General features: G+C 37.3%; 3 long non-coding RNA genes and 2 pseudogenes across 4 annotated transcripts; 3 read left to right on the forward strand and 2 right to left on the reverse strand.

Annotated features, from left to right (window-relative positions):
• Positions 1-33,567: 33,567 nt before the first annotated feature.
• LOC145969707 (uncharacterized) lies at positions 33,568-35,003 on the reverse strand (annotated as a pseudogene). The gene is made up of 5 exons (XR_014438226.1): positions 34,838-35,003; positions 34,561-34,762; positions 34,294-34,505; positions 34,022-34,186; positions 33,568-33,938 (listed from the first exon to the last, which is right to left on the reverse strand). The product of XR_014438226.1 is annotated as an uncharacterized LOC145969707 (transcript).
• A 1,793-nt stretch (positions 35,004-36,796) lies between these two features.
• On the reverse strand, positions 36,797-38,239 carry LOC145969706 (uncharacterized; annotated as a pseudogene).
• Positions 38,240-44,876: 6,637 nt separating this feature from the next.
• On the forward strand, positions 44,877-45,410 carry LOC145970194 (uncharacterized). The gene is made up of 3 exons (XR_014438353.1): positions 44,877-45,058; positions 45,155-45,217; positions 45,321-45,410. It is a non-coding gene; the product is annotated as an uncharacterized LOC145970194 (long non-coding RNA).
• A 924-nt stretch (positions 45,411-46,334) lies between these two features.
• Positions 46,335-46,922, forward strand: LOC145970193 (uncharacterized). Its single transcript, XR_014438352.1, has 3 exons — positions 46,335-46,389; positions 46,557-46,692; positions 46,874-46,922. It is a non-coding gene; the product is annotated as an uncharacterized LOC145970193 (long non-coding RNA).
• A 1,126-nt stretch (positions 46,923-48,048) lies between these two features.
• Positions 48,049-48,850, forward strand: LOC145971222 (uncharacterized). The gene is made up of 3 exons (XR_014438808.1): positions 48,049-48,075; positions 48,193-48,407; positions 48,613-48,850. It is a non-coding gene; the product is annotated as an uncharacterized LOC145971222 (long non-coding RNA).
• Positions 48,851-72,089: the final 23,239 nt, after the last annotated feature.

Below are 72,089 nucleotides of genomic sequence, written 5' to 3' on the forward strand. Positions count from 1 at the left end.
TTTACTGGAAATTGTCTTCTTCTAAATGTAAATGGACATATATTTTCGCAATACAAAGTGATACGATTAAGAAAAACAATTTCTCCAATTTTATTACCTATTAAAATTTCACAACGCAGTAAATTATTATCTAAATCTAAAATTAATAATCTTGTACCATTACATAAACCTTTATTGATATTAAGATTTCTAATAAGCATGATAATAGTGTATTTTCTTAAACGTAATTTATATGGTGGAAGACATATTGGATTTAAAGAGTTGAGATATTCTATCGGAATTGCTTCATATATATCTTGATTATCTCCAGTTGTTTCAAGAGTATCTATACTTGTATAAACTCTTTCTGTCGTTTCATCCAACAAATTTACTACTTTTTTGTTTATTTCTTCAACATCGACATTTCTTGCAGATAATATAACGTAATTAGCCATAATTTGATATTGTTTACGTTTTATAATATCTTCATACATGTCTTTAACCATGTTCGAATTTGCACTTGCTATACATTTTTCTGGAATATAAATATTTTCTGACTGATCATTTAAAGAACCATTACCTAAATTTAGGAAAAACTGTGCAAATTCTTTTTCCTGTGGTAAAGTTCTCATATTTTGTGTCAATGAAAATATTTTAAATTGCTTCCAAAGAATACTAAATTTTATCGATAAATTTATAATTTCAAAACGCGTAGCTTTTTCTTTTACAGGTAATAATTGTCTAAAATCTCCACCAAGAAGAACGATTTTACCACCAAAATATAAATCATTTTGCATTATATCATGTAATGTTCGATCCATTATTTCTAATACATAGCGTGGTGCCATAGAGGCTTCATCTATAATGAAAACATCTACAAGTTTTAAATTTTTAGCTTCTTTAGATTGAACTTTAATATTCGATGTAGAATCGGCGAAAAGAGGTACAGGTAACCCAAAAACTTTGTGTATCGTATTCTCCCATTTGGAAGTAATGTTGCAGCAATACCGGTAAATGCCATCGTATTAACTATTTTTCCTCTACTTTTAAGTAGATAATACAAGGTTGTATAAATGAAAGTTTTACCAGATCCACCTGGACCATCAATATAAAAACAATTATCACTATTATTATTTGTTGTTGCTATTAAAATAGTATCAACAATTTCTTTTTGTTCTGTATTTAATTGTTCATATTGTCACATAACTATCGATGTATCTTCTTCAATCTGTTCTTCATTATTTATTTCTTGTTCTTCTATTTCTTGTTCCATTTCAGGAAAATTAGCAATATTTGATCCTTCTTTTTGAAGTAAATTAATAATATGATTATAAACTTTTTTTATTCCTATTATAGATCCAAATCGTCTTATATGTATAATCTTCCGACATATCTTTTTTAAACTCTTCCCATAACTTTTTCGGATGAACTGGTTGACAATGAATTAAAATTCGTACGAATAAATTACGAAGTCGTCTTGGCATCATCCAAACTTTTGCTTCATTCATTGCACGATACCATTCATCATCATCTTCTAAAGTCAATTTTAGTTCAAATTAAAGTCAACTTTAATTTAAGAAAAAACCAATTTCAATTTTATAATTAAAATCAATTTTAATTTATGTATCAATAAATAATAATTAAATAATAATTATTATTATAATAATACTTTATCAATTTTTATTTATTTCAGTTTAAAATTAATTAAATTAGTTTAATTAATTTAATTTAATATTAATTTGAAAATGAAAAAGAATTTCAATTTAATAATTTTAATAAAAATTATTTTTTTAATTCAACAATTTAAAGTAAAATTATTTTAATTCAACATTTAATTCAAATCAAGTAATTTCAAATATAATTTCAATCAAATTTAAATTAATTTACAATTAAAATTAAAACTTATTTCTTAATCAAATTAATTCAAATTATAAAATTCAAAATTAATTTGAGTCGAAATTAACTTCAAACTAATAATTTAATTAAAATTAATTTTAATTTAATAATAAGTTAAAATTAATCTTAATCGAAGTAAAAGTTACTTTTAATATTCATATAAGCAAAATCGCGCACGCGCGGCGATTTAAATAAAAGCTAATTTTAATTTAATAATTTAAATCACAATTAATTTGAATCAAGTAAAAATTAATATCAACTTAAGTCGAATTTTAATCTAACAAAAAATCCATATTACAATCAATTTCAATTTAACAATTCAAATTATAATCAATTTAAGTCAAACTTCAATCCAACAATCCAAACCTCACAATCAATTTTAATACAAATCACTAATCCAAATCACAATTAATTTTAATTCAATCAAATTTCAATCAAATAATTCAAATCATCAATTTTAGTTCAACAATCCAAGTAATAACCAATTTCAATTCACAAATCAAATTTCAAGTCAATAATAATTTCAAATCCATAACAACCAATTTCAATTCATTTCAGTCCAACAATCCAAGTAATAATCAATTTCCATTCACAAGTCAAATTTCAATTCAATAATAATTTCAAATCCATAACAACCAATTTCAATTCAAGTTTATTTTCAATCTAATAATCCAAATCACAATTAATTTCAATCAAACAATCCAAGTCACAATTAATTTCAGTCAAACAATCCAACTCACAACCAATTTCAATTCAAGTAATGTCAAATTCATTCAATTTTATATCAAATAAAATTCAATTTTGGTAAAAATAAAAATTAGTTCAATCCTAACCAATTTTAATTAAATCTAGTTTTATAATTTTTTAAAATTTTAATATTAATATTTTTATTTTACTTACTTTTAATATTTTTTAATTTATTTTTTACTTTTATATTTTTTAATTTTTAATTTAACTTAATTTTTTTATTTTTAAATCTAAATTTTATAATTAATTTATTTTAATTAAATAATTATAATCAAAATTAATCAATTTAACAATAAGTTCAATCGCAACTAATTTCAATATAATTTAAAATTAAACTATTTTTAATATATTAATTTATAATAAAATAAATTTTAATCCGTAAGTTTAATTAAAATCAATTGTAATTAATCCAACAATTAAATTATTAAGTTAATTTTAATTTAATAATCATTAAATCGATTTTAGTATAATATTAAAATCGATTTTAGTATAATAACAAAAAATTAAAAAAACCTATTTTTAACTGAATCTAACTCAACTTAAATTTGATAATATATATATTAATAAACATAATAAATATAAAAGCAGAATAATACATTTCTATACATAATAAAATTTAAATAATTATTTGGAATAAACTGTATGGCATAATTTTGCTATAAAGAAAGATATAATAAAAGGGATATTTATTTTTTTTATATATTCTCTCTCTTTCTCTCTCTCTCTCTCTTCTCACTCACTCTCCCACTCTCTATCTTCTTCTCTTGATGAAAATCTTCTTTTCTTTGTTTTCTTTTCTCTTTATCTTTTTTAATTTTTCTTTTTTCTTTTTCTCTTTTAATAGTTCTCAAACCCTTTTCTTTATGCTTTTTTACTTATAACTTTTAATAACTGTAATAAATTATTTATTTGTTAGATTTTGTATAATAGAATAAAGTGATATTTATAGGTACAATGCGTAAATGATTAATTATTTATAATATATATATGTAATAAATATAAAAAACGTAACAAATAAATATAATTTTAATGTAATTATAATAGTACTTTAAAAATAAGAGAAAAAAATTAAATTAAATGTGTACCTGAGAGCGCGAAATCTCAGCCCTATCATTCGTGAAATATAATTGCTTCTAGTTTGAAAACTATTGTAGCCTCGACATTTTTGTATTAAACTTTTCGTCCAGAAAAAGATAGGGATGTATGTGGGAGGAGGTCGGTGTCTTTACGCCCATTTGATCAACGAGCGACAGAATCCATCCATGGCAACGGCATTCTGTGAAGAGAGTATTTACACATTTTTCAGCCTAACGAATAATTGCTAGAAAACAATATTCGCAGACTAGAAAAATATGTGAGGCGCAAGTGGCTGGATCGGGAATCGAACCCGAGTCTTTCGCTTTCCGGGCAACTGCTCTAGACCACTGAGCTATCCAGACCTCACACCTAATGCTGCTTTTTAACACAGTGATATGCGACTCCAGAGCGATGTTGGTATCTCACTCGATGGATGCAATGCCGATTGCCACGGAGAATCCCTGAAAGGTCGCTCGCTGACCAAATAAGTGCCGGTGGAGGTATTCGCGTGCATGCTGGCTTCCGACTGGCCTTCCGTATGAAACGGCACCGACGAGCACAACGCCGTAGAGTGACCACATCCCCCAAGATCCCTCTAGTAAGTCTAGTATATACTAAAATCCCCACTGTACCAAATAGCAGTGGCGGATGGACCCAAGATAGGGCCGGGGCAGGCCTCCAGCATTAAAATGTTCTAAAGAACCTGCCATTAAAATATTTACCAGCATTTTCGGGACACCCTATATATCATATATGAAAGGATAATAATCATTACCTGCATTTACTAAAATGAGTATTTAAGTAAATCTTCAATTTTACAAAGATTAACGATTTTTTAAATTAATATTAATATTAATATTAAACAATATTATTACCCCTAATATTATGTAAATTTATTTCTTTTTCTTCTTCTCTTCTCACCTCTCTCTCTCTCTCTCTCTCTCTCTCTCTCTCTCTCTCTCTCTCTCTCTCTTTCTCTCTCCCTCTTTTTCTCTTTCTTAAACTTATTTTTTTCTTCGTTGTCTAATTTTAGTTTCCTTTCTTTTCCTTCTTTTTCTCCTTCTCCCTATTTATATATTATTAACTTTAATAAAATTTAAACATTTCGTACTATATACAGGGTGTCCTAGACCACCCGTACACCCCTTTTCTTTCAAAAACTGAGCATTTTAGAGAAAAACGTTTTCAACAAAAGTTGTATGATTTCGAGTGGGCCATAAGATTGTACCATTGGTTTGACCTTAAAGAGTCATTTGAAGGTCACGTGAAGGTCACTTCAATTTTTTTAAATGGAAAACCCTATATATTTTTGCACAGTCTTGTAGCTTATCTCGATAGCTTTCCAAAACACTATAATTAAGTACCTTTTCGTTAAGTACTTTTTGAGTTATGAGGCTTGAAATAATTTCTTAATTTTACATAAACCGTAAAATATCTTGTAAAATATTCATTTTTCGATTATCTTACCTTAATACTTTTACGTACAAAATAATGAGAGGAATCAATTGGTGTAAAGAAAACACATAGTTGTTTTGAAGAAAAAATATGTAATTTGCAATTAACAATTCCATATTTTTTCTTAAAAACAACTATGCGTTTTCTTTACACCAATTGATTCCTGTCATTATTTTGTGCATAAAAGTATTAAGGTAAGATAATCGAAAAATGAATATTTTACAAGATATTTTACGGTTTATGTAAAATTAAGAAATTATTGTGCAGAATGTGCAAAAATATATAGGGTGTTCCATTTAAAAAAATTGAAGTGACCTTCACGTGACCTTCAAATGACTCTTCAAGGTCAAACCAATGGTACCATCTTATGGCCCCCTCGAAACCATAAAACTTTTGTCTGAAACATTTTTCTCTAAAATGCTTAGTTTTTGAAAGAAAAGGGGTGTACGGGTGGTCTAGGACACCCTGTATATATAAAAAAATGGATAATGAAAAAGAAAAAATGAAAGAAGCTTTGAATGATTTGTCATACAATAAGGTATAATGATGGATGTTATGGATGTAATAATAATGTTTAAAATTGGTTAAATATTTTTAAAGTTAAGAAGGAAAAAATAAATAATACATAATATGTGGTAATGATATATATATATATATATATATATATATATATATATGTATATATATAACAATATATTACCACACACATATTATGTATTATTTATTTTTTCTTACTTTAATAATATTTAACCATTTTTAACATTATCATTACATCCATAATATTCATCATTATACTTTATTATATGACAGATTATTCGAAGCTTCTTTCATTTTTCCTTTTATCTCCGATCTTCTCTGTATATCTCTTTCTATTGCCTATTCTTCATCTCTTAAAAAATCAAAATACAAAATACCTGCGCTATTCGCACGTCTGTACACGTTCACCACGCTGCACAATACTATACGTCGGGCGCAAGACTAATTCTTATTATCGCCGATCTTTATCGCCTTTTTCTTTCACCGACTGTTACGCAAGACTTTTTTTGACATCTGTCATCTATTAACCCTATTTAATTGTCACCGAACACGTTCACACCTCAATCTGCATCGTGGAAAAGAGGTTTCAACACATCGATATATTCGAGTTATATAGTTATAGATAGTTATAGAAAGATTATTATTATAGTTATTTAGTTACTTATTATATGACATATATGTATAAACTAATTTAAATATTTAATAATAAGAATGTAATAAATAATTATAAATATAAATAATTATTGAATAAATATTATTTTTTCAAATTATAATGTTCAAAAATTGTTCGCGAGCGGATCCGACAGTGCGATGATAGGAACGGAAGGTCTTTCAGAAAAAAAAGTGCGCCTCGTTCACACAAAAGACTGACGTTTATTGGAGTCAAAATTAAAAGACAAGTGTTTAGTGCAGTGATTTCGATTAGCGAAACAGCGGTGTAACAAAGTGAGCGCGGTTTTCGCGAGCGGTATCGCGAGCGGTGTAGCGAAACAAGAGCGAGATAAATGCGTTTTCCAAAGTCGTAAGCGGTCGTATAATGCGGTTAATCAGCGGTTTAATACAGAGATTGCGAAAGTCCAAGAGAATAAGCGGTCGTTATAAGCGGTTTTACTATGCGGAGCGGTTTTACTAAAGCGGTTTGACGAAAAGTGCGAGACTTCTTGCTCGCGTGCGGTGCCCGTTATAAGGCGAGCGGAATTTTGGGCCCGTTGCGACGTGGCCCAATAAATTTAATTGTTTAGCGGTGACCTCAGGGCGCCGCGCGTAATTGGCTGCCGATGAGGTCTGACGTCGGCTTTTTCGCGGTTGCCATGCGCGCAGTCTTTTTAGAACAGCTGATTGGCAATCAGCTGATCGTGACGTATGGGCGCGCATGCCCGTACGTTACGCTGATTTTGTCGACGGTTGATATTATTATTGTCAATGTTTATGACACGCGTTTCTTATGACCAAAAAAAGTTAGAGATAACTCGAACGATCGAGTTTTTCTGGTGAATAGAGATCTCAAGAAGTTTCTCGACGCCCGTTAATTTTGAATTCTCGAGTTATAGAACATTTTGAAATATTCTAAGAAATTTAATTCGGGATGAATTTTATGATTTTCGAACATCCCGCCCGCCTCGTCAGTACGTGACGAAATTTTCGAGTGTGTTCGGGCTCGGGCAGGTGTCGCGAACGGTCCGATTGATGGTTATTGATAACGATCATGAATGGAATGCGTGACGTAGTACAAAGACACGTGTTGCTCAGTTCATTCGAGACTTTCGCGAGAATAAGTAACGCGTGAATGTGATGAAATATATACAGTGGTGTAAATGTACCGAGAATGTGTGAATTTGTGAACGTCGAGAATCGCAACGTGAAGTGCTGTAACAAGTGATTCTAGAAATTAATCGCGTGCGGTGTATCGAGAATTCGACGATTAATTTTTGCATCACTTGAAGATGCGCGGTGAGTAGTGTTGCGGATAACGCGGCCACAGACACGATAAACGAAACGCGGAATGAATGTGACGGACAGATGCAATATATACAACATATACAATGTGTATGAATGAACAGTAACGCGAGACAAAGAACTTTAAAAGTTGCGGCGGTTTCGCGTGTCCGAAGGTGACGGCTGCGTCGTATTGTACGCCCCAGGAAGCTGACCAGTGGGACGTTGTGTCGCCATCGGTGACACCCGGCAGTGGCTCGCAGAAACCGATGCAGCGGAGAAGAGCGGAGGGTCATCTCGGGCTCGGTGAACGGTTGGCCGACGGCGTTGAGCGATCCGACGGCTCGATGCTCGGGAAGCTCTCCGTCGGGCACGTCGCGGCTGTTGCGTGGCCAGAAGGCTTCGTCCCGGAGGAGCCAGGCTGGGGTCATCCACCGCAGCGGATGGCTGACCCGGTCGCTGAATACTGCAGATGGACCTAGAAAAGTGCGGATGTGAGTTCACAGATTTGGTGTGAGGGTGGACGCGCACAGTTATAGTCGCGGCAACGATCTTGGCTTCGCCGGGGCGACCTTGCCCTTGGCAGCCAATTAGTGTGGTGCGGTTTGACCATTTTGTTGATCGCTTCTCCTGCGGGACTCCAGCCAGGATGCTGTCGTCGGTGGCGGCCCTCTTTTTGCAAGGGATCCCGCCCGCCGTGCACTGACTGCGAAGTGAGAGCGGTGTGAGAGCGTCAGGAGCGGACAGTTCCTTCCCCTGCTCTCGGGGTCGCTGAACTGGCTCGTTCAGCTCGAGGTTGGCGGAGCTGTTGCGGTAGCGGAGAGTGGTCCTGCTGCCTCCTGACAGGATCCAGCCCAGAGTCGTTTTCTGGGCGATTGGCTCGTCCGCACGGCCCTTGCGGAGTCCATCCCGAAGGATGGCTGAGTGTACGTCGGCGCCGAGCAAAAGATCGATCGGATCCTGGTCGAAAGGTCGTGGATCAGCCAGAGAGAGTCCGCGGATATGCGGCCAGGTGGACTTGTTTCGTACCGTCGGCCCGGAGTACGATGAGAGGCACGGCAGAATGTGCGCGACGACGGAGAGAGTAGCTCCGGTCGTCTCAGAAGAGAGGCTCAATGAGACTCTGCCGCGAGTGGCTCTGGATGGCGCTCCTCCGATCCCAGCGATCGCAATCGAGGAGCGGGCTCGCGGCAAGTGGAGGCGTTGTGCCAGGGCTTCCGAGACGAGAGAGACTTCGGATCCCTGGTCGACCAAGACGCGGACAGGTTGAGGCTTCCCCCTTTTTTTTTTTTTTTTTGACGCAGGGGAAATCTCCAAGGAGATACCCAATGCCCGCGGGGACGAAACATTGGGTTATGTGGGTTTTAGGGGCGCTTAAGACACGCCCCCGACCCACTAAAACCCCTGCGGTGACCTGGCCCGGGCCTGTCTGGGGCCCTCCGGGAACGAGCACCTGCAATACTTCCGGAGGGCCCCTGCCTAGCCTTGCCCGAGGGCCACCATCTTTTTATTGGACGGCGGCCCTTGTCCCTCTCCCTTGTATATTTGGGAGAGGGGGCCTTCCCTTTGTTGCGGCACACGAGGGTCACACTCCCATGCCGCTCCTCCGGGGGAGCAAATTTCTTCTCCCCGGGGAAGGACGAGGGCTTGGGTCTCCCGCTCAAGCCCCCGTCCTGTTTCGCCTTCCCCCCCTCTTTGTTGTAGGAGGGGAGGCGAGAACTACCTATATGTATAGGTGGGGTGATCTGTTTCAGTGATCACCCCACCCCCGTACCGGTGGTGTTATTAGGGGGGGGAAAGACTGTAGTGTTTTCCCCCCAGGTTTATCATCCCCCGTCCTGTCGGACAGCGGAGAGATTACTGCCTCCAATGAGGCGGCGACGGGGGGGGGGGTCTCCGGCGTGTTCGCCTTCTTCCTGTTCTTCTACCTCTTCCCCCGTCGCTTTCCGTATCCTCTTCTTCGCTGCTGATTGCGGCAGCAGCCCTTTCTCTCTCGCGCTCCGCGGCTTCCTTCTGTGTCATCGTTCTGACACAGAAGGTTGCCACAGCCCTCCATGCTTCTTCGCTCCCGACCATTTCTTTAACAACGGCCGGGAGCGATAAATCCTCCCCTATAATTTCGGAAAGGACACGGCGCTCCTCTACCCATGCTGGGCAAATCTCGAGTGTATGTTGCGCCATGTCCCTTTCCGCCTCACAGTGGTGGCATTGTGTCGTGCCTTCCTTCCCAATCTTATGCAGGTACTCGCCGAAACAGCCGTGTCCGGCGAGTACCTGCGTCAGGTGGTATGACATACTGCCGTGGGGCCTCTCTGTCCATTCGTCTAGGACAGGCCCCACGGCCCCGACGACTCTGCTCCCTGAATCTCTTGGGGGAATGGAGGTTAAGTACTCCCCCCACTCCTCCATCATCTGTTGTCGGGTTTGGAGTTTGACGACGTCCCGAATCCTAGCGGTGATCGGTACTTCCAACCCACGGAGCTCCTTCAACCTCTCGTAGGCGCGGGATTGTGCTCGCGCCACAAGCTTCATGGGCGGGAGACCCGCCAGGACCGAGGCCGCCGCGTGCGACACCGTCCGATATCCTCGAACGAGGCGGATGGCCACCCTGCGCTGTATCCTGCGCAGGGTGTCCCTTATATGTTTCCTGCCAACCGCCTCGTCCGCCCACGCTGGTGTCCCATATAGGGCCACCGAATTGACGGTGTGCGCATAAATGCGGCGCACCCGATCGTCTGGCCCCCCAAGGTTTGGTAGCAGCCTACTGAGTGCTGCTACCACCTTATTTACCTTCCCAGCCAGACGATCGAAGTGGTTGTCAAAGCTTCATCTTCCGTCCAGCTGTAGGCCTAAATATTTTAAGTTTTTCCCCAGCTGGACAGGGGTGTCATCCACCTGGATATGGGCCCCGGGCGGCCTCCCACGGAGACCATTGTGAAAAAAGATGGCCTCCGTTTTCTGGGGGGCCACCCTCAGACCCATATCTTTAATTGCACGCACGACACATGCCACCGCGAGGTTCGCCGTCCTAATCGCCTCCCCACAGTCTATACCCCCGGCCAGCAGCAGTGTGTCATCGGCATAACACCACTCTGCAGCCGGGGGGGAGGGTTGAGGCTTCCCCCTGGAGTCGGCGATGGTCACGCGTGCGGTGGCGAGGAGGGTCGCCTTGCGATCTGATTTTGGCAGCACAGCGGAGAGTGAACTGACCTCGGTGGACGTTGATGACTGGTACGCATCATGCAGCAGAGTGTGGTGTCGTGATTGCCACAAGACGCACGTCTTGACTGACTGGCATTGCGCCATGAAGTGGTTGCCGAGGCAGTTGTAGCACAATCTGTTGGCTTCCACGAAGGACTTCCTGTCGCTCGCGGACTTTGCCTTAAATTGTGAGCATTGCATGAGTGAGTGCTCTCCCTTGCACACGACGCACTTGGAGGCGTTGGAAGTGTGCTGTGTGAAGTGCGACTTCGCTGACCGTGCGGCGTCTTCGGACTTCGCGGCAGACCTTGGCTTGGCGGCATTCAAGGTGAGTATCCTTTTGGATATGAAGTCCATCAAGATGTCATGGCTCGGCGGATCGATGGAGTCACACGTTGAGGACTCTCACTCGAGCCGAGTTTGTGGATCGAAGAGCTCGACAATTAGATAGTTAAAGAGGTCCATCCCATGGGAGGCAATGGGCCTGTCGATGCTCTCCTGCGCGTTGACGGCGGTGGTGACTGCGTTGAAGATTCGGCTCAGCTCGTCGGCGGTCTCAGCCTTCATCCTCGGCACGGCGGTGAACGCGGCGAAGTTGGAGCGGATAAGTTCTCGCTTATTTTCGAAGTGTCGGCTTAAGATTGACCATGCTAGCTCATAGTTGCTCCCGGTAACAGGTAACGGACGAATTAAACTTTCCGCAGGTCCTTGGAGGCAGGAGCGGAGATAGTGGAGCTTTTCCACTGCGGATATGGACGAGTTGTCGCCGATTATTGACAGAAACAAGTCGCGGAACGCGGGCCACTCCTCGTACGCGCCCGAGAACGTCTGGAGTTTGATGCGCGGCAACGAGGTTCTTGGAGTTTGCTCTGGACCTGGCTCGCTTTTGGACGCGGTAGGCGCTTCGCCCTTGAGTTTTTCGGCATAACTGGCTAGCGTGCTGCGTTGCGTCACGTATGTATTCTCCGCGACATCAATAAAATCAGATTTGGCGTACTCACTCTCGAGATATTTGTCTTTCAGCGCCGCTCAAATGAGCTCGTGCTGAGCCTCGATTTTTCCTCACAGGTTATCGAGGATGGTGAGACGAACTTGGATGGCGCCGAGGGTGATATTGTTGACCCCCATTTTGCGGAGATTGTTCACGGAGCGAGACATTCGTCCGTGGATGTCGGTTTGAGCCTCCAACAAAGCCTTCAGATCGGCACTCATTGTAACTGATTTCTTGTCTTTACAGAAAACTCACTGCACAAAACTGATCGGCACTGTGGATGTCACCCACGAAACCGCGGATGAGGATGATAAATCCGGCTCGAAGGACCAAAAAAATGTTCGCGAGCGAATCCGACAGTGGACAGTAAGAGCGGAAGGTCTTTCAGAAAAAAAAGTGCGCCTCGTTCACACAAAAGACTGACGTTTATTGGAGTCAAAATTAAAAGACAAGTGTTTAGTGCAGTGATTTCGATTAGCGAAACAGCGGTGTAACAAAGTGAGCGCGGTTTTCGCGAGCGGTATCGCGAGCGGTGTAGCGAAACAAGAGCGAGATAAATGCGTTTTCCAAAGTCGTAAGCGGTCGTATAATGCGGTTAATCAGCGGTTTAATACAGAGATTGCGAAAGTCCAAGAGAATAAGCGGTCGTTATAAGCGGTTTTACTATGCGGAGCGGTTTTACGAAAAGTGCGAGACTTCTTCTTGCTCGCGTGCGGTGCCCGTTATAAGGCGAGCGGAATTTTGGGCCCGTTGCGACGTAGCCCAATAAATTTAATTGTTTAGCGGTGACCTCAGGGCGTCGCGCGTAATTGGCCGCCGATGAGGTCTGACGTCGGCTTTTTCGCGGTTGCCATGCGCGCAGTCTTTTTAGAACAGCTGATTGGCAATCAGCTGATCGTGACGTATGGGCGCGCATGACCGTACGTTACGCTGATTTTGTCGACGGTTGATATTATTATTGTCAATGTTTATGACACGCGTTTCTTATGACCCAAAAAAGTTAGAGATAACTCGAACGATCGAGTTTTTCTGGTGAATAGAGATCTCGAGAAGTTTCTCGACGCCCGTTAATTTTGAATTCTCGAGTTATAGAACATTTTGAAATATTCTAAGAAATTTAATTCGGGATGAATTTTATGATTTTCGAACAAAAATAAAAAACATCAAATAAAAACAAAGGTAAATATAAAATATCACTACACAATAATATATATTATAATACATTAGTAGTAAGACTAAGCCGGTTCTAACGCAGGGGCTCCGAGGGGGGGTGAGGGGCGATGGGGAACCGCGGGCGGGGGGGGGTGACGTCACGCGGGGGTGACGTCACGCGGGGGTGACGTCACGCGGGGGGGTGACGTCACGTGCGGGGGGTGCTGACGTCACGTGCGGGGGGTGATGACGTCACGTGCGGGGGATGATGACGTCACGTGCGGGGATGATGACGTCACGTGCGGGGATGATGACGTCACGCGGGGGTTGATGACGTCACGCGGGGGATGATGACGTCACGCGGGGGATGATGACGTCACGCGGGGGATGATGACGTCACATGCGGGGCAGGGGGGATCGCGGCGCGAGCGATGGACGAGGGGGTCCGCGCGGGTAGGGGGATCCGCGGCGCGAGCGATGGACGAGGGGGTCCGCGCGGGTAGGGGGGATCCGCGGCGCGAGCGATGGACGAGAGGGTCCGCGGGGGTAGGTGGATCCGCGGCGCGAGCGATGGACGGGGGGGTCCGCGTGGGTAGGGGGGATCCGCGGAAAGAAGACGGTGGTGTGAGAAGAATAGCGCTACGTGTGGGAAAAGGATAGCGTAAAGTGTTTGTGAAGAGGACAGTGCGACAAGGATGGCATCAACGTGCGACAAGGATGGCGTCAACGTGGGACAAGGATGATGCATTGTAAGATGCCACATAGGTGGGAGCAGGACGACGCAAAGGTAAGTGAGTGAGTGATAGCGGCAAGCTTGTGAATGAGAGAGAACGATAATAGCGCGAAGAGAACGCATACGAAAGAGAACTATAATATCGCGAGAACAACGTGTGCGAGAGAGAACGATAATAGCTAAGATAACGCGTGCGAGCGAGAACGAAGATATCGCGAGACTTACAACTAACGCGAGACTTATTGTTGGAACGATAGCGCGTACGAAAGAGAGAGAGAACGATATCGCTATACTTACAACTAGCGCAAGAGAGACGCAAGGGATGGGAACGCAAGGAGAGGCGCGTAAATAAATACATTTCTTTTCAATACTAAATATAACATTTATTGTGTGCGTGTATTATACAATTGTGTGTGTGTGTGTGTGTGTATGTGTGTGTCTAATAAAATAATAATATAATAATATAAAATTTAAAATTTTAAAAATATAATAATAATAAGAATAGTAATATAATAATAAAATAAAAATATAAAAATATAAAATATATATATATATATATATACATATATATATACAGGGTGAGCCATTTTAATTAACGCACGCAATTATTTCGGAAACAAAGCATTTTAGAGAAAAATGTTTCAGACAAAAGTTTTATGGTTTCGAGGGGGCCATAAGATGGTATCATTGGTTTGACATTGAAGAGTCATTTGAAGGTCACGTGAAGGTCACTTCAAATTTTTTTAATGGAACACCCTATATATTTTTGCACATTCTTGTAGCTTATCTCGAGAGCTTTCCAAAACACTATAATTAAGTATCTTTTCGTTAAGTACTTTTTGAGTTATGAGGCTTGAAATAATTTCTTAATTTTACATAAACCGTAAAATATCTTGTAAAATATTCATTTTTCGATTATCTTACCTTAATACTTTTACGTACAAAATAATGAGAGAAATCAATTGGTGTAAAGAAAACACATAGTTGTTTTGAAGAAAAAATATGTAATTTGCAATTAACAATTCCATATTTTTTCTTCAAAACAACTATGTGTTTTCTTTACACCAATTGATTCCTCTTATTATTTTGTACGTAAAAGTATTAAGGTAAGATAATCGAAAAATGAATATTTTACAAGATATTTTACGGTTTATGTAAAATTAAGAAATTATTTCAAGCCTCATAACTCAAAAAGTACTTAACGAAAAGGTACTTAATTATAGTGTTTTGTAAAGCTCTTGAGATAAGCTACAAGAATGTGCAAAAATATATAGGGTGTTCCATTTAAAAAAATTGAAGTGACCTTCACGTGACCTTCAAATGACTCTTCAGTGTCAAACCAATGATATCATCTTATGGCCCCCTCGAAACCATAAAACTTTTGTCTGAAACATTTTTCTCTAAAATGCTTTGTTTCCGAAATAATTGCGTGCGTTAATTAAAATGGCTCACCCTGTATATATATGGGGAGGGGGCGATGCACCGGACTAAAGGGAGGCCGCTTCTAGAAGGCTAAGGGGTCGATGTGCCGGGCTGAGTGGAGCCGCTCCTGGAACAGAAAAAGACATTTGAATAGTTTTTTAATAATTTATTTTAGAATTTTTGATGTATTATAAATTGAAAGTTACTTACAATACTTTCCATGGCATTTTCCATTCACCGTTATACAATACACACAATTTATATTTTGATGCAGGTTTGGATTCACATATCTGTTTATCCTCTCGTCGACCATTCATATCATCGCGTAAACTCTAAAATCAAACATATTAATTTTATGTTTTAAATTTATTACACATCGACAAAAATATTTTACCTTCAACGTTTCCAATTTCCGCCGTAGTATATTCTCATGATCATCTTCTTCCAATTTTTCAAAATCTTCTATTAATTCGAGATTTTCACGCAGTTTGTTTCCAATACAATTTACTTTAGAATGATTAGGTTCTATATTGAAACATTTACATCCATAATATTTTGCAAAATCTCGCGCACATATTTCTCGGGCTAGAAGAAATGTCCTCAACGAATTTGTGCGAGGTTTTTCCAAGCCGAGCTCTTGATGTCTTATAAACTGAACGATTGAAGTTTCTAGATTCTTCTTTGAAAGTTGTTCCCGCTCGTATTGAAGTAATTCTTCATCATCACTAGTCCGAAAACGAAAATCAGGTTTCCCATCGGATGATCCCTCCTCCATTTCTCTCTCCTCTCTCTCTCTCTCCATCTCATCCATTTCTCTCTCTCTTTCCATCCAATAATCATCATCATCCGTATCGTCATCGATGATAATAACATCGTCTTCAGTCATTGCACTAACATAACACAAGACTAACGAAACACAGAACAACGAAAGAAGTAATATTCTAATGTACCAGACTCCTCTTCATTATATATCTTTTAATATCTTTTGTCTCATTCCAACTAGAGCATCACGTCTCATCTACCTCAGCATTTCTCTACATCTTTAGCGGAGCGTGTTGAGAAAAATATAACTATTCTTATTCGTATGGAAGGAAAGAATTAAAATCATAGATGGAATAAAAATAATTATTTATTGCAAGCATCGTAAAGAATATCATTTACAGCGCATGTTAATAATTCGCAATCGATTAATGATTCACTGTTAAAGACATCACTATCGCGTATCGTTTTTACAGCATCGCATACAGTAGTAATATTGTTACGTCGTAAAACAGTTTCAAATTGTTTAAACTTTTCATTCACGAGATACGTATTCTCGCATAACCAATTATGCATATGATCGATACAATTTTCAAAATTAAATAAATGTAATAATGTCGGTGGTTTCATGTACAAAGAATTGTCACATAATGTGAGTTTTACAATTTTCGATTGATACATTTCGATCGATAAATCTCCAATCCTTAATGGGAGAGCAGTCGATTGTAGAAATTGTTCAATGTCTGCTTGCTTCTGCATCAACAAATTCCACGTTGAAAAAGGCAACACTATTTGATTGCCTCGATTATCACCGAGAATCAGTTCCACGTACGACACAGCTCCAACGCTTATTCCAATGTCCAAATACTTGTACGACGTTGGGGTTAGAGCGTATCTTCTTCCAAGTATGCGAGTCGCACGACGAGGCTGAATGCTATAAAAATATATAAATTAGATCAATATTTAAAAAAATTAATAAATAAAATATTTAAAGATCGAAACTTACGTGTCACATTTTTGCTTCTTACACGGTGGAGTTTCACCGTTTCGAATCGGAACGTAAAAATTCATGTTGATTTCTTCAGTGAACCTTTCACACGCGCGATTGATGCAATACTGATCGTATTAGAATTAATATCAATTCAAATAGTATCGCAAATTGCGATGTAGAGGGGATTATTGCTGACACGACATTTTAATTTCCTCTAAAATTTTGTCGCGCCGATGTACGGCTGCGATGACATCATCCCTAGAACAAAGATTTAGCTGAATTCGCTAAAATCAAGCGCCGATGTACGGCTGCTCCTGATGCAATCACGTCAGATTTTTCAAATGTACGTGACAAAACGCGAAATTTTCAAGGTTAAGATGTGCATCGGAACAAAGATTAACCGCCAAGGTTAAAACGCACATCACCCCTAGACAAAGATTTAGCTGAATGTGCTAAAATCAAGCGCCGTTTTACGGCTGCTCCCGATGCAACCACATCAGATTTTTCAAATGTACGTGACAAAACGCGAAATTATCAAGGTTAAATTGCAGACGCTACTCCGGGGAATTTTTTAAGATGAAATCATTCTAGAATGTTCGATGATATGCACGAGACAGAATATAAATCATGATCAAGAGGCACACCCCGCCAGTAATTTTGCTAAAGTACATCCGGAACTATCATTGGGAAGCGCATTTCGCAAGTGTGTTACAATATGGAGGAACAAAATTTGCGAGAGCAATCCACATTGATTGATTCGCTGGAAGATTACATTGTGTGGGAACAACGATGCGACCAATACATCGAGTCGTTGGAAGAGCAAAGTCGCATCAAGCGACCGCGATTATCGATCGGAAATCGACAATCGCTGATTGCTCGGATCGCGCGCCTCGAAGGGTTGAAAAATTCGGTACGTGGACGTTTCGTACACGCGGGTGCCGGATGTAGCGCGCGTCAAAATAGACTTGTGTGGCGCGAGATTGATACGGCGTTCGAGAGTCGCGTATCGACTGGTGCGGTGATAAACTATAATCACATTGAACCTCGTCAATTTCTCGATGACGCCAAAGACATAGTGATAGAACATGTGCAGGACGTTATGAAAAAACACTGTAATGTGAAAGTGAACACTATATATAACGGTGAATTCGTGGCTGGGGATAAACACGCCAACAAAAGTATCAATACGCGAAACTATGAACTCTTTCGCACATCCGATTTACGCGAGTGGTACGAACGGCGTGTTATCGAATCCACCCTAGCGTCTCTGGAAGAGTTTCAGGAACGCGATAGCGGGTGGGATTTGTCGCGAATACTAAATTTAACTGTAAATATAAATAAGTATAATCCTATGCGTGCGGGGTGTCACATCAAATTACCGCGGGAGATTATGTTGAAAAGAGCGGTGATTAATGTACAATCTAAAGACAATGCGTGTTTCGCGTGGGCAGTGGTCGCCACCCTATACCCCGCCGAAAGAGACACGAATCGGGAATCATCGTACCCGCATTACACGACAGTGCTGAATCTCCAGAACATTGAGTTTCCAGTGACTGTGAACCAAATAAAAAATTTTGAACTTGCCAATAACATTTCGATCAACGTCTACAACATCGAAGACAAGAACAGCATTGTCCCGATGCGTCTTTCGCAGCAGAAGCAGGACAAGCATATCAACTTGCTTTACATTGAAGACGACAACAGCGTCGGACATTTCGCTTGGATTAAGAATTTATCCCGGCTCGTGAGCTCACAACTGAGCAAACAGGATCACAAGAAATATATATGCGACCGGTAAGTTTAATTTATATTGAATAATTATAGGTTATATACACTTTGTTATATAAATCTTTAAAAAATTTTTCTTTTACAGATGCCTGCACTATTTTAATTCGGACGCCAAGTTGCAGTCGCATACGGTCGACTGCGGAAAGATGAACGATTGCGCTGTCCAATTGCCGAGCGATAAGGACAAGTGGTTATTGTTCAACAACTTTAATCGGAAGGAGCGGCTCCCATTCGTCGTGTACGCCGACCTGGAATGCGTTCTGGCCAAGATGGATGAAGAACAGCGAAATTTGCGTCAACATCACCAAGTATTTAGTATAGCTTATTATGTACATTGTTCATACGACGAATCTTTATCGGCGTACCATTCGCGTCGTAGCGCCGATTGTATAGCATGGTTCGCCGCAGACCTCAAAAATTTAGCGTTACGTGTAAAAAATATTTTAAAAACAAATGTCCCCATGGTAAATTTGACGTCCGAGGAGTGGGAGAAATTCCATAGCGCCACTCAATGTCATATATGCGAAAAACCGTTCGTGCAAGACGACACACGCGTTCGCGATCATTGCCATCTGACCGGGCGGTACAGAGGTCCAGCACACTCAAATTGCAATTTAAATTATAAAGAATCTTTTTGTATTCCCATAGTTTTTCACAATTTATCCGGTTATGATTCACATTTCATTATCGAGGAAATAGCCACATCGTTCGAAGGGAAAATCGAGTTACTTCCGATAACAAAAGAGAAATATATTTCGTTTACAAAAGATGTTTGTATGGATGAAGAATCAAAAAATCATGTAAAATTACGTTTCATCGATTCATTCAAATTTCTCGCATCGAGTCTCGACAAATTGGCATCGTTTTTGGACAAAGATAAACTCAAAATTTTAAAATCAGAATTTCAAAATTTATCAACAGAAAATTTCAATTTGTTAACGCGAAAAGGTGTATTTCCGTACGAATACATCGACTCTGTAGAGAGGTTGCAAGATACGTGTTTACCACCGCGCGAATCGTTTTACAGTTCCTTGACCGGTGACACTGTATCCGAGAGCGATTACGCGCACGCCGAGAACATCTGGACGCGATTCTCCATTCGAACGCTAGGCGAATATAGCGATTTATATCTTAAAATTGATGTCTTGTTATTAGCCGACATTTTCGAAAACTTTCGAGATAAATGTATCGAAAGTTACGGACTCGACCCCGCGTATTACTATACTCTCCCCGGATACACGTGGGACGCCATGTTGAAACATACCAAGATCACGTTCGAACTGCTTACTGACATCGACATGGTTATGTTCATCGAACGTGGTATACGCGGCGGTCTGAGTCAATGTTCGGGTAGATACGCTCGCGCTAATAACAAGTACATGGAGTCGTACGATCCATCGAAACCATCATCGTACTTGATGTACTTTGATGTAAATAATTTGTACGGATGGGCAATGTGTCAACCGTTGCCTTACGCCAATTTTCAATGGGTTGACGATGTGACCAATTTTGATGTATCATCCATCACGCTAGATTCGCCTACAGGCTATGTCCTCGAAGTGGACCTCGAGTACCCGCAACATCTTCACGATGCGCACACTGACCTGCCGTTTTGCCCGACACGCGACAAACCACCTGGCAAGCGGGAATTCAAACTGCTTGCAACGCTATACGATAAGAAGCGTTACGTGATACACTATCGCAACCTGCAGCAGTGTACGCGTCACGGTCTTCGCGTAACAAAAATACATCGAATTTTACAGTTTTCACAATCTCCGTGGCTTCGAAATTACATAGAATTAAATACACATTTTAGAACATTGGCTAAAAATGATTTCGAAAAAAATTTATATAAATTAATGAACAATGCAGTGTTTGGTAAAACGATGGAAAATGTGCGCAATCGTGTCGATGTTAAATTATTAACAAAGTGGGATGGTCGGTATGGCGCAGAGGCAATGATCGCGAAACCAAATTTCCACAGCAGAAGCGTTTTTTCAGAAAACTTAATCGCTGTGGAATTGCGCAAATTCGAGGTGAAATTCTACAAACCGATTTACGTGGGTATGTGCATACTCGACATATCCAAGACATGTTTGTACAAGTTTCATCACGAGTATATGACGCCAATGTATCGCGACAAATGCCAGGTAATGTACACCGATACGGATAGTCTCATATATCACATTGAGTGCGCGGATGTGTATGAGAATATGAAGCGCGATATCATCAGATTCGACACGAGCGATTATGCAGTGGATAATGCGTACGGTATACCGCTTGTAAATAAAAAGGTACCGGGCCTGATGAAGGACGAAAACAACGGTACCATAATGACCGAATTCGTCGGGCTCAGAGCAAAGATGTACACGTTACGAGTGAATGGAAAAAAGGACACGAAGAAAGTTAAAGGTGTCAAGAGTAACGTTGTTGCGAGAACGATAACGTTTGACGACTACACGCGGTGTTTGAAAGAAGAAATTGAAATGACGCGTCAGCAGTCGTGTATACGATCTAAACTGCACCAAGTATACACGATCTGCGAGACGAAAATTGCTCTGAGTCCGTACGACGATAAGCGGTATATCGTACCCGAAACCACCGATACGTTACCATGGGGACATTATAGAATACCATTGTAAATAAATGTATATTTTATTTATTATTGTATATTTTGTACATAACCATGTATATATTTTTATATTTAATACATTTTATATATTTTTATATTATTAAATATTTATATATTAAATTATTTATATAGTTTATATGTATGTTATTTTAATAAATATTTATAATACACTATTTTTATGTATCCAAGAGTTGTATGATATATCCATTCCCAACCATTTCACGTATACGTCATCACCCTTTTCCCGCAAAATTTTTTCCACGAGATATACGTCGGGATTAGCGACGCGTTGTAATTCGTATTCGTAGAATCCTCCAGCGACGGGATCTCCACGCGAATCTTCGAGTATGAATGTCGCGGGATTAGTTTTCTGCACCTCGACAATCTTAAAAACTTCGGTCGTCCAATTAGGTGTGAAACCTTTTTCGAAGATGGTCTTGTATTTGCTTACGCGTACCGAATCGCCTATTTTAAATTTTGTCGGAGCCGCAATTTTTACGTTGCTATACACCGTATTTAAAAGTTTTTCGGCGATCGCTGGAGTGACGTCGGCAGGTCTCATACCGATGGTGCGATGTTTTCGCGTATTGTACTCTGCAACGAGTCGAGATAGCTCGTCGATCCATTTGTAATTTCCGTTCAGCGTAAACATTTTCCACATATTATTTTTCAAAGTACGGTTGAATCGTTCCACGACCGAGGCTTTCATAATGGAGTACGTCGAGTAATGATTAATGTTGTGTTTCTTCATGAGTTTTTGCACACTCGCGTTGTAAAATTCTTTTCCTCTGTCGGTTTGAAAATTTTTCGGACACCTTTTATCGTCTCCAATAATCTTTGCAATCGTTTCGGACATTTCGTTTCCGCTCTTACTCTTGAGCGGTACGGCCCACGCATACTTGCTCAACACATCGATAACTGTGAGTATGTATTTATGACCCTTGTTGAGTCGAGAATACGAACGCATGTCGACCACGTCCGCCTGCCACAGATCGTCGTATCCGCGTACAATGACGCGTCTTCGTGGAAAATTTCTTCTCGCCGGAGCATGTAGTTCCTCGACAAGTTGTCGCTTTTCGGAGGTGTTTATCTTCTTTCGCACGTTTGATCGAGGCATAATTAATATTGCGATATTAGTATCTCTCGTTTACTGTGTCGAGTCAGATGTTGCATATCTCAGCACATTCTTTATCTCGTCCATCATTATTCGTAGCGCCTGCACGTGTGTTTCAAGCGTGATAATTTTTTGCTCAATTTCTCCCTGTCGATCTCTCAAAAGTTTATCCACGTATCGTTTGTTGACGGCGTCAGTATCAGTTTCCGGTTGCGCTACACGTTGAATCTTGCGCGACCTTGCGTCAAAGCCGGTAGTAGTCTGGCAGAGAGCGTTATCGCGAACGTAATTTCTCAATAATCCATTCCATTGATAGTACAAATTATTCGACGTTCCGAGCGATAATCCAAATTTATTAATCGACATTTCGGTACCGAGAAATTTGACCGAATGACATATATCGTTGACGCATAGTTTAATTTATAATAATGCCAGCCTCGCGAAGTTCTTCGATAATTGACAAGATTTCATTGTCGTGAGCATTGTTGCCGGCTCGACGCGAGGCGTCCAGCAATCGCAAACGATCTACCAATTCGTTGGGATCGTTCCAATGCACGTAATCGATCATGTTGTCGCTTAGCGTCATGGTGTGCGGCGCGTCTATACCTCTTCCCACCTTTCTATCGGGGAATAATAGTGCAATTATATATTTGTACTTGTATCCTTTGTTACTTTTAATAGGACTATTAACTTTGTTGTCACGTTTATGCGCATTTGTTGCTTTTAATATATTTTGATATTTATACAAATCGTCTTGAGTGTATTTTTTATGATTGGGAAATTTTCTAAAAATCAAATCGTAGATACCTTCGGATCCCGTATATTTTATTCCATCGATAATTATATTATCTTCCATGTCCACATCGAAACGTTTATCACTGAGCATCATTCCTTCGCTGGTAAATTTAACACCGTAGACGTAATCCATACTCTTATTTTTATCAACAATCATGATAGCTCCTATATATTTTTGCGCTAGTGGACCAAAATGATCTCGGAACGTTTTCTGACCTTCGGACGTTTCTAATTCATGTTGGACCGATGTTACAAACGAATCGGGCGTGGTCTCATAAATTTCTTCGACGGACGGGGATGGTATTGTTTGACGCGGTTGTACTTTTATCGGAGTAGAAACAGTAGCCATATTAGAAAATTGTTTCCTTCGTTTCGATCGATTCGGTGTCGAATATATCGGCGAATCGTTTATCGGCATATTTATCCGTGCTCGCTTTATTCCTTGCTTCGACTCTTTTATTTTTTCCTCGTGCTTCTCTCCAAACGTTAAACTCAATGGTTCAATTTTCGGCGCATCAGATTCCACAGTATTTTCGATAAGCTGTTTTAAAGGTTCGGTAATTGGCTTAAATTGTCTTTCCAATGCAACGTCTTCCTCCATTTTACCAGTTTTCAAAGCGCGATATTTTTTGCGAATTGATTCGCTCATTTTTGCAATCTCTATCGCAATCTTTTCACGATCGCCGTTCATGATGCTTGATCGATGTGTCGATGACGACTGATCGCTTTACGGTATCGCGAAATCATTAAATCCTCTTCTATATCGTCCATTGATCAACGTGCTGTCTTTATCAATGATTACGAAGCCATCTTTGCGTTGCCAACATTTCTGACACAATGCGCGGAAATCGTCGTAAGACATGTCGGTATTTACATGATCGTTGTACACATGTTTCAAGTTTGTGCCGTCTTGTTTAAATAAAATGAAAAGATTCGCATTGTCGCGTATAAGATGCTTAGGTATCTTGGCATACGTTTGACAAAGATAGAAACAGTCGACGCTCGAGTGTCGACCCATTGCAAAGTATTCTCTTATCGTATCTTGCTTGTCACATGCCACGTCATCAAAGATAAAGATGGAATTCGGAAGCGCCTCGCTCGGTGGAATGACATCGCTGTTATTAGAGAATGTGAAATAACCAACTTCGTCTATAGGTGCTAATAAATTTTCCAAGTATCTATATTTCGGTTGTTGAAGCGATTTCGAGTATACGTACGCGTTCTCGAAACGTACACCGTACGGACTTTCTATCAAACTAATCAACACGTTTGTCTTACCGCAGTTTGGAGGGCCGCAAACGATACCGCGTATAGTAGTCGGTAGCATGTTTCCATGCTTGCGTACTTTTTTCTCCGATATTAGTCTATCGTCGAAATTTGATACTTTGATTATCCGCGCTTGTCGCACGAACCGCATGTTTTCTCTTTCGAATCAATTTTGCGAATGATCACGAGGGGGGAGACCTATTTATAGAGGTGTCTCAACTCGAAACCGTTCAGTATCAAAATGTTTCTCCTTCTGTCGGATGAAAGAGACATTTTCCGGCTTACCGCCGAACAACTGCAGTATATCCCAAAGATTGTTTTACTACAAAATTTTGGTGATTACGTGGAACGATTGTGGGACAAGCTTCCAGAATATATAAAGACTGATTCGGAGGTTCGACAATATCGTTCGTGCATGCGACATTACAATCAGCCGTGGCAGCGAACGCACATCGACGGTCCGCCACCGTTAATAAAAGATTGCTACGAATGTCAGCGAGAATCGTAAGAGGTAGCGGTCTCTTAAATCGTGCGATAAACGCGCTTCCCATCGAATTACATATTCCCGGTTATCAGTTTTGCGGCCCGGGAACTCGATTAGAGAAACGATTGGCTAGAGGCGATCGAGGCATCAATCCATTGGACGCCGCTTGTCGCGAGCACGACATTGCTTACTCGCGAAGCAACGACCTCGGTCAACGACACGTCGCGGATCGCATACTAGCTGCAAGAGCGCGAGAACGCATTACCGCGAGGGATTCGACTCTTGGCGAAAGAGCAGCCGCTACGACTGTTTGGGCGGCAATGAAGGCAAAGACAAAACTCGGCATGGGGATGAAAAAGCCATCGACGACAAAGAAGAGGAAAAAACGAATACTTCCAGTAGCGAAACGCGGTGGTATTTTACCACTTTTACCGTTGTTGGGAGTTGTCGGTTCTTTGGCCGGCGGTGCGGCGGGAATCGCAAAGGCGGTAAACGATAGCAAGGCGACGCAACGTCAGCTGGAAGAGTTGCAGCGTCACAATCGCGCTATGGAAGGTCGCGGACTTTATCTCGCTCCGTACAAGCGTGGACAGGGATTCTCAACAAAGTCTAAGAGAAAAAAAAAACGTCGAAAAAACATTAAAAATGCCTACGGGTGCGACAACTAACGTGCAATTGGAACAATTGGCGAAACGTATGCACATACCGTTCTTTAGAGGTGTTTTCATGCGCAATAATTTACCAATAAGCGGTGTACGACGAAACGAGAGCGGTATCGTCAATTTGGATGACGTTGATGGTCCCGGTACTCATTGGGTAGCGTACGCAAAGAGGGGAGATCGTGTCGTATATTTCGACAGTTTTGGAAACCTTCGAGCACCCAAGGAACTTGTGCGATATTTCGGACGAGTGAAAATTGAATACAATTATGCATCTTATCAAAGTTACAATCAGAGCATCTGTGGACAGTTGTGTTTAAAATTTCTTCAAACAGTCGACGATCAATTTAAAGCCTGACAATCCATCGTCACGACTCAGTATTCGTTCGACATGTCACTGATACTTACGTTGACTGGCAGAAGCAGCGTTCTCGCCGTAAGCTATTTTCCCGCTATAGATTTGACTGATGCCGATTACGAGCTTGGATTAACGGATTTTGAAACTTATCATACGATTCCAAACGTAAATTTTTCGAATAATAACACAGGCCCACAAAAAAAAAAATTTGTTTGACTATGAATCAGAACATAGTATTCCCATGTATTTTTCGACGCTGAATCCGAATCCGATGTCCGTTTTATCGTATCACGTCAGGTTTAAGGGCAATTCAAGGTCATATCGTTGAAAAGCGCATTAATGAGGCCAAATATTGTATCTTCATGTTTTTGAGGTTGCTAAATCCAAATCCGGTGTCCATTTAACCATATCACGTCGAGTTCAAGAGTATATCAAAGTTGAATCACACCCTAACGCCCCCCTGCAGGGCAGCGCGCCTTCGCTGGCTTCGTTACTCCAGAGAATCGGAAAATGGATCATTCTACACATCCTTCATTGAGGCAGTTGTAACCATTTCCAGCATCCTCTGGAGCAGCAGGCATTCTATATGCACGCACGCACGCACACACACACACACACACACACGCACACGCACACACACACACACACACACACACACGAACACACGTACACACGCACGCACATACAGACCTCATGCACTCGCGCACTCATGCAAACGCCGGCGTTAGCGTACACACACAAAAGTGTGTGTCTGGTTAGAAAAGCTCAAACACGCTTATTTAATGATTTACTCACTGATTTTTTAAAGATATAAATCGTTACTGAACGTTCCAAAAAATTTATTCTCAGGTCTTTGGGTTGTTTGGGAGTAAAGTCGCTTGGGGTCTTAGAGCTCGAGGTTAGACTCTCAGACCTTCAATCTGTCTGGGGGCGCTTTTCAACGATATGACCTTGAATTGCCCTTAAACCTGACGTGATACGATAAAACGGACATCGGATTCGGATTCAGCGTCGAAAAATACATGGGAATACTATGTTCTGATTCATAGTCAAACAAATTTTTTTTTTGTGGGCCTGTGTGATTAAAGTATTTAATTCTTTCATTTAAATGTTCCATTGTGAAAAAATTCTCCGTTAGGAAATACTGTATTATTTTCGCAAGATCATATCTGCAAACACCTTCGAAAAGATCATGCATTATATCGCAAGTTATATTTATCGAGCAATCAAAATGAGGGATTTCATTGAATATACATTCCTCGTTTACGCCGTATGCCAATTTTGAAACATCTTCGCAATAATTTTGTGGGGTACGTAATAAACTTACGTCTTCGAAAGTTGCAGAACGCGTATTTGATTTTACAGTACGACAAATTCTACAAAAATAATCACTGGAAAAACTCTCATTGAAACCTAAAAGACCATTAAGGCCGGTATTCATAGTCCGATCTTATATTTGAGATCGTCTTAAGTTCGATCTTAAGACGCTTTCTAGATTCATAATTTAAAAAAAGGCGGGATTTGAGCAAACTCTTAAGACGTATCTTGATCAAGATGATCTTATTTGGAAACGTCTTAATATGATTCATAAAACCCATTAAGCATAGAATTAAGATTATCTTATTAATCATGAATTCATAGTCATTAAAGAACTTCTTATTTCACGCACACACTGACAAATAAGACGTTCTTCGCCAAGACATGTGCGAGGACGTCTTATTGGAACAGTTATCTGCGTACGCTTGTAACGTTTATAGATAAATAAAATTAATGATTCTATAATAGTGATTAGACCACTTGAAACTAGAAGAAAAAGAAAAAGTTTAATTCTGTAAGTGAAAAATAGAGATAGTCTGGCCTGCATTTTCTTGTTCTTTCTGTTTTACATCGTTTTTTTTTTACATTCTAACCTAAAATATTTACCCACACAATAGTGTGAAATAACGATGATAAGCTAGACATATTCCAAACAAACAAATCCACACAATTTTTCGTAACATTTCATAATTTCCTTTACAGAATTGCTTGATTATACATATTATTTTTAAACAATGGATTTAGAAGATCCAAGAAATTTGGAACTACATGATTTAAACTTGAATGACGAAGAAGTAGAAGATATAATGATGCGTGCTCCTAAGCGATATTTCCGCGATTACCAAAATCTTTTTGAATTTTACAATGACAAAGAATTTAAAAGAAGATTTCGGTTTTCCAAAAACTCAGTAATGTTTGGCATTTTACCATTAATAGAGGAAGGACTTGCCAGAATAAATAATCGAGGCTTGCCAATATCTCCTATCATACAATTATTAATATGTTTAAGATTTTATTCGACAGCTAGTTTTCAGGTATATAAATTACACACACACATTTGTGTGTGTGTGTGTGTAATATAATACACATTAAATTATTAAATAAAATTTAATATTTTTACAGCTTGTTATAGGTGATATAATAACAATATCGCAACCAACAATTTCACGAATTGTATTTAGAGTGTCTATTTTATTGGCCAGCTATATTAATCGATATATAAAAATGCCATCATCAGAAGAATCATTTGGTGAGAATAAAAGATTATTTAAAGAACTTGGACGTGGTAATGGAGGTATAGGCTTTCCTAGTATTGATGGTGCAATAGATTGCACACATATTCGTTTAACGCATACAAGGCTCCAAAATATTGATGAAATTTATAGAAATAGAAAAGGTTATTTTTCTTTGAATGTTCAGGTATGTATATATATACATATTTATTGTTTGAATAATTAAAGAAAATATTGCAAAAAAGCAATATATATAAAACAAAAACTCATTCTTAACTCATTTTTTCTCCTTGTAGGCTATTGTCGGGCCACGCACTGAAATTTTAGATATTGTTCCAGAATGGCCAGGTAGTCAGCACGATAGTCGAATCTTTCAAAATTCTCGCATATTTATGCGATATAAGCAAGACCAATTAGATGGGATGCTTGTTGGAGATGCTGGATATCCCGCATTGCCTTTTTTACTTACGCCAATTAATAATCCTACGACAGATGAAGAAATAAGGTTACATATGTATTTTATAACTATAATTTAAAAATGTCTATATAATAGTATTATGTTTTTTAATGATATATATATATATATATATATATATATATATATATATATATATATATTTTAGTTATAATATCATTCATAGAAGAACAAGAATAATTGTAGAAAGAACATTTGATATATGGAAACGTAGATTTCCCTGTTTATCAAAAGGGCTTACTACAAAATTGTCAACGTCTAGATCAATTGTTGTGGCATGCGCTGTTCTTCATAATCTATCATTGATTTTTAATGATAAGTTAGACGAAGATGATAATGAAGAATTGGAAGATATAAATAACGAAATCCCACAAATTCCGCCTCACTGGCAGCCTGGAGAGGGCTTTCTCGTAAGAACTGCTCTTATCGAACGACTTTTCAGATAAAATTTTTATTATATATATACTGAAAATATGTTCCTCATTTGATTTATACACATAATTTGCATAGGTATATATTAATCATATATATTATACGTTTCTTTGACATATTTGTGTTACAAATTATTTTTTTTTACTTTAAAAATGAACATTGTAATATGTAACATAACAAACATAACTTAAAGCACAAAGTATTTTTAATATTTTTTATTATAAACATCTATGTATTATGCTAAATATTACTGAATTTTTTGGAAACCGGAAACGTTTAAATCCTATCTCATTGTAAAACTGAAAAAAGAATTTTAATAATCACAAAGATATCGCTTAGACGTACGCCTTGTTATGTTTTCTACTTCTTTTTATATGTTTGTTTATAAATCAAAATAATATCTCATCGTAAATACAACATAAGCATATCTTTTAATTGAACAGATCTCTTTAGTATACTTTTAATTTGTATGTCTAGCATATAAGTATACATATACAGGGCGATCCTGAAAAACGTTATGTCTGTAAAAAGATGTATTCCTGACACCATTCTAAGACAATTTTTCCTTTACCAAAATTTGATTTGAAGCGTAGTTTTTGAATTATGAGCAAAAATAGTTAGTAAATCACGCGTCGGGTACAGAAGGCAGGCAGGAGCGGCGCGGCGTGCCGCGAGCGCGGGCGCAGCTGACCGCCCGACGGGTGATTACCACCGCATGAATCGCTAACTATTTTATCTTATAACAAAATTATGCTTTAAATAAAATTTTGGTAAAGAAGAAAATGTCTTAGAATTACGTCAGAAATACGTGTTCCTTAAAATAACGTTATTTTAATAATGAAAAGTTGTTCCGGATCGCCGGCCGTCCGACGTTGCAATCAGCTGATTGCTACACGCGACGTGTGTATGGCGGAGTGTGTGCGTAAGAAAGAGAGAGAGAGAGAGAAAGAGAGAGAGAGGGAGGGTAGGAGGGACAGACATTCATACACACGCACGCACTTTTTTTCTCGCTCTCTTTCTCTCTTTTACGCAACACTCATACACTCTCTCATTCAGTCTCTCACTCACACTCTCTCGGTCACTCACTCACTCACTCACCTGCTTACTCACTTGCTCACTCACCTTGTAGCAGCGTAGCGAATCTTCATGCTATGTATTGTTCTTATCTGCTGCACGGTTATGATTGCTAGAGATGCGCGACACATCGAAATTTTTTCGATTATTAGTCTCACACTCGATTGACACAATACAGATTACACGATAACGAGTTTACTGTTTATTCACTCACTATTGATTTATCGATACCAAAAATTACTTTCAAAGAAACGCGAATGCAAACAGCACATGACTCGACGCGAAGCGACGGACCGCGGAGACTGCGCGACCACAAGAGTTATGTTGCCAGAAACGCGACACGCGACATCTAACAAACGACTTGCGCGTGATTGACGTGAGATAAGACGAACGATCGGCTAAAACCTTCGCATTGCGAATGCGGTAGAAAACATGAAACGTATAATGACATACTTAAAAAATTAATTATTTATTATAAATAATAACTATTTCTAATTATAATAAATAATTATTATTTTAAAAAGCATGTGTTGTACGTTATTACGTTTTCGAAATTATTGCATTCACGATGCGAAGATTTAAGTCAATCGCAAGAATAATGTAATTAAAATTACATTTGGAAAAATTTATTTTTATTCTGCTCACAATGAAATGTTCCAACGTGAAAATGTATTGGTCGCTCTGAAAAGAGCGGATTGACTAAAAAAAATTTTAAAGCAGATGCTCAAAATGCTTGCCATCCATCCTAATGCAAGCTCTCATGCGTTTTAATAAGTTTCTTTCGACGTTTTCCATTATTTCTTCGTCAATATTCCAAATAGCGAATCGTAATCTTGTCTCCAGATCTTCAATATCTTCGGGAAGCGTTTTATAAATTACTTCCTTGCAGTATCCCCATAAGAAAAAATCTAGAGGATTGAGATCCGGAGATCTTGCGGGTCGACGTATCGGGCCGTACTGACCCATCCAGCGTCCGGGAAAATTCTCGTTTAAGTAATTCGTAACGATCCTGGCGTTGTGTGGCCCAGCTCCGTCTTGTTGGAAGATAATATCGTTTCTTTCAAATAATGGCACATCTTCTAAAAATGTGGTAGATTTTCTGTTAATAAATCGACGTAGGTTTTTCCAGTTAAAATATCTGGATGGGTCGGTACGGCCCGATACGTTGACCCGCAAGATCTCTGGATCTCAATCCTCTAGATTTTTTCTTATGGGGATACTGCAAGGAAGTAATTTATAAAACGCTTCCCGAAGATATTGAAGATCTGGAGACAAGATTACGATTCGCTATTTGGAATATTGACGAAGAAATAATGGAAAACGTCGAAAGAAACTTATTAAAACGCATGAGAGCTTGCATTAGGATGGATGGCAAGCATTTTGAGCATCTGCTTTAAAATTTTTTTTAGTCAATCCGCTCTTTTCAGAGCGACCAATACATTTTCACGTTGGAACATTTCATTGTGAGCAGAATAAAAATAAATTTTTCCAAATGTAATTTTAATTACATTATTCTTGCGATTGACTTAAATCTTCGCATCGTGAATGCAATAATTTCGAAAACGTAATAACGTACAACACATGCTTTTTAAAATAATAATTATTTATTATAATTAGAAATAGTTATTATTTATAATAAATAATTAATTTTTTAAGTATGTCATTATACGTTTCATGTTTTCTACCGCATTCGCAATGCGAAGGTTTTAGCCGATCGTTCGTCTTATCTCACGTCAATCACGCGCCACGCGCAAGTCGTTTGTTAGATGTCGCGTGTCGCGTTTCTGGCAACATAACTCTTGTGGTCGCGCAGTCTCCGCGGTCCGTCGCTTCGCGTCGAGTCATGTGCTGTTTGCATTCGCGTTTCTTTGAAAGTAATTTTTGGTATCGATAAATCAATAGTGAATGAATAAACAGTAAACTCGTTATCGTGTAATCTGTATTTTGTCAATCGAGTGTGAGACTAATAATCGAAAAAATTTCGATGTGTCGCGCATCTCTAGCAATCATAACCGTGCAGCAGATAAGAACAATACATAGCATGAAGATTCGCTACGCTGCTACAAGGTGAGTGAGCAAGTGAGTAAGCAGGTGAGTGAGTGAGTGAGTGACCGAGAGAGTGTGAGTGAGAGACTGAATGAGAGAGTGTATGAGTGTTGCGTAAAAGAGAGAAAGAGAGCGAGAAAAAAAGTGCGTGCGTGTGTATGAATGTCTGTCCCTCCTACCCTCCCTCTCTCTCTCTTTCTCTCTCTCTCTCTCTCTTTCTTACGCACACACTCCGCCATACACACGTCGCGTGTAGCAATCAGCTGATTGCAACGTCGGACGGCCGGCGATCCGGAAGAACTTTTCATTATTAAAATAACGTTATTTTAAGGAACACGTATTTCTGACGTAATTCTAAGACATTTTCTTCTTTACCAAAATTTTATTTAAAGCATAATTTTATGTTATAAGATAAAATAGTTAGCGACTCATGCGGTAGTAATCACCCGTCGGGCGGTCAGCTGCGCCCGCGCTCGCGGCACGCCGCGCCGCTCCTGCCTGCCTTCTGTACCCGACGCGTGATTTACTAACTATTTTTGCTCCTAATTCAAAAACTACGCTTCAAATCAAATTTTGGTAAAGGAAAAATTGTCTTAGAATGGTGTCAGGAATACGTCATTTTACAGATATAACGTTTTTCAGGATCGCCCTGTATAGTATTATAAAAAAACATCTTTGTGATAAGACAATTTTATTTTTCAACTGTATACATATATCTATAATATAATACTTAGAATGTATATTTCATACATAAACTTATATTATGCAACTATAAAACTTCAATTAAAATAAAAAAAATGAACATCTTTTATCACAGAAATCTTTGGCAAGACAATCTTTGAACTGAATACATCTGTATTTAGAATCTATACTAGGAATATTCTAACCATATTGAAAATGTACAATATAGAATACGAACTTACATTATATGACTTGTTTAAACGTAGCTTAGTTAATGTAAATAAAATAAACTGTAAATAAAGTAAAAAAAAATAAAAGCGTACACATACGAATCAATATTTATATTATATTATATGGATCAATATTTTCCTTATCTTTGGACGAACATTGTATGATCCCGAGTTTCGCTTTACTGGTTTGTATTTCTTTTAAATGTTGTAACTGCATACAGTTCATTTCTCTCAAATGTTCTTCTTTCATTTTACATATTTTTTCTTCATGTGTTCGTTTCATGCATGCTAATTCAGCTTCTTGATTTATTATTTGTTGTATACGTTCTATCTTTAATTTTTCTTCTGTGTCTATAAATTCTATTGTGTTTCTGTTCTTTCGTTTCATATTATTGTCAATTTTTCTTTTTGATGACTCTTCTGATAAATCACATAAAGTCATACATTCTTTCTTACTTATTTTGTCAGAAACAGTTGTGTCTACAAAAAAAATACTTTTACTGTAGTATACGTTACATATAAATATTATTGCATATTAATATGCAAATATATTACATAAATACCTTGCAAAGTATTAATTTCTATATTTGTAGAAGATTTATTAATTTTGTCTCCTATATTCGTAGAAGATTCACCATTTTCGTCTTCTATAATTATAGGAAAATCATCAAGATTTAACATTTCTATATTATCAGTAGATATGGCATCAAATGCAGCTCTACGCTTATCTGAAATGTGTAGGAAAAAATTTTGTTTATGGTAGACAAAGTTGAAAAAATAGAATTATATTTTTAATATCTTTTGTGCTAATTTAAAAGATTACTTTCATACATACTATTAATTTCTGTCTCAGTCATGTTTGATGAAAAGGCAGCTGGAGCAGTCTTCATGAGGTCAGGCGCAATATTAAGAATCAGGGTCGATAGTTGCTTCTGTCTCTTCTGGTCCTCCATCAGTTGCCATACGGAATTGTCTCTCTTTTGTCAATGCTTCTCTTTGGCTTTGTTTTAGATTTGTCCATAATTTTTTCAATTGTTGGACTGTTCTCTATTAAAATATTTTATATTATTATATGTCGATGCACTATTATCGTAGTTCTTACCTCTTCACAAATTAAAGTTGACTGATTGTATTTATTAGAAATTTCACTCCAGGCACATTCTTTGTCTTTCAATATTGCACCGTCACTTTTCTTTATTTCTACTATATGTTTATATTCTTCTAGGATTTGCAGAAACACTTTTTTCTCCATGTTTGTGTAGTGTTTACTTTTACTTTTAGGTGCTTTTTCTTTACATGACATTCTGTAAAAAAAATAATATTTTAATTACAAAAAACTTAAAATATATAATTTTTATGTAAAAAGACCTTTTACTTACATTGCTAAAATAAGAATGTTCTTCTCTGTTTAAAAAAGTTATGCACACAATTTTCTCTTTTGATTAAAATTATGATTCAATTTGCATATGATTAGAGGTTATGAATATCTTTTAATCATATAAACTAGATAGCATAACACTTCCTAAAATTGAATTCCAAATGCAATGTTTTAACTGGTGAATCCAACGGAAATATTACGGAAACACCCGATTTATAAATAAGCATTGCCTTAAGTACATCTTTATAAAGGCGATCGTATATCACATAAGAATTACTTAAATAAAAATTTCTCAATTAAGATTATCTTATATCGCGACTATGAATTATATCGTTCTTGAGATGATTTTCATTGAATAAGTCAATCTTCACCAAGACGGTCTTGGGCATTACCTTGAGCTTCGACTATGAATACCGGCCTAAGTCCCAAATTATCACCTAAAAGTGCTATCATGACAAAATAAAGAATATGTTCAGAACCATTTGTATCACGAATAACAATTCCTTCATTACTTAAATATTTCAATTCCTCTATTACATATCGAAAACATTTTGTGTTCCCGAAATACATACGATCTGATGAATTTATCAGTTGTACTAAAAAAATATTTTCTAATAATGAAGCATATTGCAAAGGCAAAATTGTGATTGAGCAATAAAGTCCTCCTACTTTATAAATCCCTGCTGCAGATCCTAAAGGATTATTCGTTTCGAAATCATCGTAGTATAAAAACAACGGTATAACTGTTTTATTTGGATAATGCTCTCTAATAGATTTCCAAATAGTACCATCGCAAACACTTGTATATGTCTTATCAATGTATGTTGCAGCGATATCTGTTTTAAGAACGGATAATATTTTTTCATAGAAACCAGGTAATTCTAAAAGGGTCTTTAATGTTTCACGCATAGGTAGATTTGGCCTTTACATTTTTGAACAGTGAGAAGTGATTGTGTTTTGCTCTTTTCTTTTATTACTGTAGTATTCTCCGATAAAGAATGATTGTGGAGAGATAGAATACTTTGATTTTCGGAGATACTGGAATCTTTTATATTCACTATCAATATTTTCCAATATAGATATCTTACAGTTATCAAAAGTGTATAAATTAGAAGGTAATTGTGATTTTAATTGTTGAAGAAAATATTCAGAAACATTCTGAATTGTATCTCGAAATTCTTCTATAATTTTTTGAACCATTAATCGGGCAATAGGTTTCTGATATAATTGAGCGACGAATTTTAGCACACAATTTTCAATATCGTTAGATGAAATATTTTTTTCAATTATAAAATTATTTGTATTAGTAATTGAATTATTTTCTGTTATGTTTTCCATTTTAAATATTACAGACGTCTGTAATGATGAATTATCATCTGTATTATCAGAGTCTTGTAATTGATGTATTTGAAATGAACATCTAGCATCTAAGTGTTTTTGTAATGAAAAAAAAGAAGAAAATATCCGATAACATTTAGGATTAATACATTTATATGTCATCTCAAATGAATGATATGGATTTTAAATGTTTAATATATGCTCGAGTATCTCCGAAAATCTTTTTTAAACAAATTCGACAATCCATTTTTGGCTAAAGCAATCTTTTAAAATGCGATGTTAGTATTTGAAAAATTATTATTTTTAAGCGTAATGTTTTATGTTTCAAAAAGGCGCAAGAAAATTAATTGTTACTTACAAAACTGTCAAAAACAAATAATAAGAGCTAATACTAAACTAATAAAACCTAATACTAATGAGAAAATAAGTTCGGTGGCATAAACTATATATATATATATATGTGTGTGTGTGTGTGTGTGTGTGTGTGTGTGTGTGTGTGTGTGTACATTATAATAATTAGCAATCAATCGATATTACTAAATAAAAAATAATAGATTTTCAAAAAAACAAATGATACAAACAAGTTGTGAAAACAAGTTTTCAGATTTATACACAATGAAGACTAACCTCTTTTTATTTTATTTAATGCAGTGCACAGAAAGGGAATGTTCTCATCCCAAATTGTACGGATCTCATAAATTCTCCACTGAATTAAATACCACATATTTTCACATTCTTTCGGATAACACGCATTAAATGTTACAAAAATCTTGAAAAGTACATCCAATGCTTTTAATACCGTCGGCATAGAATACAATGTTGTATCGAGCCGAATGTATACATTTTCGATTGCAGTTATTTCTGGTCCAACGATGATTATAAAAGGTTGCATCGTAAGGTTCATTTGACGCATTTTATTTTGTTTTTGTCCTGACATATTTTTTCAATATCGCCAGGTACCTAAAGTAAATTACAAATCGTAAGAAACTTCTAATTATAAATGTTAATTTAACTATAACAAATCTTTAAAAAAAAACTGAAAAAGCGTCCAGTAAAAATGTCTGTTGTATAAAGCTTCTATAGATACATCAGCATCTCTTGATAAAATATCAATTTCGATTTTTTTTTATTTCGGATCTGGAACGAGAATGGAATTTAACTTACTTTACAGTGTATTAGAATTCCTTCCTGACCTTCCGAGATTATAGGTTTCCACATTCTTTTCTTGTTCCCAATTTTAAAAGTAATTTTACTTGATTTAGGAGCTACAACACTTGTTAAAAGCCATATTTGAAGGGCTGTTTTGGAATCTATGAGGAAATCAATAGATATGTATTAATAGAAAAAAATATTAATATACAGAGTTTCTAATAATAACCATATACAGGGTGTCCCTGAATGGTCTGTACAAACTTTGTGAATAAGTTCCAGGGATCTAAACAAGCAGAAAATGTCCCATAAACATGGGGTCGGAAACGCTTGCTTCTGGAGTTACGACGGTTCGAAGTTTTCCTGCAATAGCTGGAGAAATTATCACGTCAAATCGCATAGGTGTTACAAAACTACTTTAAAAACATGAATGAATCAAATTATTCATTTGATGATCTGGCGGATATCCATCTGGTGTATGGCCGTGCCGGTGGAAATGGATGGTTCGCCAGACAATGCGGTGATGTGCGCAGGCTTCCTTGGAATCTAACGGAGGCCATTTCGAGCATTTGCTATAGCAAGTGTACTGTCCTGTTATGTCCGTGGCAAAACCGAGGAAATAAATAAACACAGTTTTGTAACACCTATGCGATTTGACGTGATAATTTCTCCAGCTATTGCAGGAAAACTTCGAGCCGTCGTAACTCCAGAAGCAAGCGTTTCCCCATGTTTATGGGACATTTTCTGCTTGTTTAGGTCCCTGGAACTTATTCACAAAGTTTGTACAGACCATTCAGGGACACCCTGTATGTATATGAAACATATGTATGTGTATGTGTGTATCGTTCTTATTACAAATCAAGATAAAACTTTTAATGTACGAATATTTACCTAAGTTTAAATGCTGTGCATTCATTATACTTTCATAAATGTTCCCTCCTGCAGATAAATTTTTTTTTAAATAAGTGAAAAATTTTTCAAAATTTACGTTCCAAGATTTCAATAACTTTTCTTTACATTGAGGGAATTTTCGATCAAAATCCCTTTCAATCTATAAGAACAAATACAAATTATCATACCTACGTGAACTTAGCACCTTAATAAATTATTAATAAAGATTTAATACTCAAATTTATAGTATTTTGTTTGTAGTTGTTAGTAGTAATAGTAAAATTTGCAGTTAAAAGTATTTTTAAAAGTATTTTTAAAAGAGCATTTTTATTTTTATAACGGTTTTTAATTAATTTATTCACTGCCTCGACACTGTTTCAATTATTTTAATATCACTGTCACATTATATCATTTCAACTTTTAATTAAAGAAGTTAATAAATTAATAGAGAGCTCATGGAATATATCGAGACGATGATGCAGAATTGAAACATCTTTTTATCACAATTGTGCTGAGGCCCAAAGGAAGGACCAAAATGTTCACTTCCTTTAATAAAGATTTTAAACGAAAAAATCATACGCTTCATTTCCGTGCTTGAGTCTTATTAGCTCATCCTCTATTATTTATATTTAAATATAGTCTTATTTTATTATAAAGCCTTATTTTATTATACTATTTCAAAATAAAGACATTTACCAATATATAAGAAGAATCCAATTTCAATATAGGCCACTTTATAAATATGTCATTAACATTTTTATATATTTTACTAGCGTAATCTTCAACGCGTAATATATATGACGCATCCCATTTTTCATCAACTTCATTCTGTGGTTTTTGGTTATGGATCAACCAAATTCTATGTTCTTCTGCGATTTGTTGATCATCAGCTGAGAAGCATTAAAAAAGTTAATATTTATTGGACCAGTTATATATTTTTCAAAAATTCCATGATAAATCTTAATACAAAATATTAATACCTTGGCTTACAATAACATTTTGTTCAATGTGGTTATTGTTTTTCAACTTTTCAGCAGAACGGATAAATTTTAATGCGTTACGAAATTTATCGACCAATTTTCCTCTTGAGATACCAGCTTTATCATTTTTTGAATACTTTTTTCGTATAGTTGGCATATAGTAAGTTTCTTTACATTCTTTTGCAAATAACCCAATTATTTCTTCTCTAATTTAGCAAAATCTTCATTTTGAAGTGTTCTTTAAAAAAAGAAAATTTAACATGTAAATATCACGATATAGAGATATAGTAAATATAGATTATTGGATCTCAAATGAAAAATATTTTAGCAAATATTAAATAAGTTAAAACGATTTGTATTTATATTTGTATTAGTTAATCAATTTTATGAAAATTATTTGTTCATTTTAATATATTATTATATTATTATATATTACATATATATTTACATATATTACATACATAATACGTATATATATATATATATATATATATATATATACGTATATATATATATATATATATATACACGTAATATACATGTAATATATGTAAATATATATGTAATATACAGGGTGTCAGGGAAATTTTTGCCCACACGAAGTAAGGAGGTAGATTGGCTCAAATTAAGAAGGAAGGACTTGTACTGTTTTGTGATATTCGCAATAATTAACGAAAAATTAAATAAAGAATATCGGCCAATCTGCGTGAGTAGAAGCGCGCGGCGACGAGAGTCGTCCCACTGTAATCTTATACTAGGCGCGGCGAAGCGATGGGCGGATCGCTCTCCGAAACATGATGGTGGCGTGCGATATATCGCAATACCGCGCCGAAAAATGACTCGTCCTTTTAGTGGCGAGAAAATGATGCGCTATCACTTCCACACCACCTTGCAGTAGATAGCATGGTGCGCTTTTTTTATAGTGGTTTCCCCCATAGGCCTATTCTACTCTCAATTTAAATATTTGTGAAAATTGTTCAAAATGCCGTTACTGTACGCTGAATGTATCGTAAATGTAAAAAATTGATGATGACAGTACCTTCACAAAAATTGATCCGTGGTTGAAAATCCCTCGATAAAATGTGTTGCACACGTTGGTAATGATACGAACGTAATCCGTTATACGTAAAGCGTGATGTACCGTGTATCGCGAAAAACCAAATTCATGTGCCACACAACGCACGCTAGTTCCAGGATTTTCATAAAATGCTTCAAGAATCCTTTCTTCATCTTGTACACGAAGACGCACTGCTGGACCGGTTATCCCGATATTATGCACGATACCCAGTTTCACATAATTATTGCACAACTCGTAAAACTGTACGTTCACTTGGCTTTCGTGCACGCCCGGAAAATCATTCCACGTAAATTACGGCCGCGTGATAAGCGTACGTATGAGCTCGGCGCCTGCGCATTATGATTACACTCACATGTCCGCTCAGCTGTAGTTGCATGCTGCTGGCGTATGCACTCTGGCAACAGCCTGCGAGAGCTGAGACAGTTTTAGTACAAATCATATGTTCGCGTAGTAAATTAACAATGAAAATGAAGTATACTTTGCAGGAATATACGGATATGATTGTGGCATACGGGCTAGCGGGAGAAAATACTTATCGCGCGGCCGCAATTTACGTGGAATGATTTTCCGGGCGTGCACGAAAACCAAGTGGACGTACAATTTTACGTGTTGTGCAATAATTATGTGAAACTGGGTATCGTGCATAATATTGAGATAACCGGTCCAGCAGTGCGTCTTCGTGTACGAAATGAAGAAAGGGTTCTGGAAGCATTTTATGAAAATCCTGGAACTAGCGTGCGTCATGTGGCACACGAATTTGGTTTTCCGCGATACGCAGTACATCACGCTTTACATGGAATGGATTACGTCCGTATCATTACCAACGTGTGTAACACATTTTATCGAGGGATTTTCAACCACGGATTAATTTTTGTGAAGGTACTGTCATCATCAATTTTTTACATTTACGATACATTCAGCGTACAGTAACGGCATTTTGAACAATTTTCACAAATATTTAAATTGAGAGTGGAATAGGCCTATGGGGGAAACCACTATAAAAAAAGCGCACCATGCTATCTACCGCAAGGTGGTGTGGAAATGATAGCGCATCATTTTCTCGCCACTAAAAGGACGGGTCATTTTTCGGCGCGGTATTGCGATATATCGCACGCCATCATCATGTCTCGGAGAGCGATCCGCCCATCGCTTCGCCGCGCGCCTAGCATAAGATTACAGTGGGACGACTCTCGTCGCCGCGCGCTTCTACTCACGCAGATTGGCCGATATTCTTTATTTAATTTTTCGTTAATTATTGCGAATATCACAAAACAGTAAAAGTCCTTCCTTCTTAATTTGAGCCAATCTACCTCCTTACTTCGTGTGGGCAAAAATTTCCCTGACATCCTGTATAATAATATAATAATATATTAAAATGAAAAATAATTTTTATAGAATTGATATACAGGGTGACCCATTTTAACTTAGGCAGCCAAATAACTCGAAAAATAAGCAAGATAGAGAAAAATGTTTTAGACAAAAGTTATATGGTTTCGAGGGGGCCATAAGATGGTATCATTGGTTTGACCTTGAAGAGTCATTTGAAGGTCACGTGAAGGTCACTTCAATTTTTTTAAATGGAATACCCTATATATTTTTGTACATTCTTGTAGCTTATTTCGAGAGCTTTCCAAAACACTATAATTAAGTACCTTTCCGTTAAGTACTTTTTGAGTTATGATGCTTGAAATAATTTCTTAATTTTACATAAACCGTAAAATATCTTGTAAAATATTCATTTTTCGATTATCTTACCTTAATACTTTTATGTACAAAATAATGAGAGGAATCAATTGGTGTAAAGAAAACACATAGTTGTTTTTAAGAAAAAATATGGAATTGTTAATTGCAAATTACATATTTTTTCTTCGAAACAACTATGTGTTTTCTTTACACCAATTGATTCCTCTCATTATTTTGTACATAAAACTATTAAGGTAAGGTAATCGAAAAATGAATATTTTACAAGATATTTTACGGTTTATATAAAATTAAGAAATTATTTCAAGCCTCATAACTCAAAAAGTACTTAACGAAAATGTACTTAATTATAGTGTTTTGGAAAGCTCTCGAGATGAGATACAAGAATGTACAAAAATATATAGGATGTTCCATTTAAAAAAATTGAAGTGACCTTCACGTGACCTTCAAATGACTCTTCAAGGTCAAACCAATGATACCATCTTATGGCCCCCTCGAAACCATACAACTTTTGTCTAAAACATTTTTCTCTATCTTGCTTATTTTTCGAGTTATTTGGCTGCCTAAGTTAAAATGGGTCACCCTGTATATATATATATATATATATACATATATATATTCTGTGTTAGCATAACAGCCGCTAGTCTCGGGGAAGGAAAACTAGTTGTAGTGGTCCCCGGGGTGGGTGGGTCCCAGTCACCACGACACAGCGCGTCCTCAGGTTGCGGATAAAGGAACGGCCTCTTTGTCTCGATTAGGGATAGAGGTTAGCTGCGAATAAATTGAACAAGCAGTCGCGGACAGCCGATTGGAAATGGCCCTCCTGTTGGGCGTAGGTTTGATAAGCTCACATCGTAAAACGACTTTATCAAGAAACAACCAAAACTCGTCATGGATTCTTCTGGGGTAAAATTTTCCGGAGGTAAACTAGTCCCCCGTTCGGATCTCTGGGTGGGGACTACCTCGGGGAACTCATGCCCGATTAAAGTCGAAAAGCGGGAGGGATATCAAAGTGGGTACGTGGAACGTGCGAAGTCTTTACAGACCTGGGGCCTTTCAATCGATGATCGGGGAGGTCGAAAGGTATGAGGTAGAAGTCGTAGCGTTGCAAGAAACAAGATGGGCCGGGGAAGGTTCGCTTAACGCGGGCTCGTATACGCTTCACTATGGAGGGTCGGATATTCATAGTTTTGGCGTCGGTTTCATGGTTAATAAGAAAATCTTGTCCGCGGTAAAAAACATTAAATTTATAAACGAAAGATTAGGGTTACTAATTGTGCAGGGCCGATGGTACAAGATCGCGATAATCAATGTGCATGCGCCGACGGAAGATAAAGATGACGAAATTAAAGATGGGTTCTACGAAGAACTCGAACACCTCGTGGATCAATTGCCGGCCGATTACATGAAAATTGTCTTAGGGTATTTTAACGCGAAAATCGGTAGAGGTCATTTTTAGACCAACGATCGGGTCCGAAAGTTTGCACGGGGAAAGTAACAATAACGGAGTAAGGGTAATTAACTTTGCGACCGGCAAAAATCTTATTATCAAAAGCACGTATTTTAAACACAAAAGTATCCATAAACAAACCTGGATTTCCCTGGATGGAAATACGCGTAACCAAATTGATCACGTTCTTGCGGATAAACGGCGTCACACGAATGTATTCGATGTTAGGTTGTGATCGGACGATGGAGAGAATTTGTTAATAACTCGTGTATATGAGGTTTCTACCTTATCAGTTTTAACGGTCGCCAGCTTGTTTGACCATCCAACAAGCAAGGAAAAATCTCGGGGTTGATAATCCTCGAATGATTCCCCAGGTTGACAACCAGCGGTTGTAGAAAGAAACAGGCTCCCCGGAATGAGAACCTCTGCTATGGACATGTGGATCCCCAGGCTGAGTGTCACTGGATATATTTCCACTCTGCGTCGCACTCTTCCCAAACTGCGCAGGGATTCCGAGCGTATGACGCAATCAAGCGGGTATCACGTTTCAACTGCGTGATCGCCGCTAGAACCAAGATGGCCGCCGAACCTGTCTCGACTTGCCGAACTGCGTCGTCACTCACTCGTCCTTTACTAATTCTTTTTTCCTTTGTTTCAGGTCGCCGTTGAAAGCTCGCTAACGCCCAAGGAATTTTTAGAAATAGATTTTTATCCGTTTCTCTTTTATTTGCAAGTCGCCGCTAGATCTCTTCTGGACACTGGACACCCACGAGAAAACTGGATTTATTTCGAGAAGCTCAGATCACGACTGTCGTGGACGAGAATTCGGAATGTCTCCACGCAAGCGTGGAAATAAACAATATTCACTTTGTTGAAATATAATAAGAATATATTTATTATTAAAGGAATATGTTTAAAATTGTTTCACAATCACTTTTCGAACGCTCACATTTAACGCTACGCCGAGAAAGCTGATTAGAAATTTTTTACGTCTATTAGAAACGCACGATTAATATTAATTAAAATTATCGGACTTGTTCTTTGTTAAGACGGACTTATGTTTCGCGGTTCACTCTGCTTGGTGATTCTCCCGGGAAAAAGCCCGGAACGCTCGCTGCGCTCGCTTTTATAATATCCCCACTCTTCGGTGGGCGTGTGGAGTTTACCGCGAGAAATAACCAGATTTGCTAGTTTTTAAATATTTATATTTAGAGAACAAAATAGGTCTTTACAGGACTATGTATCAAGAAGGAATAAATAAAAGAATTATGTTTACAAATTGACAAACGTTGATAAGAGTAAATTAATAAATCAATAAAAAGTATGAATGTATAGCAAAATAGAAAGTGTGAATCTTCAAGTTGGTAAGTGTGAATCTTAAAGTTGGTAAGTAAGTAATCTTCATTAACGATGAGTGCCACAGTACTCCCCCTCGAGCGACGTCTTACAACGTTGCGAATTGAACTCTTTTCTTAGTTAGTGAATAAGTCCTAAGGGGCGCAGAAGTTGTGGGCACAGTAGTTGAAGGCACAATATTTGCAGATAGAGTAGTTGCAGGGGTGGTGAGTGCCGACAAAGAAGAGGAAGATGTTTGCACAGTAGAGGAAGCGGTTGAATCAGCGATAATTTCTTTAGGTAAGAATGCTGGTTTAAGACGCTCTGTTGAAACATTTACAATTTTACCTGAAATATCGACAGCAAAAAGATAATCATTAATTCTGTTAACAATAGGAAAAGGACCGGAATAAGGAGGTTGAAGAGGCTTCCGGACGGAATCGTCACGAATCCAGACATGTGAGCAATCATACAAATTCTTATGGAAGAAGGGTGATTTTTTGTGATGATGTGCAGTTGGTTGAGATTTAATGTTTCTCATAAAAATCCTATGTTTTTCCAGAAAAACTTCTGGGTCTTGTGGAAGATCTTGTTCAATAAAGAATTCTCCAGGAATTCGGAGGGTTGATCCGTAGAGCATCTCAGCTGAAGAAGCGTGTAAATCCTCTTTAAGACAGGTTCGTAGACCTAATAACACGGTGGGAAGAACTTCTATCCAGTTTTCTTTAGAATGACAGATAATAGAGTTCTTGAGTGTATGATGCCATCTTTCTATTTCCAAAATTCCATTTGCAGCTGGATGGTAAGCGGAAGTCCTAATTCGCTTGCAACCTATAAGGTTGGTGAGAGCTTTGAAGACTGCTGCTTCAAATTGAGGACCTTGATCCGTGGTGATTATATGCGGAGAACCAAATCTTGCTATCCAATGAGTATAGAAGGCCGTTGCGACAGTATCAGCAGAAATTTCAATTAGAGGTATTGCTTCAGGCCACCTTGAAAATCTGTCAATCATAGTCAAAAGATATAGATATTTCTGACAAATAGGAAGGGATTCAACTAAATCCAGATGAACATGCTGAAAGCGTTGATCAGGTACGGCAATTTTTTGAGGAATATTCTTGGTATGTTTACCAATCTTGGATCGTTGACAAGATAAACAAGTTCGAGACCATTCTTTAATGTCCTTTTTCATAGTAGGCCATATGAATTTTTGTTGTATTAATTTACAGGTTGCTCGACCACTAGGGTGTGCTAGACCATGAACAACATCGAAAATTTTTCTTCGTAGAAGTAGTGGTACATAAGGACGAATATTAACTGTAGAGCAATCACAGTAAATTGGGGCAGTCGAACCTGAAAGTGTCAATTTTTGTAATTTGAAAGAAGAATTTGCAAGCAATGACTCTAATTCTTCATCATCTTTTTGAAATTTAGCCAGATCGTCTAATGAAACAATAACTGGCATAGAAATAGATTCAATTCTTAAAAACGCGTCAGCGACAACATTTTCTTTACCTGAAATAAATTCAATGTCAGTAGAAAATTGTGCAATGAAATCAAGCTGGCGGATTTGTCTAGGAGAAGCTTTATCCAACTTCTGTCTAAACGCATAAATCAATGGTTTATGATCGGTACGAATAAGTAATTGACGTCCTTCCAAGATATAACGAAAATGTTTAATGGTTAAATAAATACCGAGTAATTCACGATCGCAAGTGCTATAATTCTTCTGAGTGTTGTCTAATTTTCTTGAGAAAAATGCTATTGGTCTGTTAACTTCATCTACAACTTGTTCCAGGGAAGCACCTACTGCAATGTCAGAAGCATCACTAGTTAAAATAAGAGGAACTGTTGAAGCAGGATGCGATAAAATAGTGGCATTCAGAAGCTCGTCTTTGCATTTCTTAAAAGCAGCTTCAGCTTCCGGAGTCCAGGTAACTAATCTTTTGTCTTTACGCTTGCTGTCTTTTAAATAATCTGTAAGAACAGCTTGATGTGATGCGACATTCTTTAAGCTTCTGCGGTAGAAATTAATTATCCCTAAAAATCTTCTCAAATCATATATCGTTTGTGGTTTTTTGTAATTAATAATTGCTTGAACTTTGTCTGTTAAAGGTTTAATTCCTTCTTTGGAAACCAAGAATCCAAGAAAAGGAACTTCTTCAAGACCAAAAAGACATTTGGAAAGATTAATGGTTAATCCAAATTGTTTCAAGCGAGAAAAAATAATCCGAAGATGTTGTATATGTTCCTTGTCATCGGAGGAAGCAATAAGTATGTCATCGAGATAACAGAAACAAAAGTCAAGTCCAGAAAGAATGGTGTTCATCAGACGCTGAAAAGTCTGAGCTGCATTCCTTAAACCAAAGGGCATAACAAGAAATTCGAATAAGCCAAAAGGAGTAGTTACAGCCGTCTTGGGAATATCTTCTTCAGCAACAGGTACTTGATAATATGCCTTGACTAAATCAATTTTGGTAAATATACTTTTGTTGTACAGGCCCGCAGTAAAATCTTGGATGTGAGGGAGTGGATATCTATCTGCAATGGTGGCAGCATTGAGGGCTCTGTAATCTCCACAAAGTCTCCATGAATTTGAGCTACCTTTAGGAACCATATGAAGTGGAGCCGCCCAATTACTACTTGAAGGACGACAAATTCCTTGTTCAACCATGGACTTAAATTCGTCACGAGCAAATTTCAATTTTTCTGGAGATAATCTTCGTGGAGTTGAGGCAATCGGAGGACCTTCAGTTACAATGTGGTGTTCTACATGATGTAACTTGTCTGCGGAAATTGGAGAAAATCGAGTCAGCTCTGGAAACTCTGTCAAAATCCTGTGAAATGGTGAGTTGGAAGAAGTGGTGCAGATAGAGAAATGTTGTATTCTAGATAGCTTCCCTTTATTAGTTAAACCGGTGACACTATCTAAAATTCGCTTGTTCTTTATATCGACAAGTAAGCCATAATGACTTAAAAAGTCTGCACCGATGATAGGACGCTGAATATCAGCTATGCAAAATTTCCACTTGAATTCCCTGCATAAGCCAAAATTTAAAATATATGTTTTTGATCCGTATGTATTTATAGTTGTTCCATTAGCAGCGTAGAGCTTCAGCGATGCAGATTTAACACAGCGAACCAGTCTCCTAGGAATCAGAGATATGTCTGCACCTGTATCTACAAGGAAATTGAGAGCGGAAGATCTATCCGTGACAATGAGACGATTGTTGGGTGAACCGTTGTCAGCCGTCTCAATACGCAACGGTAAATTTAGTTTTCCGATTTCTCAGTAAGAGTTTTGGACATAGAACAAGGTATGGTACATTTTTTAGCCTTATCACCAAACTTCTTATGATGAAAGCAAATTTGATCTTTATCTTTGTCTTTATTTCTATTATTACCCCTCGAGGATGATCTATATCTTTTTTTAGATCTACTTCGGAATCTCGATCTATCACGTTTATGTCTAATTTCTAAAGCCACAATTCTTCTTTCGAGATCATCAAAATTCGGAGAAGTTGACGCTACAGGAGAAGCTATTGTAGCCACTTGGAGTCCGGAATCACGATCTATTATCTTATCCGCTAGTTCAGCCAATTTAACTAACGGAGATCCTTCAACAACAGCTAGAGTAGCTTGAATTCGGGTAGGTAAACGTTGCAGCCAAATCGAGTGTAAAACATTTTCCGAAATTGATCCTCCTGATAATTGTTTTAATTCTCGAAGCAATTCTGACGGCTTTTTGTCATTCAATTCAATTCCCGCTAATAACTGTCGTAACCTTTTTTCTTCGGAATCGGTGAAGCGATTAATTAATAAATTTTTTAAGTGCAAATATTTATCTTTTTCAGGTGGATTTTCTAAAATCTCCGAAACGGCAACAAGAGCTTGTTCGTCTAAATGTCTACGGTATTATATTTAATATCTTCTGACCGTATCCGGAGAACAAGAAACTCGCTTTCCAGTTGAACGAACCAAAGTTTCGGCTGTTTATGCCAAAAATTAAGTAATTTTAAAAGTCTGAACTCATTTGAGTTAATCTCTTTCTCTCTCGACTCACCTTGTTGTGGAAAAGCATCGATAGGAAAATTTAATGTCCTTGTACTTGCAGGCTGTTGTTCGAAGTTTTCAAAGGAGACGGTCTCTGATGCAGGAGTAGCAGTTGGAGATCTCTCGATAGGCATGATGAAATTTTGAAGAGAAGTTGAATCAAAGTCCTGAAGTCCGAATAAATCTCAGCAATCTGAAGAATTAGCCGCTGCGAGAGAAGTCTTCTCTTGGAACGGAATCAAAACAGCACCAAGAAATTGCGATAACTCCAGCGTTCGAATTTTCCGCACAAACAATTATATTTGAATCGTCAGATCATGTCGGGGTCACCAGTTGTGGAGTTTACCGCGAGAAATAACCAGATTTGCTAGTTTTTAAATATTTATATTTAGAGAACAAATTTATAGGTCTTTACAGGACTATGTATCAAGAAGGAATAAATAAAAGAATTATGTTTACAAATTGACAAACGTTGATAAGAGTAAATTAATAAATCGATAAAAAGTATGAATGTATAGCAAAATAGAAAGTGTGAATCTTCAAGTTGGTAAGTGTGAATCTTAAAGTTGGTAAGTAAGTAATCTTCATTAACGATGAGTGCCACAGGCGTGTCAATGCCAGCGCCATCTCTGAGTGGCGCTTTGCACTCGCTATCTAAACGCGTGGTGCACTTCTTGTACTGTGTGCACCTTTTCTATAATAATAATACAATCAAACTAAAAACGCTTGGAATACATATTTAATGCCTCCCTACGTATTTTAAACATAATATAAATTTTTCGGGTATTTACACCCGGTCTGTGCACTTTATACACTTCGTGCACTTTTGCCTCTAATTCTCGCAGAATCGGTTCCAAACTAAAAACGAAGATATATTTCCGAATTCTGGATACAAAATAAGCAATTTTGTCATTTACACTTTTAAGTGCAGTTTTGTGCACTTTTGTGCACTTTACATTTGATCTTTTCGCAATTAATGCGAAATCGCTCGAGAAATACATATTAAACGTATTTGCATGCATTACATCGAAATATAACGATTTTGATAATTGCACTTTTGTGCACTTTTTGCACTTTCGAGTGCAGAAGCTATTTTTAACGCACGTACTTTAATTCGCGCGAATATGCTATATTTTATAATATGTTCTTTTATTTGATACATAACGTATATATATTTGGCCTTCACGGCAACTGGGATACATAATATAGTAAAATTATATATATCAAAGTATAAAATATTGTCGGCGCTCCTTAAACGCGCCATGACGGTCCCGGCTCGGGATCGTCCTGGTTTTCTTTTCCGGTTTCCGCTCTCTTGAGGCGGATAACAGGGACTTTTCTGCCTCCTGGTCCCTTTCGGTACTCCACCGAATCCGTGGTTGGCCTCACCGGAGTTGCAGTCCTTGACGATGCTCTCGATGACGGCTTGGACGTTTCTGTGGAAGCAGTGGATATTTCCCCCGGCTTCAAGGTCTTATAGGGGGGCGGATTGCGACTCGGATCACTTTTTTGTAATTGCTAAAATCAGGGAACGTCTTTCGGTAAAAAAAGACTAATGGGCAGGCGATTGGAACTAGACGTCTAAATGTACAAAGCCTTACCGAGGGAGAAAACGGGATAAAATACGCGATTGAAGTTACAAATAGGTTCACGGTCCTAGAGGATGTAGATGAATCGGATGATAACGCGATCGACAAACAATGGGAAAACGTACGCGACGCGATAGTAAAATCGGCGGAAGCCACGGTTGGTTTTTGTAAAAGGAACAAAAACAAACCGTGGTTTGACGAAGAATGCGTAAATGTTGTTAAAATACGAAACGAAGCGCGTATCACATGGCTGACTCACAATACGGTTGAAACTCGGGAACAGTTTCTCAATTTTAGGCAAGCGACTCATGATATGTTTAAAAATAAGAAGCGTTAATACTTAAAACGTAAAATTGAGGAAATAGATGAAAATTTTTAAAACAGTAACGTCCGTGGTATGTACGTGGAAATAAATAATTTCAGAAAGGGATTACAAGCTAGGACGGAAATAGTGAAAGATGAGAACAATAATTTAATCACAGATTCAACGGGAGTGCTAAACGTCTGGAAAAATTATTTTGATCGGTTATTGAATGTTGAATTTGAGAACGACCGGGAAATAGAGAGTGGATGTCTTGAGATTCACACGGCTGAACCTATGATTAACGAACCGACGATTTCAGAAGTAAAAAGCGCGATTAAAAGATTAAAGAATCACAAAGCACCGGGTATTGACTTGATTTCGGTAGAATTAATTAAATCGGGGGGAAGTAGGTTAATAGAAGAAATTCATAAACTAATTAATTTAATTTGGAATAAAGAAGCCTTGCCAGAACAATGGAAAGATGCAATTGTAATACCGATTTTCAAAAAGGGGGATAAAACAAACTGTAATAATTATCGGGGCATTTCGCTTTTACCAACATGTTATAAAGTTTTGTCGAATATTCTATTGGTGAGGCTTGTACCGTATGCAGATGAAATAATTGGGGACCATCAATGCGGTTTTAGGAGAAATAGATCGACTACAGACCAAATCTTTACTGTTCGGCAAATTTTGGAGAAAAAATGGGAATTTGATCAACCGGTGCATCAACTTTACATTGATTTCAAAAAAGCGTATGATTCGATAAAACGGGAGAGAATGTTTGAAATTTTGATTCGGTTGGGGATACCTAAAAAATTGGTTAACTTAGTTCAAGTCTGTTTAAAAGATACTAGAGGTAGAGTAAAGATAGGTAATCAAATGTCGTAAACTTTTAATATTCACAACGGATTAAAGCAGGGGAATGCATTGTCACCTGTTTTGTTCAATTTAGTATTGGAATATGCCATTAAAGAAATGCAGAAGAGTGAAGATGGTTTGCAGTTGAACGGTATTACACAACTATTAACATATGCGGACGATATTACTTTGCTGGGGGATAATAAAGAAACACTAACTAATAACACTAAAACTCTACTAAATAAAACGAAGGAACTCGGGTTGCAAATTAGCGCAGAAAAAACCAAATATATGGTCACTGATAGAATTCAGAATATTCAAATTAACGGAAACTTGGTCGTTTGTGATAAAATTTTCGAGCGGGTCAGCAATTTTAAGTACTTAGGATCAATTTTAAACCAAACTAATGAAATAAGAGAAGAGCTTAAGAAAAGAATTAATTCGGGGAATGCATGCTTTTATTCGGTTAATAAACTACTCCGTTCACGGGTGTTGTCCAGACGTCTAAAAATTAGAATTTACAGAACAATTATTTTACCGGTAGTCCTTTATGGCAGTGAAGCGTGGTCACTTACGTTACAAGACGAGAAAAAATTCAGAGTATTCGAAAATAATGTACTTCGTAAAATCTTCGGCGCAAAACGCGATGAGGAAACGGGCGAATGGAGAAAATTACACAACGTAGAATTACATCAATTATACAATAGTCCGGATATTGTCATAAAATCGCGTCGTTTAAGATAGGCAGGTCACGTAGCGCGTATGGAAGAGAATAGAACCGCATACAAAATACTAATTGGTAAACCCAATGAGAAAAGACCATTGGGTAGACCAAGACGCAGGTGGGAAGATAATATTAGAATGGATCTGAACGAAATGGGGTACGAGGGTCGCGAATGGAGGGATCTTGCTCAGGGACGGGACCAGTGGTGGAATTTGGTACCTGCGGCAATGAGCTTTCGAGTTCCTAATGCCAGCTAATAATAATAATAATAATAATAATATATATATATATATATATATATATATAGGGTGTTGAAAAAAAGGGTCACATATTTTGATAGCAGGTAGTATTGATCAAAACAAGAAGAAAAGGTCTAATTAACATGGGTCCTAAGACTAATATCTTCAAAGATACAAGCTATTTTGTTATTTGAGCTCTTTGTCATTTTCTTATTAGTCGTGTCATCTTTAGAATGTAATGAACAAAGGAGTAGGGGAGAGTGGGGTACAATGGGGATATCTTTTTTCTAGGTGCCTTAAAAAATAAAAAATAAACAAAGAGAGATAAAGAAACAATTTTTATTTTAATATGAAATGTAATCATTTATCTTCCATAAAAAAACTGAAGTAAAGAAACTGAATGTATGATAACAAAATAAAAACTCTTTTTTTACAAAAAACAAAAAATTTTAATGCTGACTCAGCATTAGAGGAGGTGCTCTATGAGTGATTGCCATTCACTCTCACGCATCTTTCAGCCCTACGTCTTAGAGAATCACGCACTCTTTCAAATACACCTGGCTGGTCAGAAATTTGCCGACACGCATTGAAAATGCGATCCTGCAGTCCATTGTACCCCACTCTCCCCTACTCCTTTGTTCATTACATTCTAAAGATGACACGACTAATAAGAAAATGACAAAGAGCTCAAATAACAAAATAGCTTGTATCTTTGAAGATATTAGTCTTAGGACCTATGTTAATTAGACCTTTTCTTCTTGTTTTGATCAATACTACCTGCTATCAAAATATGTGACCCTTTTTTTCAACACCCTGTATATACAGGGTGAGCCATTTTAATTAACGCACGCAATTATTTCGGAAACAAAGCATTTTAGAGAAAAATGTTTCAGACAAAAGTTTTATGGTTTCGAGGGGGCCATAAGATGGTATCATTGGTTTGACACTGAAGAGTCATTTGAAGGTTACGTGAAGGTCACTTCATTTTTTTTAAATGGAACACCCTATATATTTTTACACATTCTTGTAGCTTATCTCGAGAGCTTTCCAAAACACTATAATTAAGTACCTTTTCGTTAAGTACTTTTTGAGTTATGAGACTTGAAATAATTTCTTAATTTTACATAAATCGTAAAATATCTTGTAAAATATTCATTTTTCGATTATCTTACCTTAATACTTTTACGTACAAAATAATGAGAGGAATCAACTGGTGTAAAGAAAACACATAGTTGTTTTGAAGAAAAAATATGTAATTTGCAATTAACAATTACATATTTTTTCTTCGAAACAACTATGTGTTTTCTTTACACCAATTGATTCCTCTCATTATTTTGTGCATAAAAGTATTAAGGTAAGATAATCGAAAAATGAATATTTTACAAGATATTTTACGTTTATGTAAAATTAAGAAATGATTTCAAGCTTCATAACTCGAAAAGTACTTAATGAAAACTAACTTAATTATAGTGTTTTGGAAAGCTCTCGAGATAAGCTACAAGAATATGCAAAAGCATATATGTCCCATTTAAAAAGTTGGAGGTGACCTTCACGTGACCTTCAGGTGACTCTTCAAGGTCAAACTAATGACACCATCTTATGTCCCCCTCGAAACCATACAACTTTTGTCTGAAACATTTTTTGAAAAAACTTCTCCTTTTCGAGATATTCGCGTGTATTGATTAAAATGGTCTAACCTATATATACATATACATATATATATAATATACAGGGTGTTCAAAAAGTCCCGGGCCGGTTGAATATTTCATAAACTATGCACTTTAGAAAGAAATGTTTCAGACAAAAGTTGTATGGCTTGAAGGGGGCCATAAGATGGCGTCATTGGTTTGACCTTGAAAAGTCGTTTGAAGGTCACGTGAAGGTCGCCTTCAATTTCTTAAATGGAACCCCCTATTTTTTGTTACTTATTCTTGTAGCTTATCTCGAGAGCTTTCCAAAACACTATAATAAAGTATTTCTTCATTGAGTACTTTTCGAGTTTAGGCTTGAAATAATTTCTTAATTTTACATAAACCATAAAATATCTAGTAAAATATTCATTTTTACATACAGATATATATATATATATATATATATATATATACATATATATGAATAAGATCACTAAGAAATAGTGTTTCATTGATCTCAAGAAGAAATGCTTATTTTTTGTTACTTTATCTTATATCTCACTAATTATAGGCAGTGGAAGTATTTCACTGTAAAATCAGTAATCGCTAGTTCGCTCGTTTACCGCTATGATGCGCTCTTTTTCTCGTACTTGAGTTTTAGTCATGAGAATTATATAAAGCTTGCAAGGGGCGACAGATAAAATTAGAAGTATTACTTTGATCTAATTTCTGATACAGTTTCAATAGAACTTCAGATATTAAATCGATTTTGTAAGTCGGACAAGTAAATGTCTGGCCAATAAACGAAAATGACCCGTTCATTATCTATTTAAGATGCATGTTCAATATAACGTGAGGGTCCCGTTAGCGCACGGTGCGATAGCGCACCAACCCGATAGCACACGAAAAATTGAACACAATTCCCGTTAGCCCACGTCCCTTTAGCACACATCCCGATAGCACACAAGGTTCCACATGGGTTTGCAACGGGGTGGGGGGGCGGGGGGCGTGGTTGCAGTCTGTGCGTGTACTTTCTCATTGGTGTGCTATCGGGATTGTGCGCGATTTACTTTGTGTGCTATCGGGATGTGTGCTGAAGGGACGTGGGCTATCGGGAATTGTGTTCAATTTTTCGTGTGCTATCGGGTTGGTGCGCTATCGCACCGTGCGCTAACGGATCCCGCTTCAATATAACATACGCACGTAAGTATAAAGAAAATTTTTAATTTTATATGAAGTAAATAAATTATAATCTAATATTAACGATTAAAACAGTCAATATTACTAATACTTTTAGTAAAATATTATTAGAGAGTGTGTATGAATGCATTATTTTACTAATTTCATGAGAAAGCAAACGTTTAACGAATAGAAGAAGAGAAAGAAGAAAGTATTTTAAGCGTATTTTAAATGATTTTTAAACGCTTTTTTATCAGAAAAGAAACGTATCTCTTAACGTTTTTCAAGTGGACATTTTAACCAATCAGAAACGTTTTTAAGAGTCGGTTATGAAACGTTTCAAAGAAATTTGTGAGACATTTGTGAAACGTTTTTGAAACGAGTATGTGCTGTCTGGGGCTCTAATTAATGTCTATACGATGTCCATATAACGTTCAGAAACGAATTTTTATAACTTTTAGTTAATGTCTATATGACGACGTCCAAGTGCAATCTATGAATACGTCTAATGGATGTCGAATAGAAGTAAGAAATGCGGAACTGTGAATCTCTAATAGACGTCCATAGGACATTACATGGACATCTAATAGAGATTTCGAATCTGCATGATGGACGTCTACTGGACGTCTATTAGAGGTTTTTGTTCCGTGTGAGATTGATTTGACCTTGGATAACGTTGTTAAAGTCAGGTCAAAGTTACAGCAATTTTTTTAAATGGAACATCATAGTTTTGATTCCAGAATCTAATAGCTGATAGCAAGAGCTTTTCAAAACACTATAGTAAGTTCATTTTCATTAGGTATTTTCCGAGCTATGTGACTCGAAAGTTACAGTCTTCAGCATTAGCACCGGAACCTTAAATTTATTAAGAGTTCCTCTTGCCTCTCACGTCGGGATACATTATTGTGCTATTAGTGTTATAGTACACGCTACATTGTACATAAAATATGAACCAAAAGGGGAACTCACGTTAATAAAGTATCCCGACATGAGAGGCAAGGAGAACTCACATTAATAAATTTAAGGTCCCGGTGTTAATGCTGAAGACTATAACTTTCGAGTTTCAGCTTTGACAGTACTTAATGATAATGAACTTCACTAGTGTTTTGAAAAGCTCTTGCTATTAGATTCTAGAATCAAGAATATGGTCTTCTATTTAACAAAATTGATGTGACCTTGATCTTACCTTAACGACGCCACCCAAAGTCAAATCAATGATACCTTCTTATGTTCCTCTCCAAACTATACAACATTTGTTTGGAACATTTTCTGGTATCTACCATAGTTTCTGAAAAATCTTAATGCATTATTTAAAATGGGACAGCCTGTATATACAGGGTCAATTAACAATTCCATATTTTTTCTTAAAAACAGCTATGTTTCTTCTTTACACCAATTGATTCCTCTCATTATTTTATACATAAAAGTATTAAGGTAAGATAATCGAAAAATGAATATTTTACTAGATATTTAATGGTTTATGTAAAATTAAGATGTGATTTCAAGCCTCATAACTCGGGAAGTACTTAATGAAAACTAACTTAATTATAGTATTTTGGAAAGCTCTCGAGATGGACTACAAGAATATGCAAAAGCATATAGGGTGTCCCATTTAAAAAGTTGGAGGTGACCTTCACGTGACCTTCAGGTGACTCTTCAAAATCAAACTAATGGTACCTTCTTATGGCCCCCTCGAAACCATATAACTTTTGTCTAAAACATTTTTGTTTTAAACTTATGGATTTTGAGATATTTCAGTGCGTAGATTAAAATGGCCCACCCTATATGTATACAGGATGATTCTGAATAACTTTATGTTTTTGCAAAAACATAATCTTGACCGAATTCTAAGACGATTTTTCCTTTGGCAAAATTTCGTGCAAAGCATAGTTTTTGAATTATTAAAGGAAGTAGTTAACGTATGACGGGTCGAATACAAGAGGCAGGCAAGGGTGGCGCGATTCACCATCAGACGCGGGCGCTCACGCGGGGCGCCTTCGGCGATCAGCTGGTCGCTATACTATGCACGGACATACATGCGAATACATACATTCTCTCTCTCTCTCTCTCTCTCTCTCTCTCTCTCTCATTCGCTCACTTACCCGTGGTTTTTTTTTTTACGAGAGGGGAAAATGCATTTTATGCATACTCACCGGTCGGTCCGGTGAGTTATGTGGGACTCGAGTACCAAGTCTAATTACCAACTCGGTACTTCCTACCCGCTAAAAACCCCTCTCTTTTTACGAATTTCCTCTGGGACACTATCTGACTTCCCAAGATCTGTTTTGACACAACGCCAAAGAATAATTATTGTTACCTTGTTCGATGACTTCTGCTAATTATTGCTGTAGTTTCTTGAGAAATAAATATTCCGATAGATCGCACTTTCACTCAAATTTAACGTAGATATCACACGTTGCAAAAGACAGAGACATCCACACTAAATAATTAATCGAAAGTTTTTCTTTTTATAAATTGTACTCTTTTGTAAACTTCAACGTAACCACATTTATTCACTCACTCGATAAAACGAGAATTTACTAAACTATCACTATCTCTATCACTAATCACTATCAATCACTGCCGAATAATCACCGTTAGTAATTAAAAATCCCTCGATGAAAGAAATACACGCGGACACACACGTTATTACACGACGCGACGACGCAACAACGCGACAACGCGACGATATTTATTCGGCGGTAGCAAACAGCTGTAGTTAGGTTACGGTAGGTTAAGGTACTAACGGCGCTGCCGAACGTAATCATGTGTTTGACCGAAGAACGCGGCCAACATACAATATTAAACATTTAACGCGCGTATAATATTATTATTATCATACGATATACATACATCATATGATATTCAAAATTAATTAGAATAAATGAATGTTTTTAAAATATTGAATATTTCACTATTAATATTAAGTATTAATATTAAATATTTTATTATTATTATTAATATTAAATATTTATTTATTTAATATCAATAATAATATTTAATTTATTTATAAATAAATATAGTTATTATTAAATATTTATTTAGCTATTATCATTGAAAATCAATATAAAAAAAATATTAATTAATTGCAGCGCGTCTTGATCCTTCTCTTGGCTTTTTCTTACGCTTTTTTGAAAACGAAAGAAGATTCCACGTTTAAGAATGTTGGTCACTCTGAAAAGAGCGGATTATTTTGATCGCCTTAAAAAGGGCGGATTGTTTTCAACATTTTACAGTAAATGTTCGAAGTGACCTCCATCCATCCGAACGCAAGCTCTCATGCGTTTTATTAAGTTTCTTTGGACATTTGCAAGTACATCTTCTTCAACAGACCATATGGCATATCTCAATCTTGTTTCCAAATCCTCCATGTCTTCAGGGAGCGTTTTATAAGTTATTTCCTTGCAGTATCCCCAAAGGAAAGAATCCAGTGGATTGAGATCCGAGGATCTTGGAAGCCAACGTATCGGACCATATCGACCTATCCAGCGTCCAGGAAACTCGTTATTTAAATAATTTGTCACAATTCTGGCATTGTGAGGGCCAGCACTGTCTTGTTGGAATATAATTTTGTTTCTATCCAATAACGGCACGTCGGTGAGTGCCATGTGCATCAGAACGCTGCGACAACAAGATACGCCGAATACCCAAATCGGGCGAGACATCCGTCGGCTGCTGTTATACTTGGAGCAGCTCAAAGATTATACGAGACGGGCAATGTTCTCCCAAACAAACATGATGTTGGGAGAAATCGTAACGCAAGAAATTTGCGAAATACTGAAACGGTTATTCGCGCTATCGAGCAAGAACCCGAAACAAGTATTCGGACTATCGCTCGAGAGCACAATTTATCGTATTCAACGGTACAGAGAATATTACGAGAAGAAAAATTGCACGCATTTCACTATACTCGCGTGCAACATTTACGACCAGAAGATTATCCTGTAAGAAGAAGATTTTGCGAAAATTTTCTGAGAAGGATAGATAGAGATCCCAGATTCCTTTCTCGTATAATATTTAGCGATGAATCGCTATTTACGCGAGAAGGAATATTTAATTCGCATAACATGCATTTGTGGAGCGATGAAAATCCCAGAGTTACACGAGTCAGGAATTTCCAGATTCGTTGGAAGCTCAACATCTGGGCTGGAATCATGGGGACTGAAATACTAGGCCCAATCATTCTCCCGGACATTTTAACCAGCGCAGCATACATTGACTTATTAAAAAACGATCTGCCAGATTTTTTGGAAGACGTGCCGTTATTGGATAGAAACAAAATTATATTCCAACAAGACGGTGCTGGCCCTCACAATGCCAGAATTGTGACAAATTATTTAAATAACGAGTTTCCTGGACGCTGGATAGGTCGATATGGTCCGATACGTTGGCTTCCAAGATCCCCGGATCTCAATCCACTGGATTCTTTCCTTTGGGGATACTGCAAGGAAATAACTTATAAAACGCTCCCTGAAGACATGGAGGATTTGGAAATAAGATTGAGATATGCCATATGGTCTGTTGAAGAAGATGTACTTGCAAATGTCCAAAGAAACTTAATAAAACGCATGAGAGCTTGCGTTCGGATGGATGGAGGTCACTTCGAACATTTACTGTAAAATGTTGAAAACAATCCGCCCTTTTTAAGGCGATCAAAATAATCCGCTCTTTTCAGAGCGACCAACATTCTTAAACGTGGAATCTTCTTTCGTTTTCAAAAAAGCGTAAGAAAAAGCCAAGAGAAGGATCAAGACGCGCTGCAATTAATTAATATTTTTTTTATATTGATTTTCAATGATAATAGCTAAATAAATATTTAATAATAACTATATTTATTTATAAATAAATTAAATATTATTATTGATATTAAATAAATAAATATTTAATATTAATAATAATAATAAAATATTTAATATTAATACTTAATATTAATAGTGAAATATTCAATATTTTAAAAACATTCATTTATTCTAATTAATTTTGAATATCATATGATGTATGTATATCGTATGATAATAATAATATTATACGCGCGTTAAATGTTTAATATTGTATGTTGGCCGCGTTCTTCGGTCAAACACATGATTACGTTCGGCAGCGCCGTTAGTACCTTAACCTACCGTAACCTAACTACAGCTGTTTGCTACCGCCGAATAAATATCGTCGCGTTGTCGCGTTGTTGCGTCGTCGCGTCGTGTAATAACGTGTGTGTCCGCGTGTATTTCTTTCATCGAGGGATTTTTAATTACTAACGGTGATTATTCGGCAGTGATTGATAGTGATTAGTGATAGAGATAGTGATAGTTTAGTAAATTCTCGTTTTATCGAGTGAGTGAATAAATGTGGTTACGTTGAAGTTTACAAAAGAGTACAATTTATAAAAAGAAAAACTTTCGATTAATTATTTAGTGTGGATGTCTCTGTCTTTTGCAACGTGTGATATCTACGTTAAATTTGAGTGAAAGTGCGATCTATCGGAATATTTATTTCTCAAGAAACTACAGCAATAATTAGCAGAAGTCATCGAACAAGGTAACAATAATTATTCTTTGGCGTTGTGTCAAAACAGATCTTGGGAAGTCAGATAGTGTCCCAGAGGAAATTCGTAAAAAGAGAGGGGTTTTTAGCGGGTAGGGAGTACCGAGTTGGTAATTAGACTTGGTACTCGAGTCCCACATAACTCACCGGACCGACCGGTGAGTATGCATAAAATGCATTTTCCCCTCTCGTAAAAAAAAAAACCACGGGTAAGTGAGCGAATGAGAGAGAGAGAGAGAGAGAGAGAGAGAATGTATGTATTCGCATGTATGTCCGTGCATAGTATAGCGACCAGCTGATCGCCGAAGGCGCCCCGCGTGAGCGCCCGCGTCTGACGGTGAATCGCGCCACCCTTGCCTGCCTCTTGTATTCGACCCGTCATACGTTAACTACTTCCTTTAATAATTCAAAAACATGCTTTGCACGAAATTTTGCCAAAAGAAAAATCGTCTTAGAATTCGGTCAAGATTATGTTTTTGCAAAAACATAAAGTTATTCAGAATCACCCTGTATATACAGTGATGGGAAGAAGTTCCGGAACGGTTAAATAACTTTTGAAAGGTTCAAGATAAAAGGCTAAAATTTATGAGTTCAATGGGACTATAATATCGATCGCTTAACGACAAAACCCCTCATCCAGCCCCCAATGGGGGGCAGGGGGCGACGGGGGGGCAAATTTTTGTAATGGCACGGGGGGTCGAGTGACGGCTCATTTGAAAGGGTTTTTCAAGACGAATACAACGGATTTTGGAAAAGTTCGCTACGATTTTTTTTCGCGGACTTATGATGATTTAAGTGTAGTCGGTTGCGACAGCCCACGAACAGACGGGATAAAAATTTCCATGGAATTTGTATCGATTCAAAATTGTCTCAGACGCGCGCGCGCGTGTGTGTGAGTATGTGTGTGTGTGTGACTGTGTGTGTGTCCTGCTCTCGGCGTCACCCAGGATCAACGACGTGGACGTAGCAGGAAACTGATCCCTTCAGGGTGTTGGTTTAACGTGAGTAATCCCCTAGCCTCTCACGTGCGTGTGTGTTTGTGTGTGTGTGTATGTGCGTGTGTGTCACAGCAGAGACGGGGACCCCATAGCTCGTGATTTCCATGGTATTTATTGACTCCAAACCCCCTCTGATGTGTGTGCTTCTGCGTATGTGTTGTGTTTAATGTATTAAGTGCTCAAACTGACTACTTTTAAATCATCATAAGTCCGCGAAAAAAAATCGTAGCGAACGTTTCCAAAATCCGTTGTATTCGTCTTGAGAAACCCTTTCAAATGAGCCGTCATTCGATCCCCCGTGCCGTTACAAAAATTCGCCCCCCCGTCGCCCCCTGCCCCCCATTGGGGGCTGGATGAGGGGTTTTGTCGTTAAACGATCGATATTATAGTCCCATTGAACTCATATAAATTTTAGCCCTTTATCTTGAACCGTTCAAAAGTTATTTAACCGTTCCGGAACTTTTTCCCATCACTGTATATACAGGGAGTATCGCTATAATCGCCCCACACATTTTGTAGAGGTAGAATGGAATAAACCGAGGAAGAAATTATAAAGTCATTTTGTTATATTCTCAATAATTAACGAGGAATTAATTTAAGAAGATCGGCGAATCCACGCGAGTAGAAGCGCGCGGCGAGAAAAGACCTCCCTGCTGTAACATGATACGGATCGCGCGACGAAGCGATGGGAGGAGCGTCGCGACGAACGTCGGAGCCTCGCCGCATCGCCGCTCCGCGCCTATCTACAAAGAACAACGGCATATACGCGCTCGTAATGTTAAAGCCCCGCGTTGAAATATTCTCTCTCTCTCTCTCTCTCTCTCTCAATCATTTAATCAATAAATCAAAATAAATCTTTGTCTCGCGCTATCTCTCTCTCTCGCGGAATAAAAAATTTTGTTATCATTTCCGCACCACCTTGCGGTAGATAACACGGCGCATTTTTTTTAAAGTGGTATGCCCAGTAGGTCTAATCCACTCTCATATTTTAAATAATCATAATGTAATAATTGCTCGAGGTGCCTCCCTCGTTCTCGTAAACAGAGTTCGACTTTTCGAGTAATATTACGCGTCGCGCGATACGCCATTTCCGGCGTGATGGTATTAAAAGCTGCAAGAATTGCTTCTCGTACTTCAGCTTCTGTACCATCACGCGTGTGCTCGATTAAATCTTTTATGTGGCCCCACACGAAATAATCGAGCACATTCAGATCTGGCGATCGCGCCGGCCAAATGATTGGGCCACCTCGACCCATCCATCGATCCGGATAATGCGCGTCTAAAAACGTGCGTGTTTGCCGAGAGAAATGTGCAGGAGCCCCGTCATGTTGGAAAATAATTTCTGCTCTTACATAGAGAGGAATATCTTCGAGGAGAGCAGGCAACTCATCTCGAAGAAAATTCCTGTATATTTCTCCATTTAAACGAGGCGGTAAGAAATAAGGACCGATCTAAAAATCACCAAAAAAAATTGATTTGTTAAAGTCGCGAAATTCCTTAACTTAAGTTTAATTTAAATTTAAATTTAATTCTAAATAAATTTATTACTTACGATTCGGTCCGCTATTATTCCTGCCCACACATTTATTGCCCAGCGATATTGAAACACATGTTCTCGAACAGCGTGCGGATTTTCTTCCGCCCATAACAAAAAGTTACGACTATTAAACACACCGTTCGGTGTGAAAGTAGCTTCATCACTCCATAAAATGCGGTCGGGGAAAAAATCATTCCGCCGACATTGAGCGAGAAACCCTGTGTGTATTTCGTCAATTATTAACATTTAGTAATTCCTTTTTAATGCAAAAAAAAATTTAATCGCAAACAAAACATTAAAATAAGATAATAAAAATACCTTCACAAAAATAGACGCGCTGTTCTTCGTCTCTCGATTAAAGTTGTTGCACTCGCTGGTGGTGATACGGGTGCAATCCGTTTCGGCGTAAAGTACGGTGCACCATGCTTTGCGAGAGACCGAGCATTTTAGCCACACGACGCACGCTGTTTCGAGGATTTTCCTCGAATGCTCGCAAAATTCGTTCTTCTTCGTTTACACGAATTTGCACTACATGTCCAGCATTTCGCCGATCCAACATAAGATTTCCAGATTCCATAGCACGTCGAATGCATCTTAGAATTGTTTTATGGTCTGGATGTCGCTCACGCTCGGGGAATCGCTCCGCGTAAAGTCGAGCCGCGGCACGAGCATTCTCTCCGGCTGCTCCGTATAAGATTATCATATTTGTATACTCCTGTGCAGTATACTCTGCCATTTTTTAATAATTTCGTAAGACTCAGACGCACGGCGACGAGACATACAAGTCGGATGCTGGGCACTTACTGTTGTGGCACAACGAATTACGAATCGAAAGAAAACTGATAACATGATTTGTTACAGTTTTCCCCGACCGCATTTTATGGAGTGATGAAGCTACTTTCACACCGAACGGTGTGTTTAATAGTCGTAACTTTTTGTTATGGGCGGAAGAAAATCCGCACGCTGTTCGAGAACATGTGTTTCAATATCGCTGGGCAATAAATGTGTGGGCAGGAATAATAGCGGACCGAATCGTAAGTAATAAATTTATTTAGAATTAAATTTAAATTTAAATTAAACTTAAGTTAAGGAATTTCGCGACTTTAACAAATCAATTTTTTTTGGTGATTTTTAGATCGGTCCTTATTTCTTACCGCCTCGTTTAAATGGAGAAATATACAGGAATTTTCTTCGAGATGAGTTGCCTGCTCTCCTCGAAGATATTCCTCTCTATGTAAGAGCAGAAATTATTTTCCAACATGACGGGGCTCCTGCACATTTCTCTCGGCAAACACGCACGTTTTTAGACGCGCATTATCCGGATCGATGGATGGGTCGAGGTGGCCCAATCATTTGGCCGGCGCGATCGCCAGATCTGAATGTGCTCGATTATTTCGTGTGGGGCCACATAAAAGATTTAATCGAGCACACGCGTGATGGTACAGAAGCTGAAGTACGAGAAGCAATTCTTGCAGCTTTTAATACCATCACGCCGGAAATGGCGTATCGCGCGACGCGTAATATTACTCGAAAAATCGAACTCTGTTTACGAGAACGAGGGAGGCACCTCGAGCAATTATTACATTATGATTATTTAAAATATGAGAGTGGATTAGACCTACTGGGCATACCACTTTAAAAAAAATGCGCCGTGTTATCTACCGCAAGGTGGTGCGGAAATGATAACAAAATTTTTTATTCCGCGAGAGAGAGAGATAGCGCGAGACAAAGATTTATTTTGATTTATTGATTAAATGATTGAGAGAGAGAGAGAGAGAATATTTCAACGCGGGGCTTTAACATTACGAGCGCGTATATGCCGTTGTTCTTTGTAGATAGGCGCGGAGCGGCGATGCGGCGAGGCTCCGACGTTCGTCGCGACGCTCCTCCCATCGCTTCGTCGCGCGATCCGTATCATGTTACAGCAGGGAGGTCTTTTCTCGCCGCGCGCTTCTACTCGCGTGGATTCGCCGATCTTCTTAAATTAATTCCTCGTTAATTATTGAGAATATAACAAAATGACTTTATAATTTCTTCCTCGGTTTAATCCATTCTACCTCTACAAAATGTGTGGGGCGATTATAGCGATACTCCCTGTATATATATATATATATATATATATATATATATATATATATATATATATACAGGGAGTATCGCTATAATCGCACCACAATATATATATATATATATATATATATATATATATATATACAGGGAGTATCGCTATAATCGCACCACAATATACATATATATATATATACACATACAGGATAGACCATTTTAATCAATACACGCAAATATCTCGAAAAAAAGAAGTTTTTTCAAAAAATGTTTCAAATAAAAGTTTTATGGCTTTGAGGGGGAAAAATATTGACATTCTTAATTTAATTGTAGGCGCCACTTTAGAGATTTTATCATGGCGGCAATTTTTTTAAATGGAAGTCAATTTCTTTTTAAATAAAAATTGTAACTGGCAATGAGACGAATCCAATGGTTTTTTATTTTTTGAAATTGGATCATTTTTCACTGAGATACAGCGTTTCAAAGTTTAAGTGAAAAACTTCCACGCCCATACAGTGTGCGTATTTTGTAATTCCAAACCGCCCTCCATTTGTGTGTGTGTGTGTGTGTGTGTGTGTGTGTTGCATTAACGTTATATGATATGGATGATATCTGTTGTCTCTTAAAATTCTTAGAATGGTAGTTCCAGGTATATTTGTTTGTTTTTCTATTTGGTAGCTACTAATATGAGGATTGAGGTAAACTGCAGCTAAAACGACCAATACACGTACATCATTCTCATCATATTTATGTCTTCGTCTCCTACGTATCAAGTTACCTTGTTGAGTTCTTAAATAAACGTTTCGAATAACAGCAGCATTCGGATGACGCCGATTTGGATATCGAACCTGATAAAGAGCAGCAGATTGACGATAATTAATACGACATTCGCCAAGAATAAGCAACATGTCAACCCTTTCTTGTGAAGGATAATCACCCATAATTTTTATGTCAACGTAGATTTTAACGAATATCAGTAAGTGCGAATATAATATGTCAATCTGCTGCTTTTTATCAGATTCGATATCCAAACCGGCGTCATCCGAATGTTGCTGTTATTCGAAACATTTATTTAAGAGCTCAACAAGGTAACTTGATACGTAGGAAACGAAGACATGAATATGATGAGAATGATGTACGTGTATTGGTCGTTTTAGTTGCAATTTACCTCAATCCTCATATTAGTAGCTACCAAATAGAAAAACAAACAAATATACCTAGAACTACCATTCTAAGAATTTTAAGAAACCACAGATCATCCATATCATATAACGTTAATGCAATACACACACACACACACACAAATGGAGGGCGGTTTGAAATTACAAAATACGCACACTGTATGGGCGTGGAAGTTTTTCACTTAAACTTTGAAACGCTGTATCTCAGTGAAAAATGATCCAATTAAAAAAAATAAAAAACCATTGGATTCGTCTCATTGCCAGCTACAATTTTTATTTAAAAAAAATCGACTTCCATTTAAAAAAATTGCCGCCATGATAAAATCTCTAAAGTGGCGCCTACAATTAAATTAATAATGTCATTATTTTTCCCCCTCAAAACCATAAAACTTATTTGAAACATTTTTTGAAAAAATCTCCTTTTCGAGATATTTGCGTGTATTGATTAAAATGGTCTACCCTAATATGTATATATATATATATATATATATATATATATATATATATTAGGGTAGACCCTGTATATAATAATATATATATATATATATACAGGGTAGACCATTTTAATCAATACACGCGAATATCTCAAAAACACTGCATTAAATCGAAAAATGTTTCAGATATAAGTTGTATGGCTTGAAGGGGGACATAAGATGATACCATTGGTTTGACCTTTGATGGAGTTGTCAAGGTCAGGGCAAGGTCACTGTGGATTTTTTCAATGAAACTCCTATTTTTTATTACATATTCTTGTAGCTTATCTCGAAAGCTTTCCAAAACGCTATAATAAAAGTTAGTTTTTGTTAAGTACTTTCCGAGTTATGAGGCTTGAAATCATTTCTTAATTTTACATAAACCGTAAAATATCTTGTAAAATATTCTTTTTTCGATTATCTTATCTTAATACTTTTATGTACAAAATAATGAAAGGAATAAATTGGTGTAAAGAAAACACAGTTATTTTTAAGAAAAGAAATGTGTTAATTGCAAATTACATTTTTTTTTTCGAAACAATTATGTTTTCTTTACACCAATTGATTTCTCTCATTATTTTGTACATAAAAGTATTAAGGTAAGATAATCGAAAAAAGAATATTTTACAAGATATTTTACGGTTTATGTAAAATTAATAAATGATTTCAAGCCTCATAACTCGGAAAGTACTTAATGAAAACTAACTTAATTATAGTGTTTTGGAAAGCTCTCGAGATGAGCTACAAGAATATGTAATAAAAAATTGGGAGTTCCATTTAAAAAATCCAAAGTGACCTTGTCCTGACCTTGACAACGCCACCCAAGGTCAAATCAATGGTACCATCTTATGTCCCCTTTCAAGCCATATAACTTATGTCTGAAACATTTTTCGATTTAATGCAGTGTTTTTGAGATATTCGCGTGTATTGATTAAAATGGTCTACCCTGTATATATATTGTATGGGTTTTTGATGGAGAAAAGATGGTTTACTATCCCGTGTAGAAAATTGTTAAGGATTTCCTTAAAAAACTAAAGGTCCCGATAAGGACATATTAAGGATACACTAAAAACTATTGCCTTACTATTGCCTAATTTGAGCCTTATTAGGGTTTTATGAGGATGCCTTAATTGCATATATATACATACTAGCATGCCCCGTTTCGGCTTCGCCCAAGATTAGAGTGTGACCGATCAATATCATTTCCAAAATTGGGTTGAAATATGAAACTGTGTTCACGTTCTTTAGCCGACAAATCATTTCTGCCGTTGTCCGACTCTTACCGCGAGGAGGTAAACGTGAGTTGAAGAGTCTTTTTAATTTTGTTTTTTTTTGTATTTTTTTTAATAAGGGTGAAGTTATATTTTGAATATATGAAAATTACAATACTTCTGGGAAAATAATATTTTTTGTATCCGTTTGATTGCGGGACAATAAAATATATTGACTCTCTAAATCACCAGTTCTAGAAACTGCTACATATAATTGTCCATGCGAAAAACATTCTGATCGCAAATCAATACCAATTCGCTTAAATGTCTGCCCCTGTGCTTTATTGATTGTGATGGCAAAAGAGAGTTTTATCAGAAATTGTAGTCTTTTAAATTGGAAAGGTAAATCAGTTGAAATCATTGGGATACGGGGTATCAGAGCAGTCTCTCCTGCAGCTTGGCCGGTTAAAATAATCGCTTCAATAATGTTATTACGCATATTTTTTACTTGCAATCTCGTACCATTACATAACTTTGGAGGATTGAGGTTTCGTAGTAGAATGATAGGTACTCCCAATTTAAGGCGGAGTTTATGAGGTGGAAGTCCTGCAGGATCAAGAGAATTTAAAAATTCTGTTGGATAGTGAACAGCATCTTCTGTATTAATAACAGAATCGATAGATCTGTACTCTTTATCTGTACCTTGCATTTTGTCTAAAATAATGTTATTAATTTCAAAAGCCGATGCATTTCGAGGTGTTATTATTGATTTTTCGCAAAGCTACTCATACGATTTTTGTAATAAATTGTCAATTTCAGGATAAATATGAGAAATTAATTCATCTAAATTATATAATATAGTACCAATGTTATTATCTATTACAGAAATATAATCATTATTATGATTAGAAGTTCCATTGCCAATAGTCAGTAATTTTGAGGAAAAGTCAACATTTCCACCACCAAGATGAACTCTCATATTAGTTCTTAATTGAAGTGTCTGAACATTTTTCCATAATGGTGATGATTTCAGGCATGCTTTAACAATATCTGCCCTAGTTCCTCTTGCAATGACAGGTAACGTTTGCCGGAAATCTCCTGCGAAAACAGTAGTTATACCACCCATTAATTTGGTATTTGAGTTAAGGTCTTGAAGACTTCGATCGAGAGCTTCAATATGAGCTCGATGACTCATCGTACATTCATCCCATACTATAAGTTTAGTATTTTGTAGAATTTGGCCCAATGATCCATTTTTACGAATACAACAAATAGATTCTTACCCACACAAAACATTCAACGGTAATTTAAAAGTTGAATGAGCAGTTCTTCCACCACTGATAAGTGTAGCAGCAATCCCTGATGAAGCTACACCAATCGCAATATTACCAGTTGATCAAACGTGAGCAAGAAGAAGGTTGATTAAGAACGTCTTTCCAGTACCTCCAGGAGCATCTAAGAAAAAAACCTTGGGATCATTGCTATTGACATTGTCACAAATACAGTCAAATGCCTGACGTTGATCTGCAACTAATTTAGGAAGATTTGTTTGTACTAATTCCATCAATTTATTAACATCAAAAAATTGTGGTAACATTGGTATCATGAGGATTAATAGTCTCTTGATTATCACGCGTAGGAGTTGGTAATCCAAAATCATTTAAAGATTTTTCACTGAGAGCGATAACGATATTTTCAATCTCAATGAGACCCTTATTAAGTACTTCACTCGAAAAAGTTATGTCAAAATTATTAGTTTGACGGCGAACTTGATATAGAATATCTTGACTGAAACATTCTTTAAACATGTCCCATAATACGTGAGGTTGAGCAGGATGACAAAAAACTAATAAAATTGCAAACAATTCTCTTAGTTTAGGCGAAGACTGGCATAAAGAAGCATCTGCTAGAGTCTCTTTCCAATGATTATCATTTTCTAATAATCCAAGTGCAGCGCAAGCAGCTTGGAATGTCGGATGTAGGACACCATCAACAGTTTTTAAGTCATTAAATGATGTGGGTCCCTTGACATTATGCAATAACATACGCAGATAAAAGCACTCACTTTGATTTGGGTGAATAGTATAAACTCTACCCAAAGCATCATCTTTTTTAACTCCTGGAAATCCATCAACATCAGCTCCACGTTTTCTTCTACTAAATTTATTATCTCGCCAAATGTAATAGCTAGGGACTTCAGGATATAATAATGTTTTAGCAAAGTCATCCGATTGACAAAGATCAAAAAACGCTGTAAGTGTTGTTTTCCGTGGACTATCGAAAACTTGTTGAATATTTTCTTCAGTAAAATAAATACGTTGATGATTTTCTAAATGAACCGCTAAATGAATAACAGTAGGATATCGTAGATGAATTGGAAAATCAAAAAATTTCCAAGTAGCCTCAGATGAACATATGTATCGACCATTAAGGTATTTGGTCAATTCATCGTTTTCATTTCCAATCACAAAAGTGGCTTGATCAGGACCTTTGGTAATATATTTACAGATATATCCAATCGCTTGTACAGAATGACAGAACTCAACATTGATATGTGCATTAAAAATCGTAATAAAACTGGGCAATATGGAACAATCCATCTATTGTCTATGTCAATCAAGTTACCGCGTATGTTTAAAGTTGCTGTTTGACCTCCATCTTCAGGACTTCTTCTGCGGTAAGACGGATAACCGTCATCTGCAGTTTGAGTATCAGAAATGAATGCCTTAGGATATTTTTTGGAACATTTTTCATTCATCATACATGGCGATGATCTATTTATATCTCCACATGGACCATGACACATGTGTTTAAGTACCATTTCATGTAATATTGGGTCAATATTTTTATCTGGGAGTTCAGCAGAAATTATAAGATCAATTTCATCAGGTCTTATTTTAGTCTCTAATCATATTAATATGTGACAATGAGGTAAACCTCGTTTTTGCCATTCAACACTTAGTGAGTAACAGTTTACTTTATTAAATATTTCTTTTTTAATGGTAATGTCTAAAATTTTCTTCATTTTCAAATGAAAAACCCTAGAAATCAGATCATGTCTATCTTTTGATGTTTGACCAGGAAATAGTTCGTTTTTTATCTCTGGCCATTCAGGATTGCACGTAAAAGTAATGAACAAATCTGGGCGCCCATGTTTGCGCACATATGTCATAGCATCTTGAGATTTCTCATGCATATAACGTGGTGATCCAGTTACTGTTGCGGGAAGTATTACACGTTGGCCGATATTATTAGCATTAATATTAGCATCTTGTTGCACAGCATCCCGGAGATGTATATAATCATCGGCTCGTAATGTTTTTTGGTTATTACGAATGAATGATAATCTTTCGGTCATCATTTTAGCCATCATATCAACACAATATTGATTGAATAGGGATTTATAACGATGTAAAAAATTATCGTAATCATTCCTTATCATAAGTCTGTATGCATAAAATTGCATACAGGAAACTTTTCGTTCACTATTACCATTTAAAGCGATAGTTAAATAATAACCATCTTCACCTTTCGGAAACATAAGCGGGTATTGCAAGGGATCATAAGAGCGATGTAGCTCTGAAACTCGTTGAAGTCGTCCATCTCGACAATTTAAAACAATATCTCTAGATCCTTTATCGTCATCAACCAGTAAAACAGCTACTTCATTAGTAGTTGGTGCATTATATCGACCTCTGTGCTGATTAACGGGTACGCGATCGGCATGAATTATCAATTTCAAATCTTCA

Source organism: Camponotus vicinus, unplaced genomic scaffold, assembly GCF_025532165.1.
Source record: "Camponotus vicinus isolate PSW18456_S1 unplaced genomic scaffold, iyCamVici1.0 SCAF_4, whole genome shotgun sequence".
Classification (NCBI taxonomy): domain Eukaryota; kingdom Metazoa; phylum Arthropoda; class Insecta; order Hymenoptera; family Formicidae; genus Camponotus; species Camponotus vicinus.